At 43.8% G+C, this 72,089-nt stretch overlaps 1 protein-coding gene across 1 annotated transcript; it reads left to right on the top strand.

Moving 5' to 3' along the window:
• Positions 1 to 15,355: 15,355 nt before the first annotated feature.
• Positions 15,356 to 66,731, top strand: LOC309552488 (uncharacterized protein; the record flags this gene model as incomplete). Its single annotated transcript, XM_082253459.1, has 4 exons — positions 15,356 to 15,432; positions 44,721 to 44,787; positions 45,104 to 45,283; positions 66,675 to 66,731. 4 exons carry the CDS (start codon positions 15,356 to 15,358, stop codon positions 66,729 to 66,731), a joined length of 381 nt encoding a protein of 126 aa, XP_082109585.1.
• Between the last annotated feature and the right edge of the window lie 5,358 nt (positions 66,732 to 72,089).

Below are 72,089 nucleotides of genomic sequence, written 5' to 3'. Positions count from 1 at the left end.
CAGGCATGGTACAGGAGATGCAGTGGTTGCGGACATGGTGCAGGAGATGCAGAGGCTGTAGGCACGGAGCAGGAGATGCAGAGGCTGCGGACATGGTACAGGAGATGCAGAGGCTGCGGGCATGGTACAGGAGATGCAGTAGACATGGTACAGGAGATGCAGAGGCAGTGGACATGGTACAGGAGATGCAGGGGCTGCAGACATGGTACAAAAGATGCAGGGGCTGCAGACATGGTACAAAAGATGCAGAGGCTGCGGGCATGGTACAGGAGATGCAGAGGCAGTGGACATGGTACAGGAGATGCAGGGGCTGCAGACATGGTACAGGAGATGCAGAGGCTGCGGGCATGGTACAGGAGATGCAGAGGCAGTGGACATGGTACAGGAGATGCAGGGGCTGCAGACATGGTACAGGAGATGCAGAGGCTGCGGGCATGGTACAGGAGATGCAGAGGCAGTGGACATGGTACAGGAGATGCAGGGGCTGCAGACATGGTACAGGAGATGCAGAGGTTGTGGGCATGGTAGAGAAGATGCAGAGGCAGCAGGCATGGTACAGGAGATGCAGTGGTTGCGGACATGGTACAGGAGATGCAGAGGCTGCGGGCATGGTACAGGAGATGCAGAGGCAGTGGACATGGTACAGGAGATGCAGAGGCAGTGGACATGGTACAGGAGATGCAGAGGCAGTGGACATGGTACAGTAGATGCAGGGGCTGCAGACATGGTACAGGAGATGCAGAGGCTGCGGGCATGGTACAGGAGATGCAGAGGCAGTGGACATGGTACAGGAGATGCAGAGGCTGTGGGCATGGTACAGGAGATGCAGAGGCAGTGGACATGGTACAGGAGATGCAGAGGTTGTGGGCATGGTAGAGAAGATGAAAATTACCTATTTACAAAATATTTTGCAGAAACTAAAAAAACCTTAATTTTTTTCAAAATGTTCCATCTTTTATTATTAGTTTAGCAAAAAAATAAAGAACTTGTTGGACAGTAGAGGAAACCTAGCCAATAGCACACCAGGGTTCATGACTGTCCCAGTGGGTGGGCATTGCTGCAATGCATCCTGGGATTGGGAATAAATCCAGAGGGAGCATGTGACAGGGTGTCTTTTGGTGGGAGCAAAGTCCCAGGAGGAGGTGGACGGCTGTCTCTCCTCCTGCTGAAGTGAGGAAGGTGGTTCAGGCTGAAGTTGCAGGGGCTGCAGGCATGGTACAGGAGATGCAGTGGCTGCGGACATGGTGCAGGAGATGCAAAGGCTGTGGACATGGTACAGGAGATGCAGGGGCTGCAGACATGGTACAGGAGATGCAGAGGTTGTGGGCATGGTAGAGAAGATGCAGAGGCAGCAGGCATGGTACAGGAGATGCAGTGGTTGCGGACATGGTGCAGGAGATGCAGAGGGTGTAGGCACGGAGCAAGAGATGCAGAGGCTGCGGACATGGTACAGGAGATGCAGAGGCTGCGGGAATGGTACAGGAGATGCAGTGGACATGGTACAGGAGATGCAGAGGCTGCGGGCATGGTACAGGAGATGCAGAGGCAGTGGACATGGTACAGGAGATGCAGGGGCTGCAGACATGGTACAGGAGAGGCAGAGGTTGTGGGCATGGTAGAGAAGATGCAGAGGTAGCAGGCATGGTACAGGAGATGCAGTGGTTGCGGACATGGTGCAGGAGATGCAGAGGCTGTAGGCACGGAGCAGGAGATGCAGAGGCTGCGGACATGGTACAGGAGATGCAGAGGCTGCGGGCATGGTACAGGAGATGCAGTAGACATGGTACAGGAGATGCAGAGGCAGTGGACATGGTACAGGAGATGCAGGGGCTGCAGACATGGTACAAAAGATGCAGGGGCTGCAGACATGGTACAAAAGATGCAGAGGCTGCGGGCATGGTACAGGAGATGCAGAGGCAGTGGACATGGTACAGGAGATGCAGGGGCTGCAGACATGGTACAGGAGATGCAGAGGCTGCGGGCATGGTACAGGAGATGCAGAGGCAGTGGACATGGTACAGGAGATGCAGGGGCTGCAGACATGGCACAGGAGATGCAGAGGCTGCGGGCATGGTACAGGAGATGCAGAGGCAGTGGACATGGTACAGGAGATGCAGGGGCTGCAGACATTCTACAGGAGATGCAGAGGTTGTGGGCATGGTAGAGAAGATGCAGAGGCAGCAGGCATGGTACAGGAGATGCAGTGGTTGCGGACATGGTACAGGAGATGCAGAGGCTGCGGGCATGGTACAGGAGATGCAGAGGCAGTGGACATGGTACAGGAGATGCAGAGGCAGTGGACATGGTACAGGAGATGCAGAGGCAGTGGACATGGTACAGGAGATGCAGGGGCTGCAGACATGGTACAGGAGATGCAGAGGCTGCGGGCATGGTACAGGAGATGCAGAGGCAGTGGACATGGTACAGGAGATGCAGAGGCTGTGGGCATGGTACAGGAGATGCAGAGGCAGTGGACATGGTACAGGAGATGCAGAGGTTGTGGGCATGGTAGAGAAGATGAAAATTACTTATTTACAAAATATTTTGCAGAAACTAAAAAAACCTTAATTTTTTTCAAAATGTTCCATCTTTTATTATTAGTTTAGCAAAAAAATAAAGAACTTGTTGGACAGTAGAGGAAACCTAGCCAATAGCACACCAGGGTTCATGACTGTCCCAGTGGGTGGGCATTGCTGCAATGCATCCTGGGATTGGGAATAAATCCAGAGGGAGCATGTGACAGGGTGTCTTTTGGTGGGAGCAAAGTCCCAGGAGGAGGTGGACGGCTGTCTCTCCTCCTGCTGAAGTGAGGAAGGTGGTTCAGGCAGTCGGCCTAGGGACCAGGGGTTGAGCTGTGCTGAAAAGGATTCAGTGTGCTGACCAAGTGGAGCTGCTGGGCAGAAAACTTCTGGAATACAGTATCGTCAGTACTTAAGGATCTGCCCAGGGGACTGCCTAAGAGAGGAGACCACTCCAGAGAGGTCAAGGGGATCAAGGAGTCAGCTAACCCGGAGTGTTGTAGTAAAGGGGGTGCCAAGTTGTAAAGCCCTGAAGATTAGGGATAAAGGGGGCACCAGGAAGGGCCCTGAAGTTGTTTAGCAGTACAGTCTTTATCAAGGAATAGCTTGCCTTAGGAAGCTCAAGTGACTCTTTTCACAGCAAGTGCCAAGTGAAATAGCGACTTAGCCGTGACTAGCCCAACTCAGCGTTAACCAGCGTTAATCAGCATTTTTCAGACCGTGCCAGCCTATTGTGCATAGTTCAGTTCAGTTGGAGTTTCCCACTCATCCCTTCTCCTATCCAAGTTCCTAATAAAGCATAAAAACCAAAGAAACTTGACTGGTCCTTGTCTGGGGTAAAAACACCTGGAAACATGTCAGAATGTTCTACCGTTGCTAATGGTAACCCAGGGGAACCCGTCACCAGCAGCTCCCTTGGGAGTAGTGCTACATATATATTTACCTTCCTGGTTCTCTATTGTGACACATCCCCTGCAGCAGCCGGCAGGAGAGGGAAGGGAGCACAGTGGGGGGGGGGGGGGGGCAGCACAGTGGGGGAGGGGAGCACACAGGGGCCCAGAGGGGGGGGGGGACCAGGGGAGCACACAGGGGCCCAGAGACAGCAGAACACAAGTGAACTGGATAGAAGGAGTGGCGGGGGCAACATACAGAGGAACCAATCTCCTCCATTTTCCTCCTGCAGCTACAGGAGGAAAAAGGAGAACAGTGATTTCTCTACATGCTGCCCCCCCGACCCCTCTGCCCCTCCTATCCAGGTGCACAGGGGAGCCACACAGGCCCCCTGGAGCATGGGGTTCGGTTCTAATTGCAACCCCTGTAGTTACACCCCTGCTGCCAGGTCCTAGAGATCGGGCAGATAACCACATTGTGTTTGCACTTTCACAGAATATTGGTCCAAGATGGCGGCATGGACAAAGACAAAGAAGAACTTTGAGCTGGAAGGAGGACAACACTGGACTCCAGTACTTTTTTTTTTTTTTTAATTTTCATACCAGACCAATTACCAGGGACTAGAAATAACATTTTAGCAAGGTAGGGTAAAGTTCCTCTTTAAGTCTAAATTCCAGCTTGTCTATCTCACGTCCATATGGTGGAAGCTGTGCAAAAAGTCATAAATGACCGGTTTGTATTATTCGTTTACATTCAGGTCGTATGAGTTCCAGACACTGATACGTCCCTAATCTGTCTTCTTTTACTTAAGCTTCAGAGGTTCTAGTGTGCACAAGTGACGGATGGATGGAGCTTCCACATGACTGACTGGTGATGTCACATGGATGCACCGGACTGACCCGGCTTTCACACACAAAGTACGCCATGGACAAAATTCACTTAAATACAGTACAGCTATTTAAAAAAAGTATTTGATCCCCCTGCTGATTTTATACTTTTGCCCACTGACAAAGAAACGATCAGTCTATAATTTTATTGGTCGGTTAATTTTGTTGGTCGGTTAAATTTATTGGTCGGTTTATTTTAACAGTGAGAGACAGAATAACAACAAAATTATCCAGAAAAACACATTTAGCATTTTAATGAGTGAAATAAGTATTTGTTTCCCTATCAATCAGCAAGATTTCTGGCTCCCAGGTGTCTTTTATACAGGTAATAAACTGAGATTAGGAGGACTCTCTTAAAGGGAGTGCTCCTAATCTCAGCTTGTTACCTGTATAAAAGACACCTGTCCACAGAAGCAATCAATCAATCAGATTCCAATCTCTCCACCATGGCCAAGACCAAAGAGCTGTCCAAAGATGTCAGGGAGAAGATTGTAGACCGACACAAGGCTGGAATGGGCTACAAGACCATCGCCGAGCAGCTTGGTGAGAGGGTGACAACAGTTGGTGCGATTATTCGCAAACAGATAAAACACAAAATAACTGTCAATCTCTCCCGGTCTGGATCTCCATGCAGGATCTCACCTCGTGGAGTTTCAATGATCATGAGAACGGAGAGGAATCAGCCCAGAACTACACAGGAGAATCTTGTCAATGACCTCAAGGCAGCTGGGACCATAGTCACCAAGAAAACAATTGGTAACACTACGCTGTGAAGGACTGAAATCCTGAAGCGCTAACAAGGTCCTCCTGCTCAAGAAAGCACATGTACAGACCAATCTGAAATTTGCTCATGAACATCTGAATGATTCAGAGGAGAACTGGGTGAAAGTGTTGTGGTCAGATGAGACCAAAATCGAGCTCTTTGGCATCAACTCAACTGGCCATGTTTGCAGGAGGAGGAATACTGCCTGTGACCCCAAGAACACCATCCCCACTGTCACACATGGAGGTGGAAACATTATGCTTTGGAGGTGTTTTTCGGCTATGGGACAGGACAACTTCACCGCATCAAAGGGACGATGGACGGGGCCGTGTATCGTCAAATCTCTGGTGAGAACCTCCTTCCCTCATCCAGGGCATCAAAAATGGGTCATGGATGGATATTCCAGCATGACAATGTCCCAAAAAAAACACCACCAAGGCAACAAAGGAGTGGCTCAAGAAAAAGCATATTAAGGTCCTGGAGTGCCCTAACCACTGTCAAAACTTGGGTGAGAACCTCCTTCCCTCAGCCAGGGCATTGAAAATGGGTCGTGGATGGATATTCCAGCATGACAGTGACCCAAAAAACACGGCCAAGGCAACAAAGGAGTGGCTCAAGAAGAAGCACATTAAGGTCCGGGAGTGGCCTAGCCAGTCTCCAGACCTTCATCCCATAGAAAATATGTGGAGGGAGCTGAAGGTTCGAGTTACCAAACGTCAGCCTCCAAACCTTAATGACTTGGAGAGGATCTGCAAAGAGGAGTGGGACAAAATCCCTCCTGAGATGTGTGCAAACCTGGTGGCCAACTACAAGAAACGTCTGACCTCTGTGACTGCCAACAAAGTTTTTGCCACCAACTACTAAGTCATGCTCTGTGAAGGGGTCAAATACTTATTTCACTCATTAAAATGCAAATTAATTTATAACTTTTTTGAAATGCGTTTTTTTGGGATATTTTTGTTATTCTGTTTCTCACTGGTAAAATAAACCGACCATTAAAATTATAGACTGAACATTTCTTTGTCAGTGGGCAAACGTACAAAATCAGCAGGGGGTCAAATATTTTTTCCCTCACTGTATATATCTACAGTACCAATCTATCGATATCTATCTACTGTATATATATATATATATATATATATATATATATATCAGTTACAAAGGACAGTAGGCCCAAACAGGTAAGTCAACCTTAAAATTCAATAGTAAACATTATTAGAAATGTTCCATAAGGTCCATCACTGCGAAAAGCTGAAGCAGGCACTATAGCACAAAGGAAACACAAAAAAAGGGTAGAAGGACCAACAATTTAAAAATAAAATCTGAAATAGGGGCTTTCACACGTACAATGACAACTACAGGCTCATCCACGATACACTTGGATGCAGAACGTATTGAACCGCCAATAGTGAATGCCAGAAATCCACTCTCAGCCTGCCTAACACTAGTGACGTCATCCCGCACAAGTTGTGTTCCATGCTGCACCCCACCGATTCATGGAGAGGTGCAGGTCGGCTTTCTTCCTCTTGCGAGTGTTTGAGATTGGATCCCTGGCATTCTCCATTGGCGGTTCATTACATCTGCATCCCAGTGTATCATAGATGGGCCTGTATGTGAGTGGTTGTATTTTGGGTTTTATTAAAATTGTTGGTCCTTCTGAGACGCTCTTCCTTTTTTTCTTGTGTGCGTATATATATATTAGTGTGTGCAGCTTATTGGTCAGGAAAAGCAACCTTACAGCATCATGGATATGGACATTCTAGAACAGAGTTTCCCAACCAGGGTTCCATGGAATCCTTGGGTTCCTCCAGAGGAGCCACAAGCAGTTTTTGCCTCTCAGTAAGTTTCCCACTGACACCATTGAGTTGTAGATACAGTAATTTCTAGCAGGGGTTCTCTGAGACCGTAAAGTTATTTCAAAGGTTCCTATGTGTTAAAAAGGTTGAGAAAAGCTATTTTGAAAGATCCCATGGCTAACCCCTGCAGAACGGACAACATATAATGCTCCACACTGAATTTGTAAAACAGAAATACAGTATATCTATGACATGGTATTCAAACTATATAACATGAAGACCTTAATGAAAGATTTCTGAGACTTTATTTAAAGTCTTAAATGATTGCAAGTTTTCAGCAAGGGACAAGCAAATCCTGGAATACAGTTCAGGTAACACTGTACTTCTCAAACAAGAGAAATATGCATTTCTGCCAAAAGGGGGTACTGCAGGGTAAGGGCACCAGTTTAGTTTGTGTACAGTTGGGTGATTGTTGGGATACAGTAGATCAGGGCTCAAAATTTCAAGTCATGAGCTACTAGCCAGGCCTTAAGAGTTTCTCGCCACTTGTTGCCCCACCCAAACCCTACCCTGTTCTGCCCCTAAACACGCCCTCGTAAAATATCTCCTAAAATTACACTGTTAAATGTTTTATTCAGAATTAGGTTACAAAAAAATATTAACAACAACAACTTTAGAGTGCCCACAGCGTGCCCCCTTTCAATGCAGAGTGCCCACAGCGTGCCCCCTTTCAATGCAGAGTGACCACAGGGTGCCCCTTTCAATGCAGAGTACCCACAGCATGCCCCCTTTCAATGCAGAGTGCCCACAGCGTGCCCCCCTTCAATGCAGAGTGCCCACAGCATGCCCCCTTCAATGCAGAGTGCCCACAGCGTGCCCCTTTTCAATGCAGAGTGCCCACAGCGTGCCCCCTTCAATGCAGAGTGCCCACAACGTGCCCCTTTTCAATGCAGAGTGCCCACAGCATGCCCCCTTCAATGCAGAGTGCCCACAGCGTGCCCCCTTTCAATGCAGAGTGCCCATGGCTCCTTCAGAGTGCATGACACTGGCTGCATGCAAAGTAAATATCTCCTAAACAGTACATGTTTAGGAGATATTTACAGTACCTATAGGTAAGCAGCCTTATCATAGGATCACCTATAGGTATAAGTTGCAGAGGAGGGTTTACTTCCTCTTTAATTGACAGGTAAGAGAGTACATTTGTCTAAAAAAATTGTTAATTATAATGTTATAATTAATTAATTATAATCTTTAAATTATTCCTGTCAATGTTCTACACCATCACAGCATAATGTTTCCCTATAGTCTGGTCAGGAATTTTTTTTTTTTCTTTTCCTCCTCTTAGTAAAATGGTGAGACCAACACAGGGGCGTACCTACAGGGGTTGCAGGGGTCACAATTGTGACCTGTTTCCATGCTCCAGGGAGTCTGCGTGGCCCCCCTATACACTTGGATAGGAGGAGCGGTGGTGGTGGCTGCATATAGAGGAACCGATCTCTTCATTTTCCTCCTGCAGCTGCTAAATGCCAGCTTCTTCTCCTGTCCCTCCTGCAGGCAATCAGCAGCTGCAGGAGGAAAATTAAGAGATTGGTTCCTCTACATGCAGCCACCCCCACCGCTTCTCCTAGCCAGCTTCTTTCTGCTGCCTCCAGTGTGGTTTCCTGCCCCTCTGAGCTCTTTCCTGGCCCCCCTGTGCTTATTCTTGCCCCCCCCCCCCTGCAGCTCTGCTGGGTTCCCCCCTTCCCCTCTCCCACTGGTCGCTCTAGAGGACGTGTCAGGTGGGAGATCGGGGAAGGTGTCGGTAATTGTGTCATTTACCGGCCCCATTCTTATTCTATATGAATAGAGTCAGTGATCCCTACCGATCACTAACTCTGTCCATTCATAACTGAAACACAGAAAACTGTGTTTACTATGCTTCATATTGTGAATAAATGGGAAGCCTCTGTACACAGCTATTCCTGTCCATTCATTCTGTGCAGCTGAGGCTGCAGAGATAGAGATTGAGGGCTGCGTCCTCAATCTCCTTTCTCTGGCTTAAACGTCAAACTTTTGAGGTCTGTTTAGTGTAAAAAATAATAAAAACAATAATATTATAAGAAAAAAAAGTTGTAAAAAATAATAAAAAAAATAGCAAAAATAAAAAACTACTGACACCAGTGGTGGAACTACCAGGGTCTCAAAGGTCGCACTTGCATTCCTCCACCAGGCTTGGATGAAAGGCCCCGGCCGGGGGGTCAGGGAGACCTTTCGTGGTTTCTTGCAGTGGGGCCCTGAAGGTTCTACTTATGCCTTTGAACCAACATCTAGAATTTGAAAGCATTTCCACAGAGCAAAGCTACAATTTGCAGATGTTGTGGGAAAAAATATTATTTTCCAAATGCTACATAGAAGACACAACAATGGCATGTCAGGGGGGCCCTAAAGACAATAAAATACTTTTTAGAATGAAATGATGAGGACCAGAATGAAAGCGGGAGGAGCTTTTCCCTCCAGAGTTCTCCTTCCAGAAACACTCTTTCTGCTGCTTCTGGATCATCACAAAGTGTTTCTTCAGCAGCAGCATCTTCAGGTATGGAAGCGTTATAAACCACGGCCTTCCAAAAATACACAATTCCTTGTGCTCTTGCGTTCCTCCACCAGACTTGGGGGAAAGGCCCCGGTCGGGGGGTCAGGGAGGCCTTTCGTGGTTTCTTGCAGCGGGGCTCTGAAGGTTCTACTTATGCCACTGGGCCAACATCTAGAATTTGAAAACATTTCTGCAGAGTTAAGCTGCAATTTACGGATATTGTGGGAAAAAATATTATTTTCCAAATGCTACATAGAAGACACAACAATGGCATGCCAGAGGGGCCTTAAAGACATTTAAAATGCTTTATAGAATGAAATGATGAGGACCAGAATGAAAGTGGGAGAAGCTTTTCCCTCCAGAGTTCTCCTTCCAGAAACACTCTTTCTGCTGCTTCTGGATCATCACAAAGTGTTTCTTCAGCAGCAGCATCTTCAGGTATGGAAGTGTTATAAACCACGGCCTTCCAAAAATACACAATACCTTAATTTATAGGTAAAAATGACCCCTGGAAATCAGAAGAACATTCATAAAGCTGAAAATGCATATTGGAAGAAAGTTTATAAATTATTATGAGGGAAAGGTGGGGGGGGGGCTACCTGTGCTCATGTATAGGTGAAAGGTTTTCATTGTATGCAGTCCATTTGTTATTAAAAAAAAGCAAATTTCGTTTATTTACTGAATAAGCTGTACTTTTATTTCAAGTATAATTTTTATAGATACATTTTACCTTTCCAGTGTAACAAAATGACTTTCAATTTGTAAAACCACACCACACTGAATTTTTTTTCTGTAAATTTCTATTTTTTTCCGGACACAAAACAGGACAAAAAAAATTATTTTCCCCATGACTTTAAAATGTCTGGAAATTTTGCATCTCTAGTCCTGATGTGAGGTGGGCCCGGAAAGTAATTTTTAGCAGGGGTTCCCCGACATTGGAAAGTTATTTTAAGGGCTCCAGTGTGTTGAAGGTAAAAGGTTGTTATAGGTTAAAGGCTAAAGGTAAAGGCTGTGTTAAAGGTTGAAAAAAGCCGATGTTGAAGATCCCATGCCTGACCGCTGCAGAATGAATGGACAACATAGGACTCTCAACCCCGAATCTGTAACATACACTATATTATCAAAAGTATTGGGATGCCGGCCTTTACACGCACATGAACTTTAATGGCATGCAAGTCTTAGTCCGTAGGGTTCAATATTGAGTTGGCCCACCCTTTGCAGCTATAACAGCTTCAACTCTTCTGGGAAGGCTGTCCACAAGGTTTAGGAGTGTGTCTATGGGAATAGACAATTCTTCCAGAAGCGCATTTGTGAGGTCAGGCACTGATGTTGAAGTAGAAGGTCTGACTCACAGTCTGCGCTCTAATTAATCCCAAAGGTGTTCTATTGGGTTGAGGTCAGGACTCGCAGTCTCCGCTCTAATTCATCATTCTATCAGGTTGAGGTCAGTACTCTGTACAGGCCAGTCAAGTTCCTCCACCCCAACTCGCTCATCCATGTCTTTATGGACCTTGCTTTGTGCACAAATCATTTGGTGGAGGGGGGGTTATGGTGTGGGGTTGTTTTTCAGGGGTTGGGCTTGGCTCCTTAGTTCCAGTGAAGGGAACTCTTAAGGCATCAGCATACCAAGACATTTTGGACAACTTCATGCTCCGAACTTTGTGGGAGGAGTTTGGGGATGGCCCCTTCCTGTTCCAACATGACTGCTCACCAGTGCACAAAGCAAGGTCCATAAAGACATGGATGAGCGAGTTTGGGGTGGAGGAACTCGACTTGCCTGTACAGAGTCCTGACCTCAACCTGATAGAATGGTAAATTAGAGCGGAGACTGCGAGCCAGGCCTTCTTGTCCAATATCAGTGGCTGACCTCACAAATGCGCTTCTAGAAGAATGGTCAAACATTCCCATAGACACTCCTAAACCTTGTGGACAGCCTTCCCAGAAGAGTTGAAGCTGTTATAGCTGCAAAGGGTGGGCCAACTCAATATTGAACCCTACGGACTAAGACTGGGGTGCCAATAAAGTTCATGTGCGTGTAAAGGCAGGCGTCCCAATACTTTTGACAATATAGTGTATTTTGCACTGCAGTCTTAACAAATCACAGCATTCTAGTCACTTTCAATAAAAATAATGTAAATCGTAGTTGTCTCTCTAATGAAGGGATAAAAATGGCTTAAAAGCAGTTCAAAATCAGTGGTGGCTTTGAGCAGATGGCAGGGATTGGACTAGTATAGGATATTATCCAGTTTTCTTATCCTACAAGCCCATTGTTTTTTTTTTTTTTCACTGGACATCACCTTCTGCTGTCCCTCAATTTGTTCAAAGGACAATCGGGTGTGCATCTCTCCGAGTCTTTCCCCCACAATAGGGGGTGATGGAGAAACCTGTTCAGTTTTCTTGCTTTAAATTGATTGGTGGTCAGTGGGAAGAATGCTCCTTACATTGGTGGTCAGTGGGAAGAATGCTCCTTACATTGGTGGTCAGTGGGAAGAATGTTCCTTACATTGGTGGTCAGTGGGAAGAATGTCCCTTACATTGGTGGTCAGTGGGAAGAATGCTCCTTACATTGGTGATCGGTGGGAAGAATGCCCCTTACATTGGAGGTCAGTGGGTAGAATGCTCCTTACATTGGTGATCAGTGGGAAGAATGCTCCTTACATTGGTGGTCAGTGGGAAGAATGCTCCTTACATTGGTGGTCAGTGGGAAGAATGTCCCTTACATTGGTGGTCAGTGGGAAGAATGCTCCTTACATTGGTGGTCAGTGGGAAGAATGTCCCTTACATTGGTGGTCAGTGGGAAGAATGCTCCTTACATTGGTGATCGGTGGGAAGAATGCCCCTTACATTGGAGGTCAGTGGGTAAAATGCTCCTTACATTGGTGATCAGTGGGAAGAATGCTCCTTACATTGGTGATCAGTGGGAAGAATGTCCCTTACATTGGTGATCAGTGGGAAGAATGCTCCTTACATTGGTGGTCAGTGGGAAGAATGTTCCTTACATTGGTGGTCAGTGGGAAGAATGTTCCCTACATTGGTGGTCAGTGAGAAGAATGCTCCTTACATTGGTGGTCATTGGGAAGAATGTTCCTTACATTGGTGGTCAGTGGGAAGAATGTTCCCTACATTGGTGGTCAGTGAGAAGAATATTCCTTACATTGGTGGTCAGTGAGAAGAATATTCCTTACATTGATGGTCAGTGGGAAGAATGCTCCTTACATTGATGGTCAGTGGGAAGAATGCTCCAGCTGCAGCCAAAGAGGATCATCATGCAGGCAGCACTCCTGTGGGCTCCCTTCCTGCCTCTTGGACCCCCCCCAACAGTGGTGGAAAGCCAGGGCCTGGTAGTTCAGCCACTGCCCCAGACACCTGGCATCTTCCTCTGTCCATTCTTCCTCCCCCACTGCCGCCCCCTCCCCTCAGCTCACAAGGATCATTCATGATGGACAGAGAGTGCCGACTCATGGCTGCGCCCCTAGGTTGCAATGCGCCCTAGGCGGCCGCCTAATTTGCCTAGTGGAAGCACCAGCCCTGTCCAACAGTCCAAAGTGAAATTCCTTCAAATCTGTGATCATATGATGCGAAATCAAGGTGCAGGAAAAACCGAATGAGATCAATTAACAACTAGATCAATTAAAAACTAGGGCAGAGCATATTGCACACATAATTAACGATGATGGGAGGATGGTTACAGAGGACACTGAAAATGCAACCGAGCTGAATGCTTTTTTCTCGTCAGTCTTTACACAGGAGAAGGAGGGGTACACTGACCATGACTGTATGGTTAGTAGTAATACACAGGACTTGCCACTATGGCTAACAGAGGGTGAAATCAGGGAAAGGCTGGATAAACTTAACACAAACAAATCACCAGGCCCGGATGGCGTTCATCCGAGAGTACTCAAAGAACTTAGTAAGATTATATCTAGACCACTGTTCCTGATCTTTGCCAGCCTGCCGCAGTATATCTTCGGTAGGCGGTCGGCAAGTGGTTAATCAATACATAATATTAAACACTAATAAGCGGTGATATTGTGAAACTGATGAGGCTGCACTAATTGCCACTGATGAGGCGGCACTCTTAAACTGCACTGATAAGGCAGAACTGATGTGCTACACTGATGGGCACTGATAGTCTGCACTGGTGGCCCTTGATGAGGCTGCACTGATGGGACTGTACTGATGGGCACTGATAAGGCTGCACTGATGAGCACTGATGAGGGGGGTGCTGATGCCCACTGATGAGGCGGCACTCTTAAACTGCACTGATAAGGCAGAACTGATGTGCTACACTGATGGGCACTGATAGTCTGCACTGGTGGCCCTTAATGAGGCTGCACTGATGGGACTGTACTGATGGGACTGTACTGATGGGACTGTACTGATGGGCACTGATAAGGCTGCACTGATGAGCACTGATGAGGGGGCGCTGATGCCCACTATTGAGGCGGCACTCTTAAGCTGCACTGATAAGGTAGCACTTATGTGCACGGATGGGCACTTTGTACCCACTTTTAATGTATAGAGAGGAAGAGGTGGAGCTCTGAGGAAAAGGTGGAGCCTATAGAGGAAGGAGTGTGGTTTACAGATGACAGGGTGGGTCTGAAACATGAAGAGGTGTGGCCTTGACAGGAAGGGGTGGGTCATAGTTAAATTAGGGGGTGCAGAAGTTTAGTCAGGCCTAGGGCAGCACAAAACCTAAATACACCACTGCGTGACTGTATGCTTCACCAGGTTATGGGTTTAGGTCCTATCACATACCTGGTAGCAGAGCCTGATATGATGAAGTCTTACACCTCTGACTCGGGGCCCCTGATAGTGTAGACAGGAAGCGCAGGAGTACAGAGTGGCACGAGTGCCTGTAAGTCTTGCTAGAAGCAGGGCAGGTGTCCACGCTGGGCAGGAGAAGTCACCAGATGGCTTCAGGAAGCAGGTAAGTAGGCAGACAGCTGGTCATACACAGATGGGATGGGTCGGGTACAGGGTATAGACAGGAACGTGGTCAGAGGCGTAACTACAGGGGTTGCAATTGCAACCGGGACCCATGCTCCAGGGGTCCTGTGCGGCTCCCCTGTACACCTGGATAGGAGGGGTGGTGGGGGCAGCATGTAGAGAAATCACTGTCCTCCTTTTTTCTCCTGTAGCTGCAGGAGAAAAAAGGAGGAGATTGGTTCCTCTGTATGCGGCCCCCGCCACTCCTCCTATGCAGTTCACTTGTGTTCTGCTGTCTCTGGGCCCCTGTGTGCTCCCCTGTTCCCCCCCCCCCACCACTGTGCTGCACCCCCCCCCCCCCCCCACTGTGCTCCCTCCCCTCTCCTGCCAGCTGCTGCAGGGGATGTGTCACAATAGAGAACCAGGAAGGGGTCGGTAAATATGTAATTTTCCAGCTCCTTCCTTTTCTGAATGGACAGAGTCATAGTCAGTGACATTGTAAAAAAATAAAATAAAATGATAAAAAATAATACAATTAAAATACCAAAAAATAAAAACTACTGACACCAGTGGGTGAACTTCCAGGATCACAAAGGTCACATTTGCAACCGGGGGCCCTGACATTCCACCACCGTGGGGAGGCCCCAAGATGGCAGGAAGGGGGCCCACTGCAGAACTTGTGAAAGGGTCCCACTGCTGGACCATAATTAAGGGCCCCGCAACGAGAGTAAAGGGCCCCAGGATCAGTGGGAAGAGCCCCAGGCTTAAAGGGAAGGGCCCCGGCCAGGGGTCCAGGGGGGCCCTTCATGGTTTGTTGCACCGGGGCCCTGAAGGTTCTAGTTGCGCCTCTGGGGGAAGGGGAGGAATATTTTTGGCTGGTGCCCTGGTGGTATTAATTAATTCTTCATGTCATGTGAATCATAATTCAGTACACCTTTCTATTATATTGATCTGCTATTGGTTATCAGTTTCACATCTGTCTATTTTGTAAATTTGGAACGATGAATGAATTCATAGTTGGACGTGTTTCGGCTGGTTTGTGCACACCGTGGGCAGATGACTCTCCTCCTCTATCAAGGTGAGTACAGGTAAGACGGCCTTGTTTTGGAAACGGGTCTAGCAAAAAAAAAAAAAAAAAAAAACGGATCGGAAGCGAGAGTAAATGAGCACCGGACATCCAGGTGCAGGTGTCACATCAATATGGCAGCCAAGCCCTGACATGGGAGGGAATGTTCTGCTTGTTATGCATTCTTATCTGAATGTGGGCTTTCTTCCAGGAACAATGTAACCTCTGCTTATGACATGCACAATGGACATTCTTTTCGTGACGTTCAATACCAGAGGCAAGGGTGGGACGGCGCTTCGGAGAGAATTTTGTAAGATAAGCTTTCCAATCATAAGCACCTGTGCAGTATTGGAAAGTTTTTTAAATTGTTAATAGAATATTTGTAATAAAGCTGTATTTATTCTGTGCGGTGGCATGTCTTTATTAAAGCGGAGTTCCGGCCTCGGGGGTCAAATTTAGCTAAAAATATCCCCGGGACAGTCAGGGCTAGTAGTACATTCCATAATGGATAGCCTCTGAACTGTCCCGAGTTTCACTTACCTGCAAGAAGAAATACTTACCTTGAAAAGTTCTTCTCCAGCGCTGCCATCTCAGGTGTGGGCAGCTGAAGCCGCAGCGTCCCTCTTCGTGTCCTCTTCCGTGACGTCGGAGTCTCACAATGCACTGCACCGGCCCCGCTCGTCACTTACGGTGCAGGCGCGGCATCCCTGCACAGGCATGCCCAGAAGCTGTTTAGCAGGGAATGCCGCGCCGGCACCGGAAGTGACGAGCGGGGCCTGTGCAGGCGCATTGACTCCTGGGAGCGATGACGTTCAGCTCCCAGGAGTCATCGCAAACCGGAAGTGACGGCGCGGGCCGCGGCCGCAGAGGGAGGAAGTGGAAGGAAGGTGAGTATATTTTCTTCAATATCAAGGTAAGTGACAAAAAAAAAAAAAATCGGGAGCATCCATTTCTTTTTCAGGTGGCCCTCAGCAAGCGGATGGCCCAAAATCGATTTTTTCGATTTTGAGGCCGGAACTCCGCTTTAAGGACAGTTCACCATACCCTACTACTGCCCAGTATGGGGGCAACTATCGACATTGGAGTCATGGGTTATCCTGACTGCCACCTTTATAACCTATGAAAAAAGAGGCACATAGTGGACAGGACATGGAGGCCAGGATCTGACTAAGATCTCCTTCAAGGAACCATCTTTAATTCCTGCTATGTCCAGCTCAACTTACCACCATTCTATGACCTGATCCGCCATCACATCCAGAATCCATTGCAGCAGATTGGTGAAATCTCTCAGAAAAAAAAACATTTCCAGATCCTGGGATTTAGTCCAGGTTCACCTGTTTTCTGGAGCGTTTTGTGTTTTTGAAAACACATTTTTAACGCATGTTAACACCGGTTTTTTTTTGCGGCTAAAAAGAAAGTATGACAGATCTGGTAATGTAGTGTGACTTTGATGCCACTTTACACTCTCTGAAACACAAGAAGAATCAAAGTAGCATCAGTGTGGTGCAGGAGGAGCATCAGTGTGGTGCAGGAGCCTTTATGCGTCCAAAGTCCCATATTAGGGTTAAGGGTTAGGGATAAATGTTAGTTTTAAGAGTTATTAGTAATCATTAGGGTTAGCATTCTAACTTTCAATTTCCACTAACCCTAGCCCTTAACCCTAACCCTAACATCTAATCCTAGCTCTTAACCCTAACATCTAACCATAACCTTTAACCCTAACATATAGCCATAGCCCTTAACTCTAACCCTAACATCTAACCCTATCCTTAATGCTAACCCTAACTTCTAACCTAGCCCTTAACCCTAACATCTAACCATACCTCTTAACCCTAACCTACAGCCATAGCCCTAACCCTAACCCTAACATCTAACCCTACCCTTAACCCTAACATCTAAACCTAGGCCTTAACCCTAACCCTAACATTTAACCCTTAGCCCTAACATCTACCCCTACCTTTAACCCTAACATCCCTAACGCCCTTAACCCTAAACCCAGGGCTTTATTTCTCAGAGAATAGGTGCAGGAACTCCCCCTTTCAGAGTTACCCCTTGTCTCCGCCCCTACCTAACTCCGACTACCGTTCCTTGGTTCCAGCCCCTGCCCACCTCTTAGAGAATACAGAACCAAGTAACATTTGTGTTACTAAGTTATTTGTATGAAAATTGATAATGAGAACAATAAAAGCAGTGAAATAGATCCCCTGCAGTCAACAACAATAGACCTCACCCCAGCAACAATAGATCTCCCCAGCAACAATGAGTCACCCGCAACAAAATATCCCCAGCAACAATAGACCCTAGGCAGCAACAACAGATCTCACCACAGACAGCATTAATAGACCTCTCCCTCAACAGTAAATCCCTCCCAGCAACAATTGATCCCCAGCAACATAAGACCAACCCAAGCAACAATAGATCCCCCACCAGCAACAATAGACTTCCCCCTGCAAAAATAGATCCCTTCCAGAAAGAATCGGTCCCCCAGCAGCAATAATAACCACCCTGCAAAAATATATCCCCTCTAGCAAAATAGATCCCCCAGCATCAATAGACACTGTAGCACACCCCTGCACCCCTTTGTCATTACATACATTCAGTTCTGGAGGTGCCGGAACTGCGTTCCCCCGCGTTCCCCCTAAAAAAAAGCCCTGCCTAAACCTAACATCTAATCCTACCCTTAATGCTAGCCCTAACATCTAACCTGGGCCTTTAACCCTAACATCTAACCTGGGCCTTTAACCCTAACATCTAAGCCTAGCCCTTAACCCTAACCCCAACATCTAACCCTTAACTCTTACCCTAACATCTAACTTTAACTTTAACCCTAACATCTAAACCTAGTCCTTAACCCTAACATCTAACCCTAACATTAACCCTAGCATCTAACCCTAGCCCTTAACCCTAACCCTAAAATCTAACCCTAGCCCCTAAACCTAACCCCAACATCTAACCCTAGCCCTTAGCTCTAACATCTAATCCTATTCCTTAACCCTAACATCAAACCCTGGCCCCTAACATCTAACCCTAGCCCTTAACCGTAACCCTAACATCTAACCCTAACCCTTAACCCTGACATCTAAACCTAGCCCGTAACCCTAACATCTAACCCTAACCCTTAACCGTAACCCTAACATCTAACCCTAGCCCTTAACCATAACCCTAACATTTAACCCTAGCCCTTAACCATAACCCTAACATCTAACCCTAGCCCTTAACCATAACCCTAACATCTAACCCTAGCCCTTAACCGTAACCCTAACATCTAACCCTAACCCTTAACCCTGACATCTAAACCTAGCCCGTAACCCTAACATCTAACCCCAACCTGTAACCCAAACACTAACATCTAACCCTAGCCCTTAACCCTACCATCTAAAACTAGCTCATGACCGAAACCCTAACATCTAACCCTAAACCTTAAACCTAGCCCTTAACCCTAACATCTAACCCTAGCCCTTAACCCCAACCCTAACCTCTAACCCTAGTCCTTAACCCTAACATCTGACCCTAGTCCTTAATCCTAACATTTAACCCTAGCCCTTAACCCCAACCCTAACACCTAACCCTTGTACTTAACCCTAACATCTAACCATAGCCCTTAACCCTAGCCCCTAAACCTAACCCCAACATCTAACCCTAGCCCTTAGCTCTAACATCTAATCCTATTCCTTAACCCTAACATCAAACCCTGGCCCCTAACATCTAACCCTAGCCCTTAACCATAACCCTAACATCTAACCCTAACCCTTAACCCTGACATCTAAACCTAGCCTGTAACCCTAACATCTAACTCCAACCTGTAACCCAAACACTAACATCTAACCCTAGCCCTTAAACCTAACATCCAACCCTAGCCCTTAACCCTAACATCTAAAACTAGCTCATAACCGTAACCCTAACATCTAACCCTAAACCTTAACCCTAGCCCTTAATCCTAACATCTAACCCTAGCCCTTAACCCCAACCCTAACCTCTAACCCTAGTCCTTAACCCTAACATCTGACCCTAGCCCTTAACCCTAACATCTAACCCTAGCCCTTAACCCCAACCCTAACATCTAACCCTAGTCCTTAATCCTAACATTTAACCCTAGCCCTTAACCCCAACCCTAACACCTAACCCTTGTACTTAACCCTAACATCTAACCATAGCCCTTGACCCTAACATCTAACCCTAACATCTAACCCTAGACCTTAACCCTAACCCTAGCTCTTCATCCTAACCCTGACATTTAACCTTAGCTCTTAACCCTATCATCTAACCCTGTTCCTTAACCCTAACCCTAACATCTAACCCTAGTATCTAACCCTAACATCTAGCCCTAGTATCTAACCCTAGCTCTTAACACTAACATCTAACCCTAACCTTAACATATAATCCTAGCCCTTTACCCTAACCCTAACATCTAACCCTAGCTCTTAACCCTAACAACTAAAACTAGCTCCTAACCATAACCCTAACATCTAACCCAAACCCTTAACCTCAGTCCTAACATCTAACCCTAGTACTTAACCCTAAAATCTAACCATCGCCCTTAACCCTAACATGTAACCCTAACATCTAACCCTAGCCATTAACCATAACCCTAGCTCTTCACCCTAACCCTAACATTTAACACTAGTCCTTAACCCTAACATCTAACCCTATTCCTTAACCCTAACCCTAACCCTAAAATCTAACCCTAGTATCTAACCCTAACATCTAGCCCTAGTATCTAACCCTAGCTCTTAACACTAACATCTAACCCTAGCCTTAACATATAATCCTAGCTATTTACCCTAACCCTTACATCTAACCCTAGCCCTTAACCCTAACATCTAACCCTAGTATCTAACCCTAACATCTAGTCCTATGTCGTGGAAATTAATAGGGCTTGGAGCATAGAAACCCGCTCAGTGCGCTCAAAATTAATACGCACCAAACACCATTAAACCCTTGTACTAAAAAGTAAAATGTACAGCTCTTTTATATAAGGTTATCCGAGTGCTCGGCAGCAAAGAAAATGAATAGACAAGCTTGCTGTAGTCAATTCGATGCTATCTGGAGGGTTCCTCTGAGTGACTGACTCCTCCAAGACACAGTAGGTTTATTTAACAAAAGGGGGTTACAGGGAGTGGCTTCAAGACCAACCAATCACAGAACATGTATACATTAAAAAAGTACAATGGAACTGTGTAGTAGATGCCCATGAATGGACACGGCCAAACAAAGGGAATCCCAACTGTAGCACATGGCTTCTCATCGTTCATTCATGTCAATCCATAAACATGGACTCATACCTGTTAGTGGGTCTAATCATACATGATTCATATATAAACCAAATTTGATAGTGACCATTCTATTTGTTCCAGTTGATGAGGCTTTATCTGCATAAGATAATGGCAGCAGTGTTTCAGTCACACGGATCCGAATATGACTAAAAGATGCCATCCATTAATCTTGGTAAAATGATAAGAATTTCCATATCACAAACATATCTCAGCAGTACGGGGCCCCGAACTGCGGATATAGATCTGTGCGATGGACTCTCTTTGCTACAAGTATTGTGCCATCTCAATACTCACGCAATAATCACTGTGAATAGCGATTATCGGTAAAAACCGACACTGGTAGACATTATGACTATTTAACTAAAGAAATGTCCACAATTAAATTTCCAAAACACCCTAGTATCTAACCCTAGCTCTTTACACTAACATCTAACCTTAACATATAATTCTAGCTCTTTACCCTAACCCTAACATCTAACCCTAACCCTTAACCCTAACATCTAACCCTAATCCTTAACCCCAGCCCTAACATCTAACCCTAGTACTTAACCCTAACATCTAACCATATCCCTTAACCCTAACATGTAAACCTAACATGTAACCCTAGCCCTTAACCATAACCCTAGCTCTTAATCCTAACCCTAACATCTAACCCTAGTCCTTAACCCTAATATCTAGCCCTAGCCCTTAACCCCAACCCTAACATCTAACCCTAGTACTTAACCCTGACATCTAACCATAGCCCTTAACCCTAACATGTAACCCTAACATCTAACCCTAGCCCTTAACCCTAACCCTAGCTCTTCATCCTAACCCTAACATCTAAAACTAGCTCCTAACCATAACCCTAACATCTAACCCTAACCCTTAACCTCAACCCTAACATCTAACCCTAGTACTTAACCCTAAAATCTAACCATCGCCCTAAACCCTAACATCTAACCCTGGCCTTTAACCCTAACATGTAACCCTAACATCTAACCCTAGCCCTTAACCCTAACATGTAAAGCTTACATGTAACCCTAGCCCTTAACCATAACCCTAGCTCTTCACCCTAACCCTAACATTTAACCCTAGGCCTTAACCCTAACATCTAACTCTATTCCTTTACCCTAACATCTAACCCTAGTATCTAACCCTAACATCTAGCCGTAGTATCTAACCCTAGCTCTTAACACTAACATCTAACCCAAACCTTAACATATAATCCTAGCCCTTTACCCTAACCCTAACATCTAACCCTAGCCCTTAACCCTAACATTTAACCCTTAACCCCAGCCCTAACATCTAACCCTAGTACTTAACCCTAACATCTAACCATAGCCCTTAACCCTAACATGTAACCCTAACATGTAACCCTAGCCCTTAACCATAACCCTAGCTCTTCATCCTAACCCTAAGATCTAACCCTAGTCCTTAACCCTAATATCTAGCCCTAGCCCTTAACCCCAACCCTAACATCTAACCCTAGTACTTAACCCTGACATCTAACCATAGCCCTTAACTCTAACATGTAACCCTAACATCTAACCCTAGCCCTTAACCATAACCCTAGCTCTTCATCCTAACCCTAAGATCTAACCCTAGTCCTTAACCCTAATATCTAGCCCTAGCCCTTAACCCCAACCCTAACATCTAACCCTAGTACTTAACCCTGACATCTAACCATAGCCCTTAACTCTAACATGTAACCCTAACATCTAACCCTAGCCCTTAACCCTAACCCTAGCTCTTCATCCTAACCCTAACATCTAAAACTAGCTCCTAACCATAACCCTAACATCTAACCCTAACCCTTAACCCCAACCCTAACATCTAACCCTAGTACTTAGCCCTAAAATCTAACATTCGCCCTTAACCCTAACATCTAACCCTAGCCCTTAACCCTAACATGTAAAGCTTACATGTAACCCTAGCCCTTAACCATAACCCAAGCTCTTCACCCTAACCCTAACATTTAACCCTAGGCCTTAACCCTAACATCTAACTCTATTCCTTTACCCTAACATCTAACCCTAATATCTAACCCTAACATCTAGCCGTAGTGTCTAACCCTAGCTCTTAACACTAACATCTAACCCTAACCTTAACATATAATCCTAGCCCTTTACCCTAACCCTAACATCTAACCTTAGCCCTTAATCTTAACATCTAACCCTAACATGTAACCCTAACCTTAACATCTCACCCTAGCCCTTTACCTTAACCCTAACATCTAACCCTAGTCCTTAACCATAACCCTAACATCTAACCCTAGTCCTTAACCCTAACATCTCACCCTAGCCCTTTACCTTAACCCTAACATCTAACCCTAGTCCTTAACCATAACCCTAACATCTAACCCTAGTCCTAAACCCTAACATCTAACCCTAGCCCTTAACCCTAACACAAGACTTTGGGCACATAAAGGTTCTTGCACTATTTTGATGCGACTTTGATGCTGCTTGAGTGCCAGAGAGTGTAAAGTCGCCTCAAAGTCATATCCAAGTCACACTCCATGAACAGAACAGTCATATTTTTCTAATGACCAAAAACGAAAAAGTAAAAGACTTGCGTTTTTGGTGCGGGTCCATTGAAGTCTATTAGATGCAAAACGCAATCTGTTGCGAAAAAAACAAAATCTTTGACCCTTTGCAAAAAATGCACCCGTTCTAAACGTAGAGATGTGAACAAGATCCACGTGAACAGAAACCATGTTAAAAGGACTGTAGTACGTTTCTGCATAATGCGGAAAAAAACGCATAGGTGTGAACCGCGGGTCAGGTCTCATTTGCTGAAGAACGCCGGCTTTAGCACATGCAGAACTGCCGGATTCAGTTCAATGGGTTGCGCTGGGCAGGCGCTACACCCGCCAAAAGCAACAGGACGTAAATTCCTGCCGCAGCCACACTGGTGTCAGTGGGAGGAATAGAGTCCCATCGCTGGTGTCAGTGGGAGGAATAGTGCCCCATCATTGGGAGGAATAATGCCCCATCACTGGTGTCAGTGGAAGGAATAGTGTCCCATCATTGGTGTCAGTGGGAGGAATAGTGCCCCATCGCTGGTGTCAGTGCGAGGAATAGTGCCCCATCATTGGGAGGAATAATGCCCCATCACTGGTGTCAGTGCAAGGAGTAGTGCCCCATCATTGGTGTCAGTGGGAGGAATAGTGCCCCATCATTGGTGTAAGTAGAAGGAATAGTGCCCCATCATTGGTGTCAGTGGGAGGAATAGTGCCCCATCACTGGTGTAAGTGCAAGGAGTAGTGCCCCATCATTGGTATCAGTGGGAGGAATAGTGCCCCATCGTTGGTGTCAGTGGGAGGAATAGTGCCCCATCATTGGTATCAGTGGGAGGAATAGTGCCCCATCATTGGTATCAGTGGGAGGAATAGTGCCGCATCATTGGTGTCAGTGGGAGGAATAGTGCCCCATCATTGGTGTCAGTGGGAGGAATAGTGCCCCATCATTGGTATCAGTGGGAGGAATAGTGCCCCATCATTGGTGTCAGTGGGAGGAATAGTGCCCCATCATTGGTGTCAGTGGGAGGAATAGTGTCCCATCATTGGTGTCAGTGGGAGGAATAGTGCCCCATCATTGGTGTCAGTGGAAGGGATAGTGCCCCATCATTGGTGTCAGTGGGAGGAATAGTGCCCCATCATTGGTATCAGTGGGAACAATAGTGCCCCATCATTGGTGTCAGTGGGAGGAATAGTGCCCCATCATTGGTGTCAGCGGGAGGAATAGTGTCCCATCATTGGTATCAGTGGGAGGAATAGTGTCCCATCATTGGTGCCAGTGGGAGGAATAGTGCCCCATCATTGGTGTCAGTGGGATGAATAGTGCCCCATCATTGGTGTCAGTGGGAGGAATAGTGCCCCCTCATTGGTGTCAGTGGGAGGAATAGTGCCCCATCATGGGTGTCAGTGGGAGGAATAGTGCCCCATCATGGGTGTCACTGGGAGCAATAGTGCCCCATCATTGGTGTCACTGGGAGGAATAGTACCCCATTGTTGGTATTAGTAGGAGGAATAGTGCTGCAAGGGCTGAATAAAGGTAAGCAAAGGGCCGCATCCGGCCCGCGGGCCAAAGTTTGGAGACCTCTGTTCTAGAGGGATCCCACAGGTACGGTGTATACATTGTTGCGTTGCTCCAAGCTGAACAGATGTGACAATGTATCTATATGTGGAATTCTTCTTTAGATACCATACAGAGGATCTGGCATAGAATATATAGTGTGTATGTTGGGTGTGAGGGATGTATAGGCGGTGATGGCAGACACACACATTATGCACGCTCCCGGCGTACAGACACAGGAATAATACTCCCATCATCAATCCAAATAAACACACGCAGCCCGCCGATCCACAACATACACAACGCAACGCCATAAACAGAAACACCCCGATGGAGGTAAACATACATATCATCCCAACAAGCAGGAAATGATGAAAATAGCCTTTCTGGAAGAGTCAATACACGTTGTCATGGAAACACTGCCAGGACAAAAAATAGAAAGACGTGACACAGCCAGTCTCCATGGAAACAAGCGAACCTGCCGCTGACGACGCAAAGCAGAACGCCCAAATATGTCATGACATACAATCCGTTCTGACGGCTTTCTGCATGGGGCTCATTGGTGGGCTGGGACCCGCGCCGTATACCACAGAGGACATACCCCCTATATACAGTATATATAACTGTTTTATATACTGTACATATATAAATATATATATATATATATACACACACACAACTGTTCAAGATTCCACGTGTGTATATACTGTATGTACACTATTTATATTATTACATACGTATGTGTATATACTGTATATATATATATATATACACAGTATAGCAATACATATGTGTGTTTATGGACATATCTCATATATATATATATATATTCACTGTATGTATATATATATATATATATATATAACTGTTTTATATACTGTGTATATATATATATATATATATATATATATACACACACAACTGTTCAAGATTCCACATGTGTGTGTGTATATATATATATATATATATATACATATATACAGTATATAAAACCATTTTATATATATATTAATGATATATATATAACTGTTTTATATATTGTATATATATATATATATATATATATATACACACACACACACACAACTGTTCAAGATTCCATGTGTGTGTGTATATATATATATATATATATATCTATATACTGTATATATATATACAGTATATAAAACAGTAATATATATATATCATTAAAATGAATGTTTATGGACATCACTCATATACAATATTAAGTATATATAAAAGACATTTTTATATACTGTGTATATGTATATATATATACATATATATATATATATATATATATATACACACACACACACATACATATATATATATACAGTATCTCACAGAAGTAAGTACACCCCTCAGATTTTTGTAAATATTTTATTCTATCTTTTCATGTGACAACACTGAGTGCCGGTTCACATTATTGCGGCTTGCGAGATCGCATGTAATTCGTAATTGCACTGCTCCTTCATTACATGCGATCTCCTGTGTGGATGCGAATTCAGCCATACATATACACTGTATCCGCACCAAAAGACGCACAGGACCCTTTTTTTCAGCCGCATCAGGATCGGATCGCACGGCGGTTCACACTTGTGCGATCCGATCCTGTGCGAACTGTCAGATCGCACTGCGTTATGCGATCAAACTGGGGGTGTCGTTAACATTTAATTGACACCCCCTGCATATCGCATATGGCAGTGTGAACTGCCAGAGGTGCGGATGCGATGCGGGAACAGGCTGTGAATTCGCAGCCTTCCCGCATCGCACAAGTGTGAACCGGCACTGAAGAAATGAGACTTTGCTACAATGTAAAGTAGTGAGTGTACAGCTTGTATAACAGTGTAAATTTGCTGTCCCCTCAAAATAACTCAACACACAGCCATTAATGTCTAAACCGCTGGCAACAAAAGTGAGTACACCCCTAAGTGAAAATGTCCAAATTGGGCCCAATTAGCCATTTTCCCTCCCCAGTGTCATGTGACTCATTAGTGTTAGAAGGTCTCAGGTGTGAAGGGGGAGCAGGTGTGTTAAATTTGGTGTTATCGCTCTCACTCTCTCATACTGGTCACTGGAAGTTCAACATGGCACCTCATGGCAAAGAACTCTGAGAATCTGAAAAAAGAATTGTTGCTCTACATAAAGATGGCCTAGGCTATAAGAAGATTGCCAAGACCCTGAAACTGAGCTGCAGCACGGTGGCCAAGACCATACAGCGGTTTAACAGGACAGGTTCCACTCAGAACAGGCCTCACCATGGTTAACCAAAGAAGTTGAGTGCACGTGCTCAGCGTCATATCCAGAGGTTGTCTTTGGGAAATAGAAGTATGAGTGCTGCCAGCATTGCTGCAGAGGTTGAAGGGGTGGGGGAGGGGTCAGCCTGTCAGTGCTCAGACCATACGCCGCACACTGCATCAAATTGGTCTGCATGGCTGTCATCCCAGAAGGAAGCCTCTTCTAAAGATGATGCACAAGAAAGCCCACAAACAGTTTGCTGAAGACAAGCAGACTAAGGACATGGATTACTGGAACCATGTCCTGTGCTCTGATGAGACCAAGATAAACGTATTTGGTTCAGATGGTGTCAAGCGTGTGTCGCCGCCACCAGGTGAGGTGTACTTACTTTTGTGAGATACTGTATACTGTTTTTGTTTATAGCGCAAAATATAAAAAAAAATCGCAGAGGTGATCAAATACCACCAAAAAGAAAGCTCTATTTGTGGGGAAAAAAATGACATTGATTTTATTTGGGTACAGCGTTGCACAACCGCGCAATTGTTTTACAGTAACGCAGTGCCGTAAAGCAGAAATTGTCCTGGTCATGAAGGGGGGGGGGGGGGGAGCCCTGATATACGGCCAACGCGTTTGGCAGAAATAGGGATTTTTTTTTGGGGGGGGGGGGGGGGACTAATTGTGACAATGGGGAAGGAATTAACCACTCCACATCCAGGATAACTTTTACATTTTTTAACACACATGTTAAATTCTGCCTAGAAAATAACTCAGGGGTTCAATTTATAAAATTTGTCTGAACATTCGTGCACAAGTAAGAAATAATTCCCATAATGTTTGTAATATATGTGTAATAGTTTTTTAATAGTCTTTTGCTGGATGAATGTAACAACCTAACATTCGATCCAAGGAGAATAATAGCTGAAGAACATTCGACCTGGAGGGGTATTAGGTGTAAGAACATTTGGCCTGGAGAGTTACTAGGCTAAAAGCATTCAACCTGGAGGGTTAGTAGGCTTAAGAATATTCGACCTGGAGGGTTTGTAGGCTTAAGAATATTCGACCTGGAGGGTTAGTAGGCTTAAGAACATTGGACCTGGAGGGTTAATCGGTGTAAGAACATTCGGCCTGGGGACTTACTAGGCTTAAGAACATTCGACCTTGAGGGTTAGTAGGCTTAAGAACATTTGACCTGGAGGGTTAATAGGTGTAAGAACATTCGGCCTGTGGAATTACTAGGCTAAAAGCATTCAACCTGGAGGGTTAGTAGGCTTAAGAACATTTGACCTGGAGAGTTAATCAGTGTAAGAACATTCGGCCTGGGGAGTTACTAGGCTAAAAGCATTCAACCTGGAGCATTAGTAGGCTTAAGAATATTCGACCTGGAGGGTTTGTAGGCTTAAGAATATTCGACCTGGAGGGTTTGTAGGCTTAAGAATATTCGACCTGGAGGGTTAGTAGGCTTAAGAACATTCGACCTGGAGGGTTAATCGGTGTAAGAACATTCGGCCTGGGGACTTACTAGGCTTAAGAACATTTGACCTTGAGGGTTAGTAGGCTTAAGAACATTTGACCTGGAGGGTTAATAGGTGTAAGAACATTCGGCCTGTGGAATTACTAGGCTAAAAGCATTCAACCTGGAGGGTTAGTAGGCTTAAGAACATTTGACCTGGAGGGTTAATCGGTGTAGGAACATTCGGCCTGGGGAGTTACTAGGCTTAAGAACATTCAACCTTGAGGGTTAGTAGGCTTAAGAACATTCGACCTGGAGGGTTAATAGGTGTAAGAACATTCGACCTGGAGGGTTAATAGGTGTAAGAACATTCGGCCTGGGGAATTATTAGGCTAAAAGCATTCAACCTTGAGGGTTAGTAGGCTTAAGAACATTCGACCTGGAGGGTTAATCGGTGTAAGAACATTCGGCCTGGGGAGTTACTAGGCTTAAGAACATTCGACCTTGAGGGTTAGTAGGCTTAAGAACATTCGCCTTGGAGAGTTACTAGGCCCTCAGGTCCCATTCACAAGTGTAGCAGGAATGCACGTTCTTGCTTACATTTTTTTCTTTGCTTTTTCCACATATCAATGGCTGACGTGCCGGGGGCATCCCATTCACTTCAATTTTGCTAAATTGAATGTTACTGATAAGAATGGAGTGAGTCAGGAAAATACCCATTATGGCCACTAGATGGAGCTGATGATCATAGGTAAAAAAAAAAAAAACGTATTTAGTACAATCACCAGTTCCATCTAGTTCCATCTAGTGGCCATAATGTGGTGTTTCCCTGGTTCATCATATCCTTTGTTTTGCCACTAAGTCATGTTTTGCGATTCGGCTCGGCGTTACTTTAACGGACAATTGCGCGGTCGTGCAACGCTGTACCCAAATTAAATTTACGTCCTTTCTTTCCCACAAACAGAGCTTTTTTTTGGTGGCATTTGATTACCTGTGCAAATTTTATTTTTTGCGCTATAAACAAAAAAAAGAGCGACAATTCTGAAAAAAAAAAAAACAAACAATATTTTTCACATCCTACTATATAACATTCCCCAAAAAAATTAAAAATCACATTTTTCATAATTTTAGGCCAATTTGTATTCTGCTACATATTTTTGGTAAAAAAAAAAGAAAATCCCAATAAGCATATTTTGATTGGTTTGCACAAAAATCATCGCATCTACAAACTAGGTGAAATATTTATGTCATTTTTATTTTTTATTTTAGTAATGGTGGCGATTTGCGATTTTTAGCAGGACTGCAACATTCCAGGGGACAGATCGGACCCCTAACTGACATTTTTGACACTTTTTTTCTTTTTTGCACTATAAACATAAAAATAGTAACAATTCTGAAAAATATAAAAAAAAAAAAAAAAAAAAACATTTTTCCCATTCTGCTATACAACATTCCGAATAATAATAATAATAAAAAAAAAAATTAAAAATCTAATTTTTTCATCATTTTAGGCCAATTTGTATTCTGCTACATATTTTTGGTAAAAAAAAAAATCCCCAATAAGCGTATTTTGATTGGTTTGCACAAAAGTTATCGAGTCTACTAACTAGGTGAAAGATTTATGTCATTTTTATTTATTTATTTTTTTTATTAGTAATGGCGGCGATCTGAAATTTTTAGTGGGACTGCGACATTGCGGCGGACAGATCGGACCCCTAACTGACATTTTTGATACTTGTCCACTGGTGCGATTTTTCTTTTTTGCACTATAAACATAAAAATAGCAACAATTCTGAAAAATATAAAAAAAAAAATTTTTTTTTCACATTCTGCTATACAACATTCCTAATAATAATAATAATTAAAAAAAAAAATTAAAAATCAATTTTTTTCATAATTTTAGGCCAATTTGTATTCTGCTACATATTTTTTTGGTAAAAACAATCTCAATAAGTGTATATTGATTGGTTTTTCGCAAAAGTTATCACATCTACAAGCTAGGGGAAAGATTTATGTCATTTTTATTTATTTATTTATTTATGTTTGTTACTAGTAATGGCGGCGATCTGCGATTTTTAGCGGGACTGCGACATTGCGGATGACAGATCGGACCCCTAACTGCCATTTTTGACACTTTTGGGGGGACCAGTGACATTACTACAGTAATCAGTGCTAAAAATAAGCACTGTTACTGTACTAATGACAATGGCAGGGAATGGGTTAACTCAGGGGCGATCAAAGGGTTAATTGTGAGCCTAGGGGGTGTTTTCTAACTGTATGGGGGATGGGCTTGTCAAATGATCATATAGACCTGTGATCCTATATAGAAGGATCACAGGCGCTCTGTGATCATTCCAGGGAGAAGAACGGTCGGCTGTGTTTACAATAGCTTACCGTTCTTCTCTCTCAGCAGGGAACGATTGCGGGTGTCGGCGGCATTCGCGGCCGCCGGCCCTGTGCATTGGCATCCCCGCTGCCTAGTGGGGGCGGGAGCACGCTGCCCTTGCACCTCTCCTGCAGCTGCGGTACCCCCCTTATGCAGCCATGGAGAGGCTCATCTCTTGCCCTCCTGTCTCAGCAGTCAGAAGCAGAGAGGAGGACAGACCTTCTCCTACAGATCCTGTACCTCTCGGTGAAGCCACAGCACTCTTTTGTCTCTGCTTCCCCTGGTCTCAGCATTCAGCAGACTCCAGCCCTCCTTTGGTCTTCCTCCAGACCTTGCACTTTCTGCTTTCCAGATATTCCCCCAGCTTCTTCCCTGCAGCAGCACAAGGTAAGGGGGCAGGGGGGGGGGGATTGTACTGTGATGTACGGGAGAGTCGGAACTCTTGACTTCTGATGGTGGGGGGCTCTTGATATCTGATGTAAGGGGGGGGGGGCTGATATAAGGGGGGTTCTCTCGACATCTAGTCTTACAGCCCTTTGAGGGCGACCATAATGCCAATGCGGCCCATGAGGAAATTGAGTTTGACACCTCTGGGGAGCGATCAAAGGGTTAAACATATGCCTAGCCAGTGTTTATGTGTGCTGTGTGCCTAGCCAGTGTTTATGTGTGCTGTGTGCCTAGCCAGTGTTTATGTGTTCTGTGTGCCTAGCCAGTGTTTATGTGTGCTCTGTGCTGCTTTCACTAAGGGATGTGCTTTGCAGGGACACAAAATCCATCCCATCCCCCGCTGACAGGACGAAGATCTGCCTTGTTCATAAAAGCAGAGCTCTGCGACCCAGCATGCGTTGTCGCCCCCTGCAGGCAGAAGTGCAGAATGACGTATATACAATATTTACCTAATTTTGCACAGGAGGGCCGCCCTGTAGCAGGAAATCTACTATGGGGCCGTCCAGGAGTGGATACCCCCCCCCCCCCCCGAATACCAAGATATTTATACAGTGCTGGGACAAGGTCACCTAAAGCCCAGGGCAAACATGCCAAACCATGCCCCCCCCCCCCCTCACAATGTCATTATGTGTCAGCAAAAATCCCCTTCCCCCAGAAAAACTGAGCACTAAACTGCACGATTACCCCCTAAGAATTAATTCCCCTTTCTCCCAGTACAAATCTACCCCCTGCTGAAATACCCCCCTCCCAGAACAAATCTTTGCCCCCCCAAAATCCTCCAGCATAAATCCTCCCCCTCCCCAATAAAAAATTCACCCCTCCTAGCACAAATCCTTTACCACTAAACCCACTAGTACTCATCCTATTCCCACATTTCAACTCCTTCCCTCCCATCCCCAAATCCCCCCCCCTAGCCCAAATCCCCCAAATCATTCCTATTAAAACAAAGCTCCCCCCCCACAAAAATGTCCCCTCCTAGCACTATCCCCCCCACCATATAACCTCTCCTAGCAAAAATTCTTTACCACTAAACCCCCCCCCCCCAGTGCACCTCCTCTTCCCACACTTCAAATCCTCCCCTCCCAGCACAAATCCCCCCATCCCCAATTACCCCTCCCAGCACATATCCCCCAAATAATTCCTATTAGCACAAAGCCCCCCAAAAATGTCCCCTCCTAGCATTACTCCCCCGCCCCCCACCACCATATAACCTCTCCTAGAAAAAATCCTTTACCACTAAAATCCCCCCCCCCCATCCCCAAATAACCCCTCCCAGCACATATCATCATTCCTATTAACACAAAGCCCCCCCTCCCAAGAAAAATGTGTCCCCTCCTAGCACTATCTAACCCCCCCCCCCCCCCCACCACCACCACCATATCTTCTCTCCTAGTAAATATCCTTTACCACTACAATCCCCTCCCCAGTACACCTCCCCTTCCCACACTTCAAATCCTCCCCTCCCAGTACAAATACCCCCCCCCCCCCATCCCCAAATTCACCCTCCTAGCACATATCCCCCAAATCATTTCTATTAGCACAAAGCACCCCCCCCCCAAAAAAAATGTCCCCTTCTAGCACTACCCCCCCCACCATGTAAAAAATCCCTCTCCCCCCTCCCAGTACACCTCCTCTTCCCACGCTTCAAATCCTCCCCACCCAGCACAAATCCCCCCATTCCCAAATTAACCCTCCCAGCACAAATCCCCCAAATCATTTCTATTAGCACTAAGCCACAAAGCCCCCCCTCCCAAGAAAAAAAAAATGTCCCCTCCTAGCACTATCCCCCACCACCACCACCATATCACCTCTTCTAGCAGAAATTCTTTACCACTACCCCCCCCCCCCCCCACAGTACACCTCCTCTTCCCACACTTCAAATCCTCCTCTCCCAGCACAAATCCCCCCCATCCCCAAATTACCCCTCCCAGCACATATCCCCCAAATCATTCCTATTAGCACAAAGCCCCCCCAAAAGATGTCCCCTCCTAGCATTACTCCCCCACCCCTCCCCACCACCACCACCATATCACCTCTCCTAGCAGAAATTCTTTACCACTAACCCCCCCCCCCCCCCCAGTACACCTCCTCTTCCCACACTTCAAATCCTCCCCTCCCAGCACAAATCCCCCCCATCTCCAAATTACCCCTCCCAGCACATATCCCCCAAATCATTCCTATTAGCACAAAGCCCCCCCAAAAGATGACCCCTCCTAGCATTACTCCCCGCCCCTCCCCACCACCACCACATCGCCTCTTCTAGCAAAAATTCTTTACCACTAACCCCCCCCCCCCAGTACACCTCCTCTTCCCACACTTCAAATCCTCCCCTCCCAGCACAAATCCCCCCATCTCCAAATTACCCCTCCCAGCACATATCCCCCAAATCATTCTTATTAGCACAAAGCCCCCCCAAAAGATGTCCCCTCCTAGCATTACTCCCCCGCCCCCCACCACCACCACCATATCACCTCTCCTAGCACAAATCCTCTGCCCCATTCCCCCCTCCTAGCATATACCCCTAAATCACCACTCCTCGCACCCCCCCCCCCAATTTCCCCTCCTAGAACAATTCTTACTGCCTGCCACTCCCCAAATTTCCCCTTCCAACAGAAATAGCGTCCCCTCCAATCTCCTCACAGTGTCCTCCCACCTCACATGATACCACAGTGCCCAGGGCAGCCGTCCCTCCTGCCCCCACCCCTTGTCCTGGCCCTGCATTTATAAACGGATCTTGGTGGACGAGGGGTTAAAGCCAACCTGTTGTTGGCTCTGATTGGGATTGGGCAGCCGGACATGACGTATGGTACAGAGGAGGTCCACATATGACGTATGGTACAGAGGAGGCCCACATATGACGTATGGTACAGAGGAGGTCCACATATCACGTATGGTACAGAGGAGGTCCACATATGACGTATGGTACAGAGGAGGTCCACATATCACGTATGGAACAGAGGAGGTCCACATATGATGTATGGTACAGAGGAGGTCCACATATGACGTATGGTACAGAGGAGGTCCACATATCACGTATGGAACAGAGGAGGTCCACATATCACGTATGGTACAGAGGAGGTCCACATATCACGTATGGTACAGAGGAGGTCCACATATCACGTATGGAACAGAGGAGGTCCACATATGATGTATGGTACAGAGGAGGTCCACATATGACGTATGGTACAGAGGAGGTCCACATATGACGTATGGTACAGAGGAGGTCCACATATGACGTATGGTACAGAGGAGGTCCACATATGACGTATGGAACAGAGGAGGTCCACATATGACGTATGGTACAGAGGAGGTCCACATATGATGTATGGTACAGAGGAGGCCCACATATCACGTATGGAACAGAGAGGTCCACATATGACGTATGGTACAGAGGAGGTCCACATATGACGTATGGTACAGAGGAGGTCCACATATGACATATGGTACAGAGGAGGTCCACATATGACGTATGGTACAGAGGAGGTCCACATATCACGTATGGTACAGAGGAAGTCCACATATGACGTATGGTACAGAGGAGGTCCACATATCACGTATGGTACAGAGGAGGTCCACATATGACGTATGGAACAGAGGAGGTCCACATATGATGTATGGTACAGAGGAGGTCCACATATGACGTATGGAACAGAGGAGGTCCACATATCACGTATGGTACAGAGGAGGTCCACATATCACGTATGGTACAGAGGAGGTCCACATATCACGTATGGTACAGAGGAGGTCCACATATCACGTATGGTACAGAGGAGGTCCACATATGACATATGGTACAGAGGAGGTCCACATATCACGTATGGAACAGAGGAGGTCCACATATCACGTATGGTACAGAGGAGGTCCACATATCACGTATGGTACAGAGGAGGTCCACATATCACGTATGGTACAGAGGAGGTTCACATATCACGTATGGTACAGAGGAGGTCCACATATGACGTATGGAACAGAGGAGGTCCACATATGATGTATGGTACAGAGGAGGTCCACATATGACGTATGGTACAGAGGAGGTCCACATATCACGTATGGAACAGAGGAGGTCCACATATGACGTATGGTACAGAGGAGGTCCACATATCACGTATGGTACAGAGGAGGTCCACATATCACGTATGGTACAGAGGAGGTCCACATATGACGTATGGTACAGAGGAGGTCCACATATCACGTATGGTACAGAGGAGGTTCACATATCACGTATGGTACAGAGGAGGTCCACATATGACGTATGGTACAGAGGAGGTCCACATATGATGTATGGTACAGAGGAGGTCCACATATCACGTATGGAACAGAGGAGGTCCACATATGACGTATGGTACAGAGGAGGTCCACATATCACGTATGGTACAGAGGAGGTCCACATATGACATATGGTACAGAGGAGGTCCACATATCACGTATGGAACAGAGGAGGTCCACATATCACGTATGGTACAGAGGAGGTCCACATATCACGTATGGTACAGAGGAGGTCCACATATCACGTATGGTACAGAGGAGGTTCACATATCACGTATGGTACAGAGGAGGTCCACATATGACGTATGGAACAGAGGAGGTCCACATATGATGTATGGTACAGAGGAGGTCCACATATCACGTATGGAACAGAGGAGGTCCACATATGACGTATGGTACAGAGGAGGTCCACATATCACGTATGGTACAGAGGAGGTCCACATATGACATATGGTACAGAGGAGGTCCACATATCACGTATGGAACAGAGGAGGTCCACATATCACGTATGGTACAGAGGAGGTCCACATATCACGTATGGTACAGAGGAGGTCCACATATCACGTATGGTACAGAGGAGGTTCACATATCACGTATGGTACAGAGGAGGTCCACATATGACGTATGGAACAGAGGAGGTCCACATATGATGTATGGTACAGAGGAGGTCCACATATGACGTATGGTACAGAGGAGGTCCACATATCACGTATGGAACAGAGGAGGTCCACATATGACGTATGGTACAGAGGAGGTCCACATATCACGTATGGTACAGAGGAGGTCCACATATCACGTATGGTACAGAGGAGGTCCACATATGACGTATGGTACAGAGGAGGTCCACATATCACGTATGGTACAGAGGAGGTTCACATATCACGTATGGTACAGAGGAGGTCCACATATGACGTATGGTACAGAGGAGGTCCACATATGATGTATGGTACAGAGGAGGTCCACATATCACGTATGGAACAGAGGAGGTCCACATATGACGTATGGTACAGAGGAGGTCCACATATCACGTATGGTACAGAGGAGGTCCACATATCACGTATGGTACAGAGGAGGTCCACATATCACGTATGGTACAGAGGAGGTTCACATATCACGTATGGTACAGAGGAGGTCCACATATGACGTATGGAACAGAGGAGGTCCACATATGATGTATGGTACAGAGGAGGTCCACATATGACGTATGGTACAGAGGAGGTCCACATATCACGTATGGAACAGAGGAGGTCCACATATGACGTATGGTACAGAGGAGGTCCACATATCACGTATGGTACAGAGGAGGTCCACATATCACGTATGGTACAGAGGAGGTCCACATATGACGTATGGTACAGAGGAGGTCCACATATCACGTATGGTACAGAGGAGGTCCACATATCACGTATGGTACAGAGGAGGTTCACATATCACGTATGGTACAGAGGAGGTCCACATATGACGTATGGAACAGAGGAGGTCCACATATGACGTATGGTACAGAGGAGGTCCACATATGATGTATGGTACAGAGGAGGTCCACATATCACGTATGGAACAGAGGAGGTCCACATATGACGTATGGTACAGAGGAGGTCCACATATCACGTATGGAACAGAGGAGGTCCACATATGACATATGGTACAGAGGAGGTCCACATATGACGTATGGAACAGAGGAGGTCCACATATGACGTATGGTACAAAGGAGGTCCACATATGACGTATGGAACAGAGGAGGTCCACATATGACATATGGTACAGAGGAGGTCCACATATGACGTATGGAACAGAGGAGGTCCACATATGACGTATGGTACAGAGGAGGTCCACATATGACGTATGGTACAGAGGAGGTCCACATATGACGTATGGAACAGAGGAGGTCCACATATGACGTATGGTACAGAGGAGGTCCACATATGACGTATGGTACAGAGGAGGTTCACATATGACGTATGGAACAGAGGAGGTCCACATATGACGTATGGTACAGAGGAGGTCCACATATGACGTATGGAACAGAGGAGGTCCACATATGACGTATGGTACAGAGGAGGTCCACATATGACGTATGGTACAGAGGAGGTCCACATATGCATAGTTGCCAACATTTGAAAAAAATTTCCAGGGACACTTTGCAGCGCAGCTATCAATTACTTACCACACCCACTTCCCTGAAGCTCCGCCCACTCCGCCTACTTATCAGATTATAAGGTCTACTTCATAAAGAGAGAATTACAGGAAATTGAAAAGGGAATTGAAAACTTGAGGCCAAAGTAGCAGAGTTGGAATAATTCTCCCATTCAGCTGCACTACTTCTGCCTAAAGTTTAAAATTCTCATCACAATTCCCTGCAATTCTAAAGAGTCAAATGTGCTCAGGTGTGACCGTACAAAAAATGTAATATGGAAATATAAATAAAGTGCAAGGTGTAAATAAGTAAGATTATACTATCTGCTATAATTAGGTTTTATTGTACTTATTTACACCTTGCACTTTATTTATATTTCCATATTACATTTTTTGTATGGTCACACCTGAGCACATTTCACACTTTATTCACCTGTCTTTGAATTCAGCCCTCTGTAGGGTGATAATTTTCATTTACATAAAACGATGTGGCATCCTTTCCTTCCTAACACATTACCCAGTCCATACCAGTATAGATCCTAATACATTACCCAGTCCATACCATCCTACACATTACCCAGTCCATACCAGTATAGATCCTAACACATTACCCAGTCCATACCAGTATACATCCTAACACATTACCCAGTCCATACCAGTATACATCCTAACACAATACCCAGTCCATACCAGTATAGATCCTAACACATTACCCAGTCCATACCAGTATAGATCCTAACACATTACCCAGTCCATACCAGTATAGATCCCTACACATTACCCAGTCCATACCAGTATAGATCCTAACACATTACCCAGTCCATACCAGTATAGATCCTAACACATTACCCAGTCCATACCAGTATAGATCCTAACACACTACCCAGTCCATACCAGTATAGATCCTAACACATTACCCAGTTCACACCAGTATAGATCCTAACACATTACCCAGTCTATACCATCCTAACACATTACAGAGTCCATACCAGTATAGTCCATACCAGTATAGATCCTAACACATTACCCAGTCCATACCATCCTACACATTACCCAGTCCATACCATCCTACACATTACCCAGTCCATACCAGTATAGATCCTAACACATTACCCAGTCCATACCAGTATAGATCCTAACACATTACTCAGTACATATCATCCTAACACATTACCCAGTCCATACCAGTATAGATCCTAACACATTACCCAGTCCATACCATCCTACACCTTACCCAGTCCATACCAGTATAGATCCTAACACATTACCCAGTCCATATCATCCTAACACATTACCCAGTCCATACCAGTATAGATCCTAACACATTACCCAGTTCACACCAGTATAGATCCTAACACATTACCCAGTCCATACCATCCTAACACATTACAGAGTCCATACCAGTATAGTCCATACCAGTATAGATCCTAACACATTACCCAGTCCATATTATCCTAACACATACCAAGTCCATACCAGTATAGATATCCAGCATGAGATTTTTCCCATTGAGGATTGAGGTCTGTTTTCATTTTTTTGAGCAATATATATATATATATATATATATACACATACACATACACGGATATGTACACACATTTATCTAGAGCTAGAAAACTATATATATGTATCAATTAACAGGTGTAAAAATGATATCTATAAAAAAACATTATTGATAGTGGTAATTAATGGAGTGTGAGGCCTCCAGCTTGTCGGAAGGTGCTCTGCCTCCCCCTGCTGGCGGATTTTGGAAAGTGCACCATGCTGACACCCTGCCTCCGGTGACACGTTAAATTTGCGACAGACGGGAAGAGTGAGCGGGCACAGAGAGAGAGACAACCTGCTGCCAGAACTACAACATCTAGCTGGATTTGAGAGCGACACTGTGTGGCACAAAATTAAACAAAAAAAAAAAAAAAAAAAATTTTTTTTTGTTTTTTAAATGATTTACATTGTCCCTGATTAACAGGGACAATGTAAATCACCCGGGACAGGCTCCTATTTGCCGGGATTGTCCCGGGAAAAACGGGACAGTTGGCAGGTATGCATATGACGTATGGTACAGAGGAGGTCCACATATCACGTATGGTACAGAGGAGGTCCACGTATGTGTGCTATTAAATAAAATATAAAATAATAAAATTAGTCCATTTAGAAGGGTCATTTTATATGCATAAATAAATTAATTATTGTTTTTTTTTTTAAACAATTATAGTATATACATTTCTTTATTGTAATTAATAGTTGCCTTTAAAATCCCACAAAATAGAGAATAAAAAAAATATGTTGATTATGTTTATGGGATGATGGCAAAAATACCCTTAGGGCCCTTTCACACGGGCGCTCCGCTTGTCCGCAAATCATCCTATTTTTTTGCGGATGATTGCGGACATAATGTAAGTCTATGGCATTGCGGATGTCAGCGGAATACCACCCGCTGACATCCCATTTTCCTCCTGTCAGTTCTGTTCCGCTTTTTGGAACTGAACAAAATACTATTTTTGTTCCGTTCAAAAAACGGAAAGGAAGGAAAATCGGATGTCAGCGGTGTCATCCCCTGACATCCGCAATCCCCATAGACTTACATTATGTCCGCATATCATCCGCAAACGGATGGGATGATATGCGGACACACGGAGCGGATGACACAAATGTCATCCGCTCCGTGAAAAAAAAAAAAAAAAAAGTCCCGCAGCGGAGCTCTCACAAGGAAAGCTCGTGTGAAAGAGCCCTTAGTTTAAAGAGAGTTATTCCGTTTTACATTATATTGCTCTGGTCACAGTTTGTTTATAAAAAAAAATAAAAACAAATATAATAAAAAAAAAAAATAGTGAAATAAAATGATTAGAAAATATAATTTTTTTTTTCCATACACTCACCAGTCAGTGTCCCTGATTACCGCCACACCAGTTATATCATGAAGCTGTACTGCACTGGGGACAGTATGTAAAATAAAAAATAAAAACAAATAAAAATTGTAAAAATGTCTCCATTTTCCCAAAAATTATGACAAAAAATGTTGACTTAGGCTCGGTTCACACTATTGCGATGCGGGAAGGCTGCGAATTCGCAGCCTGTACCCGCATCGCACACGCACCCCCGGCAGTTCACACTGCCATATGCGATCCGCTGGGGGTGTCAATGTAATCTTAACGACACCCCCAGTTTGATCGCATATCGCAGTGCGATCGTGCAGTTCGCACAGGATCGGATCGCACAAGTGTGAACCGCTGTGCGATCCGATCCTGATGCGGCAGCAAAAATGCCTCCTGTGCGTCTTTGCTGCGGGTGCGGTGCGAATTTAGCCATACAAACTGTATGGCTAAACTCGCACCGCACAGCTGATCGCATGTCATGTCGGAGCAGTGCGCTCCGACATGACATGCGAACCCGGCACACGCAGAAGTGTGAACCGGCTCTTAAAACAACTCCCCGTGCCTCTTACTAAATACCTTGGACTGTCTACTTTCCAAAAAGGGGTCATTTGAGGGGTATTTGCACTGTCCTGGAGTTTTTGGGCCTTGAGAAATGAGATTGGCTGAACTACATCAGGAATCCAGGATTGATCGATTTTCAGATCTATAGCCCATACTTTGTGGACTCTATACCTTTCCTACAGACTAAATAATAAACACTGATTTGGGTTATTTTCACCAAAGAAATGGAGCAGAATACGTTGGCCTAAATTTATGAAGAAAATGAATTTATTTGAAAAATTGTATAACAGAAAACAAATGTCCATCTTTTCTTGTTTATTTATAGCAACAAATAAAAAACACCAGCGGTGAATAAATAACATCAAGAGAAAACTCTGTATCTGTGAACAAAATGATAAAAATGTAATTTGTGTACGGAGATGCATGACCGTGCAAATGTCATTCAAAGTGCGACAGCGCTGAAAGCTGAAAATTGGCCTGGGCAGGAAGGGGGGGGGGGGGTAAAAGTGCCCGGTATTAACCACTTCCGCACCAGCGGCCGCAGTTGTATGGCGGCAGGCTGGCGCTCCCAGGCAAAGCATATACATAAACGGCGCTCGTCTGGGTGGAGCTAGGGGCAGTGCTGTATCTTGGCCTAGGCCAACAAGGCCCAGGCCTAGGGCGGCACTTTGCAGGGGGGCAGCAAAAAGCGGCACCTTCCACGAAAAAAAAAACAGCCTCCTCCCGGCACGAAAAGTGTCCCCGCTGGCTTGCGCTACACTTTTTGTATAGTGCCAGTCTTATGTGGTGAGTTGGGCGGAGGGCAGGGTCCAGGAGGCAAATCAGTCTGGTACCCCCAAAAAGCGGTCCCACTGCTACCTACCAGTATGATAATACCGGCCGGTCAGGACATTCGGACAGACCGCAGGCCACCGACCACACTTAACACAACTGACCCGATGGCCGCCAATGCTAATAAGTGTGGCACTGCAGCCAAATGCTCCGCCTACTCCCCTCTGCCCGCCAGGCACTGATGGGCACTCATATGCTGCACTAATGAGTGCTAATAGGCTGTACTGATGGGCACTAATATGCTGCTCTAATGGCCACTGATGAGGCGGCAATGGTGGGTACTGATAAACTGCACTGATGGGCACTAATAAGGCAACACTGATAAGCTGTACTGATGGGCACTGATGAGGCTGAACTTATGGAAACTGATGAGGCTGCACTGATAGACTGTGGTCTGTGGTTTAAAGCTGACAGGGCGGGTCATAAACAGGAAGGGGTGTGGCCTTTACAGGAATGGGTGGGTCATATTTAAATTAGGAGGTGCACAAGTTTAGTCAGGCCTAGGGCAGCACAAAACCTAAATACGCCACTGGCTAGGGGGTGATCACACGCCATCCGGAGGCGCGCTCCCGCCCCCGCTCGTCACCTGGCGATTCCTCCGATGGCCGCCGGTCACTCACGATCTCCCGCAGCAGAGAGAGAAGGACAGAGGGCTGATGTAAACACAGCCGTCGGTCATTCTCCCTGAAGTGATCACAGAGGCTATGTGATCCTGCTATATAGGATCGCATGTCTCTGTGATAACTTCACAAGCCACGCCCCCTGACTGTTAGAATCACGCCCCTAGGGACACATTTAACCCCTTGATCACCAGTACAGGTAACCCCTTCCCTGCCACTGTCATTTTTACAGTAACAGCACATATTTTTAGCACTGATTACTGTAGTAATGTCACTGGTACCCCCAAAAGTGTCAAAAATGTCAGTTAGTGGTCCGATCTGTCTGCCGCAATGTCGCAGTCCCGCTTAAAAATCGCAGATCACCGCCATTACTAGTAAGAAAAAAAAATAATAAAAATGACATGAATCTTTCCCGTAGTTAGTAAACGCAATAACTTTTGCGCAAACCAATCAAATTATGCTTATTGCGATTTTTTTTTTTTACCAAAAATATGTAGCAGAAAACAAATTGACCTAAAATATTAAAACATTTTGATTTTTCCATTTTTTTCTGAGAATTTTATATAAAAAAATATGAAAAATATTGTTATTTTTTTCAAAATTGTCGCTCTTTTTTTGTTTATAGCGCAAAAAAAAAAAAAAAACGCACAGGTGATCAAATACCACCAAAAGAAAGCTCTGTTTGTGGGGAAAAAAAGGACCTCACAGTTAGAATCACTCCCCTAGATTTACATTTAACCCCTTGAACACCCACAATGTTAACCCCTTCCCTGCCAGTGTCATTATTGCAGTAACAGTGCATATTTTTAGCACTGATTACTGTAGTGATGTCACTGGTCCCCCCAAAAGTGTCAACAATGTCAGTTAGGGGTCCGATCTGTCCGCCGCAATGTCGCAGTCCCGCTAAAAATCGCAGATCGCCGTCATTACTAGTAAAAAAAAATAAAAAATAATAGAAATGACATGAATCTTTCCCGTAGTTAGTAAACGCGATAACTTTTGTGCAAACCAATCAAAATACGCTTATTGCGATTTTTTTTACCAAAAATATTTAGCAGAAAACAAATTGGCCTAAAGTGTTAAAAAATTTTGATTTTACTTTTTTTTTTAAGAATGTCATATAGCAGAATGTGAAAAATATTGTAATATAATATAATATAATATATAATATAATATAATATAATATAATTTAATATAATATAATATAGTAAATAATAATATAAATAAATATAATATAATAAATATAAATAAAAATCGCACAGGTGATCAAATACCACCAAAAGAAAGCTCTATTTGTGGGGAAAAAAGGACATCAATTTTATTTGTTTACGACCGCGCAATTGTCCGTTAAAGTCACGCAGTGCCGAATCGCTAAATAGGGCCTGGTCTTTGAGCAGCCAAATCCTCCGGTCTGAAAGTGGTTAAAGTGGTAATGACATTGGCTGTATGTTTGGGGTGGTTGTCCTTCTGCAGAATAAGTTTGGGGCCAATCGTACGCCTCCCTGATGGTGTGGCATGATGGAGAAATATCTTCTCTTTCTGAAAGCAGTCTTCATTTACAGCATTTTGTCACAGCTGCCTAAAACTTTTGCACAGTACTATATATATATATATATATACTATAGGTATGGTCTGTGAATGGAACACATAACAATCATAGGGGTTTCCCCCAATTTGACAGTGACAGAGGAAATCCCCTTTACATTGGAAGAGATGACATTCCTGCAATGGTGGGGTGATCTGCGCCCCCATGCATGGTCTCAGCAGGAAGGGGTCACTGGAAATTCCTCTAGAAGTATGATAGAAGGGTCAGTGTCTGTGCACATGTTGGGAACATATTGCAGTGCGGAGGCTGAGCACACCGGTTTATTTAGGATCAAATAAATCCGGGCTCACCGAGCGCTAAGAGGCTCCAGAAGTGATCTCTGCTGAGAGATATTCCTTCTATTACTGGGAGATGTGGAAGGGGAGGCCTCAGCTTTCTTCCATCAGACAAGTGAAGGCAATGAGATTTTTCTATGGTTTATATTAGGGAGACATCAAAGAGACCGCCGAATGATCAGGAACCCCCCCCCTCCCCACCCCCCTCCTATAATCTATGGAGTGTGACCCCTCAGGTCAGAGCCTGGGGGATATCTGACAATATCTGTGGAGGATGCAGATCTATCTATCTATCTATCTATCTATCTATCTATCTATCTATCTATCTATCTATCTATCTATCTATCTATCTATCTAATCTCCCCTCATCCATCCATCTATCTATCTGTCTATCCATTTATCCATCCACCTTCCTCTTCTTCCATATGAATGTCTGTATCTATCCACCTATTTATCCATCTATCCATTTGCCCGTTCATCTATCCATCCATTTCTTCATGCATCCCTCTATCTGTTTATCCATCCACCCTTCCATCCATCCTACTATCCATCCCTCCAGGTATCCAACCTTCTATTTATCCATCCACAATCCACCTCTCTCTTCATCTATCTATCCGTCTGTCTATCTATCCCTTCCTTCGTCCATTCTCACATCCATCATCTATCTATCTATCTATCTATCTATCTATCTATCTATCTATCTATCTATCTATCTATCTATCTATCTATCTATCTATCTATCTATCTATCTATCTATCTATCTATCTATCTATCTATCTATCTATCTATCTATCTATCTATCTATCTATCCCTCCCATCCATCATCCATTTATCCTTCTATCTGTCTGTCCATCCATCCATCCATCCATCTACCCTTCCATTTATCCATCCACCTTTCTCTTCTTTCATATGAATGTATGTATCTATTCATTCGTCTATCTATCTATCTATCTATCTATCTATCTATCTATCTATCTATCTATCTATCTATCTATCTATCTATCTATCTATCTATCTATCTATCTATCCATCCACACATCAATAATCCATCCCTCTGTCAATCTATCTATCTATGCATCCACCCCTCTATCTGTCTGTCGATCTATCTATCCATTCTTCCATTTATCCATCCACCTTTCTTTTCTTTCATATGAATGTACTGTATGTATGTATGTATGTATGTATGTATGTATCTATCTATCTATCTATCTATCTATCTATCTATCTATCTATCTATCTATCTATCTATCTATCTATCTATCTATCTATCTCTCCTTCCATCCATCCACACATCCATCATCCATCCATCCATCACTCTATCTATCTGTCCACCTGTCTGTTCATCTATCTATCTATCTATCTATCTATCTATCTATCTATCTATCTATCTATCTATCTATCTATCTATCTATCTATCTATCTATCTCTCCTTCCATCCATCCACACATCCATCATCCATCCATCCATCACTCTATCTATCTGTCCACCTGTCTGTTCATCTATCTATCTATCTATCTATCTATCTATCTATCTATCTATCTATCTATCTATCTATCTATCTATCTATCTATCTATCTATCTATCTATCTATCTATCTATCTATCATTATTATAAAATATACTTTTATTCATATTGAGCGGATCGGGACTCCTGTGCTCATTGATCCCACCCTGAAATTCGGGCGTAATGCAGAATTAGGAGTAGAATTTGGAGACTGCGGCTCCTCCCAGGACTTATGGAACGGAGTGTCAGTGAATTGGAATGTAACGATTCGGCAGATGACCTGAGGCACAGGCCTGGCCAATGGCAGAGAGCGGGGGGAGGGCACAGGCAGGCAAGGGAGGTATGAATGGGCAGGGTGTGGAGTTGGGAGATATATTCATATCATAGCATAACTACTAGAAATATAAAACTCGAAGGTCCCAAAGGCGAGCTGCAGGGGACACAATTGGCTAATCCATGGCTGTCAGCACGAAGAAGGATGGCGAGGACACGATCAATCAGAACATGTATGTCCTGATCTTACGCTGGGATCCCATGCCGGATTGGCGTACGGAATATTTTATAGCCATGAAGATCATCGGCAGATGCCAGTATCACTTCCTTATCACTTTTCCAGCCCAGCTTTCTATCATTAACTGTTGGACGGAGAACTGATAAGGCTGTGTGACTGCCACTCACGTCTATGGGATGCCACCCGAGGTGAGAGCATGGAGGTCCAACCATGGTGGAGACCACTGGATCCCAAGTGTCACCGCCATCCAAGCATCACCCCGATCCAAGCGTCACTGTGATCCAATTGTCACCTCGATCCAAGCGTCACCCCGATCCAAGCATCACTGCGATCCGAGCCTCCGAAGACGCAAAGTCCACAAAGTTCCAAGTCAACCAGACTTGACTTTTTTATTTTTTTTTATTTTATGAAACTATTTTATTTGTGTCATTTTTTATTTTTACAGGAATCACCAGATCCTCAACTACTCTACGGACGGTCCACCTTTCTTTATTAATTGTCATTGATTTGTTGTAATCCAGATCCATGTTTTTCTTTATTATCTGTTATTTTATACATTGTATCTTTCTTTCCGATGAAGAAATATCTTGAAGCTCCCACGGGTGATCCCTTGGAGGACGAGTCGATGCCGGGATTTCTCGAAGCCACGCTCAACTTGTGTAGAGTTTGTAACTTTCTCCTCGGTATTGAACCCAAAAGCAAACATTTATTAGAAGCTTACCAATTGTTAGATGTGACGGCTGCATTTGTTTTTTTGTTTTTTTTTAGTCTTTCTTTCTTTCTTTTTCATCTGGTGATCCAGACAGTATGTCGTGTGCTTTTCACAAGCTTATGATCTCCAGCAGAATGTATCAGTTTATATAGATGAGACATCTAGGGGCAAAATAATCCTCTGTGAGAGTACAACATCGGGGGTACAGTGTCAGCCAGCACCACAGAAGAAAAAGATATGGGGGTACTTATTTCAGATGATTGCAAAATGAGCAAACAGTGTGGCCAGGTATTGGGAAAAGCGGTAGGATGCATCACTAGAGGGGTCCCCAGCGAGAGGAAGGAGGTCCTGATTCCTCTATATAGATCTTTATATCACTAGAGGGGTCCCCAGCGAGAAGAAGGAGGTCCTGATTCCTCTATATAGATCTTTATATCACTAGAGGGGTCCCCAGCGAGAAGAAGGAGGTCCTGATTCCTCTATATAGATCTTTATATCACTAGAGGGGTCCCCAGCGAGAAGAAGGAGGTCCTGATTCCTCTATATAGATCTTTATATCACTAGAGGGGTCCCCAGCGAGAAGAAGGAGGTCCTGATTCCTCTATATAGATCTTTATATCACTAGAGGGGTCACCAGCAGGAGGAAGGAGGTCCTGATTCCTCTATATAGATCTTTATATCACTAGAGGGGTCCCCAGCAGGAGGAAGGAGGTCCTGATTCCTCTATATAGATCTTTATATCACTAGAGGGGTCCCCAGCAGGAGGAAGGAGGTCCTGATTCCTCTATATAGATCTTTATATCACTAGAGGGGTCCCCAGCGAGAGGAAGGAGGTCCCGATTCCTCTATATAGATCTTTATATCACTAGAGGGGTCACTAGCAGGAGGAAGGAGGTCCTGATCCCTCTATATAGATCTTTATATCACTAGAGGGGTCCCCAGCGAGAGGAAGGAGGTCCTGATTCCTCTATATAGATCTTTCTATCACTAGAGGGGTCCCCAGCAGGAGGAAGGAGGTCCTGATTCCTCTATATAGATCTTTATATCACTAGAGGGATCACCGGCAGGAGGAAGGAGGTCCTGATTCCTCTATATAGATCTTTATATCTCTAGAGGGGTCCCCAGCGAGAGGAAGGAGGTCCTGATTCCTCTATACAGGCATACCCCGTTTTAAGTACACTCACTTTACATACATTCGCGAGTACGGACACAGCCTGGTCAGCTTGGCATGGCACTACTCCAGGTTTTTAACATTGGCGTCTATAGGAAATCTTGGTCAGCTTGACATGGCACTGCTCCCAAACCATAAGTGACAGGGATACCAAACTTAGGGAGCATTGAGAGGGGACCTAGGACTAAAACATATCCTATTTGTGGCCAGCCAGCTTGCTTAGATAATCTACCATGTCATAGTCCTGGATCCCCTTAACATTCTCCCCAAGCTTGGTGTCCCTGTCACTTATGGTTTGGGAGCAGTGCCATGTCAAGCTGATCAAGATTTCCTATGGAGCTAGAGTATTTACATGCCTTGAGAAATGAAAAAAAGTATTGCTTCACTTTAAGTACATTTTCGTTTTACATACATGCTCTGGTCCCATTGTGTACTTAAAAGTGGGGTACGCCTGTATAGATCTTTATATCACTAGAGGGGTCCCCAGCAGGAGGAAGGAGGTCCTGATTCCTCTATATAGATCTTTATATCACTAGAGGGGTCACCAGCAGGAGGAAGGAGGTCCTGATTCAGATAGATAGATAGATAGATAGATAGATAGATAGATAGATAGATAGATAGATAGATAGATAGATAGATAGATAGATAGATAGATAGATAGATGGAACAAGTCCAGAGGCAGGTAACAAAAATGGTGAAGGGTTTGGGGGATAAAACATATCAGGAGAGACTTCAGGAACTTAATTTGTACAGTCTGGAGGAAAGAAGGGAAAGGGGAGACATGAATGAAACCTTTAAATACATGAAGGGGGTGAATAAGGTTCAGGAAGGGAGTTTTACTAATATGAAACCAAAATCAAAATCACTTTTTTATGTTTCTATGTAATATAAACTGATATATTTAAATATGTTTAATATATTTTATGTATAATATATTTATATTTAATACATTTTATGTTTCATACATTTATATTTAATATATTTATATTTAATAAATTTTATATTTCATGCATTTTAATTTCATATATTTTATATATAATACATTTATATTGAATACATTTAATAAATCATGCATTTATATTTCATAGATTTTGTATATAATATATTTAAATTTTATATTTCATGCATTTATATTTAATATATTTTATATATATATAATATATTTATATTTAATACATTTTATATTTCATATATTTTATATATAATACATTTATATTTAATATATTTTATATATATATATAATATATTTATATTTAATACATTTTATATTTCATATATTTTATATATAATACATTTATATTTACTACATTTTATATTTCATGCATTTATATTTAATATATATTATATATAATATGTTTATATTTAATACATTATATATTTCATATATTTTATATATAATACATTTATATTTAATATATTTTATATTTCATGCATTTATATTTAATATGTTTTATATATAATACATTTATATTTAATATATTTTATATATATATAATATATTTATATTTAATACATTTTATATTTCATATATTTTATATATAATACATTTATATTTACTACATTTTATATTTCATGCATTTATATTTAATATGTTTTATATATTATAAATTTTTATTCAATATATTTTATATTTCATGCATTTAATATATTTTAGATTTACATTTTTTTAAAAATAATCAGCTTTTGGGCTCGGTACACACTGCCGTGACTTCCGCGCAACTTTGAAGCCGACGTCCCAGCGCGACCTGCATACATTTCGCACCAAAAGTAGCGCAGGAACCTTTTTCTAAGTGGGAGCGACTCGAGTCGCCTCTATTAGAACGCTTCCATTGGACTTAATGGGGTGCGACTCGTCATGCGACATGTGCTCTTGTCGGAGGGCGTGTCGCACCAGTTTGAAGCGGGCCATATTTATTCATATAAAACCTTTATTCCAAAAGTAAAAAAAAAAATTTTACTGTAACTAAGTGTGAGCCGGGGTTTGGCTTCAATTTGTTAGTGTATCTAAATCTGCTAGTCCATCGAACTCTCCCCTCCCATCAGACAGAAAAGGCTACTGTGCCTCCTGTTTCCTTCCTCCAGAGTGGTGTCTCACCAATACAAGTGGTGTGTTTCTTGTGGCCAGATCATGAGGGGAAAAAAAGCCAAAGAAAAGAAAACGAATGCAGCCACCGCATCTAATGCTTGGTAAGCTGCGATATGTTACATTTTCGGTTTTGGGTTTATTATCGCTTTTTGGCCCTGTTCACACCTGAGAGTATTTCAGCTCGTAAAACGCTCATCTCTTAGGCTGGCCATACACTATACAATTTTCTTGTTCAACTTTCCTTTAGATTTACCAAAACCATATAATATAAGGTCAGACGTAGACACTTTCAATTTGTATGCAATCAGGTCGGCCCTTGTACTACATAGTTGAAGGTAAATCTAAAGGAAATTGAATAGGAAAATTGTATAGTGTATGGCCAGCCTAAGGCTCCATTCACACCTGAGCGTATCATTTTCAGACGGGGTTTTTTTGGGGCTTTTTTCAGGCGTTTTTCTTTTGGGCTCCATTCACACCTAAGTGTATCATTTTCAGGCGTTTTCTTGGGCTTTTTTCAGGTGTTTGTAAAAAAAGAAAAAGCCTGGAAAAAGCCCAAAAAACGCCTGAAAACAATACGCTCAGGTGTGAATGGAGCCCAAAAAAAAATAAAAACGCCTGAAAAAAGCCCAAAAAAAGCCTGAAAAAGGCCCAAAAAAATAAAAATGCCTGAAAAAAGCCCAAAAAAAGCCAAAAAAAGAGCTTGAAAATACGCTCAGGTGTGAATGGACCCCAAAAAAAATAAAAACGCACGAAAAAAGAACAACAAAAAACCTGAAAACAGCCCAAAAAAAATGCCTGAAAATGATATGCTCAGGTGTGAATGGAGCCCAAAAAAAAAAAAATGCCTGAAACAAGCCCAAAAAAATGGCTGAAAAAAGCCCTGAAAAAACCGCCTAAAAACGATACGCTCAGGTGTGAATGGAGCCCAAATATAAAAACGCCTGAAAAAAGCCCCGAAAAACACCTAAAAATGATACGCTCATGTGTGAATGGAGCCCAAAAAAAAAAAAAAAACGCCTGATAAAAGCCCCAAAAAATGCCTAAAAACGCATGAAAAAAGTCAAAATAAATGCCTGAAAAAAGCTCCCACAAAAAAAAAACGCCTGAAAACGATACGCTCAGGTGTGAATGGAGCCCAACAAAAAATAAAAACGCCTGAAAAAAGCCCCAAAAAAACGCCTGAAAATGATACGCTCAGGTGTGAATGGAGCCTCCATTCACACCTGAGCATATTATTTTCAGGCGTTTTTATTTTTTTTTTTGGGCTCCATTCACACCTGAGTGTATCGTTTTCAGGCGGGTTTTTTTTAGCTTTTTTCAGGCATTTTTTGGGCTTTTTATTTTTTTTTTGGGCTCTATTCACACCTGAGCGTATCATTTTCAGGCATTTTTTGGGGCTTTTTTCAGGCTTCTTTTAGGCTTTCTTCAGGGGTTTTTTTTTTTTTGGGCTCCATTCACACCTGAGCGTATCATTTTCAGGCGTTTTTTTGGGGGCTTTTTTCAGGCGTTTTTTTTTTTATTTTGGGCTTAGTGTATCATTTTCAGGCGTTTTCTTGAACTTTTTTCAAGTTTAAAAAAAAAAAAAGCCTGAAAAAAAGCTTGAAAAACAGCCCAAAAAAACGCCTGAAAATGATACACTCAGGTGTGAATGGAGCCCAAAAAAAAAAAAAAACCCCTGAAGAAAGCCTAAAAGAAGCCTGAAAAAAGCCCCAAAAAATGCCTGAAAATGATACGTTCAGGTGTGAATGGAGCCCAAAAAAAATATAAAAAGCCCAAAAAATGCCTGAAAAAAAGCTAAAAAAAAACCCGCCTGAAAACGATACGCTCAGGTGTGAATGGAGCCCAAAAAAAAATAAAAACGCCTGAAAAAAGCCCCCCCAAAAAAAAGCCTGAAAATAATATGCTCAGGTGTGAATGGAGGCTCAATTCACACCTGAGCGTATCATTTTCAGGCGTTTTTTTGGGGCTTTTTTCAGGCGTTTTTATTTTTTTTTGGGCTCCATTCACACCTGAGCGTATCGTTTTCAGGTGTTTTCTTGGGCTTTTTTCAGGTGTTTTTAACAAAAAAAAAAAAACGCCTGAAAAAAGTTTGAAAAAAGCCCAAAAAAACGCCTGAAAAATTATATCCTCAGGTGTGAATAGAGCCCAAAAAAACCTAAAAAAAAAAAGCCTAAAAGAAGCCTGAAAAAAGCCCTAAAAAAAACGCCTGAAAACGATACGCTCAGGTGTGAATGGAGCCCGCCCAAAAATAAAAACGCCTGAAAACGATACGCTCAGGTGTGAATGGAGCCCAAAAATAAAAATGCCTGAAAAAAGCCCAAAAAAAAAAACGCCTGAAAATAATATGCTCAGGTGTGAATGGAGCCCAGAAAAAAAAAAAAAAAAGCACCTGAAAAAAGCCCAAAAAAATGCCTGAAAAAAAGCCCTAGAAAAAACGCCTGAAAACGATACGCTCAGGTGTGAATGGAGCCTAAAAATAAAAACACCTGAAAAAAGCCCAAAAAAACCGCCTGAAAATAATATGCTCAGGTGTGAATGGAGGCTCCATTCACACCTGAGCGTATCATTTTCAGGTGTTTTTTTGGGGCTTTTTCGGGCGTTTTTTTAAAAAAAGAAAACGCCTAAAATAAAGCCCCCAAAAAAACGCCTGAAAACGATACGCTCAGGTGTGAAGGGAGACCAAAAAAAAAAAAAAAAATTAAAAACGCCTGTAAAAAAAAAAAAACTCCTGGAAAAAAGCCCAAAAAAACCCCTCCTGAAAAGGATCCTCTCAGGTGTGATTGGAGCCTCATTGAAAACTTTCATCTGACATCGTTATACAATGTAACAATAATTGTAGAAGAAATGAATGCGATGCGATTTCTCCTCAATGCTTCATTATCACCCCAAAATGTTTTCTATCGCAGATTTCCAACTCTGAGAGATTTCTTTTCTCAGCTCAGTCCCGGGTCACACACATATGCGATGCGGGAATTCTGCGAATCCACTGCGGGTTCCCTCATCACACCCGACTCGCAGTCAGTTCACACTGCCATATACGAACCGCTGGGGGTGTCAAAACAAAGTTAACGACACCCCCAGATCAGTTCCCATATCGCAGTGCGAACTGTGGGTTCGGACAGGAATCTGATCGCATAGGTGTAAACCACTCATGCGATCCGATTCCGGTGGGGACCCAAAAAAAAGAGTCCTGTGCGACTTTTGTCGAATTCGATGTGAATTTAGCCATGCAATCTGTATGGCTGAATTCGCATCGCACAGACATCGCATGTGATTTGCAGAGCAGCGCGGTGCGATTCACATGCGATGTCCGTCATCCCTATACTTAGGGCCCACTTAGGGCCAGTTCACTCCACATGCAGTCCAGTGCGGTTTTTTTTTCCTGCATCAAAAAACGCATAGATAGTGGGTTATATGGTTTGGCTTAGTTCACACCAGTGCATTCCGGTTCTAGAAAAAAAAGTAGAATATGCTGCGTTTTTTCTGCACTGGACTATACGAAAACGCAGGAAAACACTCTGGAAGGCATCTAAACACACCAAAAACGAACCCAAAAACGCACCGGAACACGCATGTCCTTAGGGTCAGTTCACACCATTGAAACTAAGGCCCCAGCCACACTTGTGCAACTGGTCCTGCGACTTGGGGCTGTAAAGTTGCATGATAAGTCGTACCCCATGAGCACGGTTCATATCTGTGCGACTTCAAAGTAGTCCCTGCATTACTTTGGTCCGACTTTGATGCGACTTGAGGTCGCACAAGTGTGAAAGGGGCCTTATTCCAGGTGCGTTTCAGATGCTTCTCTGCATGCACATTTTTGATGCATTTCTGATGCTTTCCAGTGCAATTTTATCCCTCTTTCTTTCTTCATGGGGACGTTTGCGTTCCGATGCGTTTTTGCTGCATGTAGCTGCATTCCAGTGCGTTTTTTTCGCAGGGTTCCCGCATCGCATATGTGTGAACCCGCACTTAGCCCTCCTTCACATTGAAATTGTGCGACTTCATCTGAAAGCCGCATTTCAGTCCGACTTCGGGGGCGAACTCGCACAATTTCAAAGTGGCATTTTAGTGCGACTTGGGGTGCGAGTTGTAAGATGTCTGTGCGGGTTCCTGATGTCTATTGAAGTCGTCCCCAAAGTCACTAAAAGTAGTGCAGGAAAGTCGGCGACGCACCGATTGGGACTCTCCCATTGCCAGCAATAGTCTGTGATTTGACATGCGATTTGACCTGTCAAATCGCATGTCAAATCGTGCCAATGGGAACGAGGGCTTAGGGCCGGTTCACACAGATGCAGATTGTATGCGGATCAGATGCGATCCGAAAAGCATAGATTCGCATTTCAGCTACAAAAGCATTATTTCCAATGAAGGCCGTTCATATAGTTGCAGTGCGATTTTGATTCGGGTTAAAAAAAGGGTCCTGTGCGAGTTTAGTGCGGGTGCGAAGCCCATTTAATCTCCAGCTATGGCCAGTCCCCTCAAACATTGCATTCAATCCGCACCTGTCAATAACAGAAATCGCACTGTGAAATCGCATCAGCTTCCCATCGCATCAGTGTAAACCTGGACTTAGACGTAAGCCCTCGTTCACATTGAATGCGGCTTCGAAATCGTGCGACTTCACCTGAAGTCGCACAATTTCAAAGTCGCATTTCAGTCCGATTTTGGGGGCGACTTGAGAGACATCTGTGCGGCTTCATGTACAGATGTCTATTGAAGTCGCCCCCGAAGTCGCTAAAAGTCTTGCAGGAACTACTTTTGGAAACCAGTGCGGTGCTGCAAAGTCACATCGATGGGGACTCTCCCATTGCCGGCAATAGGCTGCGATTTGTCATGCGATTTGACCTGCCAAGTTGCATGTTGAATTGCGCCGATGTGAACGGGCTTAGGCTTGATTCACACCTGATCATGGGTGGAATCACCGCAATTCTGCCTGCGACTTCAATTCGCTTCAAAACGCGGGCGGCCCTGTGATTTTAGCGTGATTGTCCCATGATAAATTGCGCTGCAATGGCGGCAAATTGCAACAAGCGAAAGAAGCGACAAGGGGCGCGCATTGCAATAACTGCAGGATTTATCGCGCAACGATCGCATCAATATCGCAATGCAAATGGTCATCAGGTGAAAAATGAGGGGGGGGAGCAAAAAGAAAACGAATGCAGCCGCCACATCTGATGAGTGGTAAGCTGCGATATATGCGATTTTTTGGTTTTGGGTTTATTATCGCTTTAATTGAAAACTTTCTTCATCCAAAATATTCTGTTATACAATGTAACAATAATTGTAGAAAAAATGAATGCAATGTCTCCTCAATGCTTCAATATTCCTTCCTGCCCTCCAATACCGGGCACTTTCCCCCTCTTCCTGCCCTCCAATACCGGGCACTTTCCCCCTCTTCCTGCCCCCCAATACCGGGCACTTTCCCCCTCTTCCTGCCCCCTGCATGCCGAGCACTTTCACCCCCTTCCTACCCCCCCCCATACCAGGCACGTTCCCCCCTCTTCCTGCCCCCCCCCAATACCGGGCACTTTCACCCCCTTTCTGCCCCCCTCATACTGGGCACTTTCACCCCCTTCCTGCCCCCCCAATACTGGGCACTTTCACCCCCTTCCTGCCGCCCCTTATACCAGCCACTTTCACCCCCTTGCTGCCCCCCAATATTGGGCACTTTCATCCCCTTCCTGCCCCCCCAATACCGGGCACTTTCACCCCCTTCCCCCCCATACCGGGCACTTTCTCCCCTTCCTACCCCCCCATACTGGGCACTTTCTCCCTCTTCCTGCCCCTCCATACTCGACACTTTCACCCCCTTCCTGCCCCCCCATACCAGGCACTTTCACCCCCTTCCTACCCCCCCCATACCAGGCACTTTTACCCCCTTTCTGCCCCCCCATACCGGGCACTTTCACCCCCTTCCTACCCCCCCAAACCGGGCACTTTCACCCCCTTCCTGCCCCCCGATACGGGGCACTTTCACCCCTTTCTGCCCCCTCAATACCAGGAACTTTCACCCCCTTCCTGCCCCCCCCATACCGGGCACTTTCACCCCCTTTCTGCTCCCCCTCAATACCAGGCACTTTCACCCCCTTCCTGCCCCCCCTAATACCACACACTTTCACCCCCTTCCTGACCCCCCCAATACCTGGCACTTTCACCCCCTTCCTGCCCCCCCAATACCGGGCACTTTCAACCCATTCCTCCCCCCCCCCAATACTGGGCACTTTCAACCCCTTCCTGACCTCCCCAATATCGAGCATTTTCACCCCCTTCCTGCCCCCCAATACTGGGATTTTTCACCCCCTTCCAACCCCCCAATACTGGCCACTTTCACCCCTTTCCTGCCCCCCCCCCCAATACCAGGCAATTTCACCCCCTTCCTGCCCAGGCCAGTTTTCAGCATTGTCACACTTGTTCCCCCTCTTCCTGCCCCCCAATACCGGGCACTTTCCCCCTCTTCCTGCCCCCTGCATGCCGAGCACTTTCACCCCCTTCCTACCCCCCCCATACCAGGCACGTTCCCCCCTCTTTCTGCCCCCCCCAATACCGGGCACTTTCACCCCCTTTCTGCCCCCCTCATACTGGGCACTTTCACCCCCTTCCTGCCGCCCCTTATACCAGCCACTTTCACCCCCTTGCTGCCCCCCAATATTGGGCACTTTCATCCCCTTCCTGCCCCCCCAATACCGGGCACTTTCACCCCCTTCCCCCCCATACCGGGCACTTTCACCCCTTCCTACCCCCCCATACTGGGCACTTTCACCCCCTTCCTGCCCCCCCCCCAATACCAGGCACTTTCACCCCCTTCCTGCCCCCCCTAATACCACACACTTTCACCCCCTTCCTGACCCCCCCAATACCTGGCACTTTCACCCCCTTCCTGCCCCCCCAATACCGGGCACTTTCAACCCATTCCTCCCCCCCCCAATACTGGGCACTTTCAACCCCTTCCTGACCTCCCCAATATCGAGCATTTTCACCCCCTTACTGCCCCCCAATACCGGGATTTTTCACCCCCTTCCAACCCCCCAATACTGGGCACTTTCACCTCCTTCCTGCCCCCCCCAATACTGGCCACTTTCACCCCCTTCCTGCCCCCCCCCCCAATACCAGGCAATTTCACCCCCTTCCTGCCCAGGCCAGTTTTCAGCATTGTCACACTTTGAATGAATATTGTGCGGTCATGCTACTCTGTACCCATATGACATTTTTATCACCCCCCCCCCCCCCACAAATAGAACTTTCTTCTGGTGGTATATATTCATTACTGCAGTTTTTATTTCTTGCTAAACAAATAAAAAAACTAAAATTTTGAAAAACAAAAAAAAAGTGTTTCTTCGTTTCTGTTATAAAATTGTGTAAATAAGTACGTTTTCTCCTTCACTGATGGGCACTGACGAGGCTGCACTGATGGGCACTAATGAGGAGGCACTAATATGCAACACTGATGGCCACTGATAGGCGGCACTGATGAGCACTGATAGGCAGAAATGATGGGCACTGATAGCTGGCACTGATGGACACTGATGGGTGGTACTGATGGGCAATGATGGGCACTAATGGGCGGCACTGATGGGCACTGATAGGTGGCACTAATGGTCACTGATAAGGGGCATGGATGGGCAATGATAGGCAGCACTGGTGGGCACTGATGGGTGGCACTGATGGCCAATGATGGGCACTAATGGACGGCTCTGATGAGCACTGATAGGCGGCACTGATGGGCGACACTGATATGCAGCACTCATGGGCACTTATAGGCGGCACTGATAGGCAGCAATGCTGGGCACTGATAGGCAGCACTGGTGAGTGTCACTGATGGCCAATGATGGGCACTAATGGATGGCACTGATAGGCAGCACTGATGAGGAGGCACTGACAGGCATTAATGATGGGCACTGGTTGGCATCATGATGGGAACAGAATGGCATCCCAGGTGGGCACCGATTAGCATCCCTGATAGGCACAAATTGGTGTCCCAGGTGGGCACAGATTGGTATCCCAGGTAGGCACATATTGGCATCCTTGATGGGCACAGGTTGACATACAAGGTGGGCACTGAATGGCACCCCAGGTGGGCACAGATTGGCATCCCAGGTGGGCACTGATTGGCATCCCTAATGGACACAGATTGGCATCCCAGGTGGGCTCTGATTGGCATCCCTAATGGACACAGATTGGCATCCCAGGTGGGCTCTGATTGGCATCCCTAATGGACACAGATTGGCATCCCAGGTGGGCTATGATTGGCATCCCAGATGGACACTTGTGGGCATTTTGGTAGGCACTAGAGATAGGTCTGCACTGATAATAAATGCGTTGCCCCCCCCCCCCCCGTCAGGAGAGCCACTGATCGGCTCACCTCTACCCATGCAAATAGAGGAAGGCCGATAACTGGAACTCTCACGTCTCTTTACCGAGATTGGAGATGCGGTGTGTCAAAGCGACATAACACACCACCGATCGCTTGGCTGCGCGCCTCCGGAGGCACACACGAGTGCCACATCCCACTGGTTTGCCAGTACCAGACACTTTCACCCCCCTCCTACCCCCCCCCAAATAGCGGGCACTTTCACCCCCTTCCTGCCCAGGCCAATTTTCAGCTATCAGCGCTGTCACACTTTGAATGACAATTGCGCGGTCATGCAACACTGCACCCAAATTACATTTTTATCATTTCTTCTCAAATAGAGCTTTCTTTTGGTGGTATTTATTCACCTCTGGGGTTATTTTTTTTGCTAAACAAACCAAAAAAGGCCGAAAATGTTGAAAAAAAATGTTTTTCTTTGTTTCTGTTATAAAAGTTTTCTCCTTCACTGAAGGGCACTGACAGGCAGCAATGTTGGGCACTGATGAGGTGACAAGGAGGGGCACTGATGAGACAACACTGAAGGGCACTGATGAGGAGGAACTAATAAGCAGCACTGATTAGGTGGCACTGTAAGGCACTGATAGGCTGCACTGATATGGGGCACTGACAGGCAGCACCGTTGGGCACTGACAGGTGACAATGATGGGAACTGATGAGGTGGCAATGACAAGGAGGCACTAATATGCAGCATTGATGAGCACTGATAGGCGGCACTGTTGGACACTGATAGGTGGTACCAATTGGCATCACTGATGGGCACTGATATTCAGCACTGATAGCACTGATATGCAGCACTGTTGTGCACTAAAAGGTGGCACTGATTGGCATTAGTGATGGGCACTGAAAGGGGGCACTGATATTCAGCATTGATAGCACTGATATGCAGCACTGTTGTGCACTAAAAGGTGGCACTGATTGGCATTAGTGATGGGCACTGAAAGGGGGCACTAATATGCAGCACCGATAGTTGGCACTGATATGCAGGACTGTTGGATGCTGATAGGTGGCACTGTTGGGAACTGATTGGCATCACTGATGAGCACTGTTGAGGCTGCACTGATAATCAATGCCCTGATTACCTTTCCAGGTCTCCCCTGTGAGGAAATGCCGCTGATTGGCTCTCCTCTCACTCTGGAATCTTTGTGTTCATTTCAAAAATAAGAACTGGAACTTTCTTCTTCTAAACTGAATATTATTTAAAAAACAAAATGTAAATGTTAACCGCTTAAATGCCGCCCCATATCAGTATACACTATATTACCAAAAGTATTGGGACGCCGGCCTTTACACAAACATGAACTTTAATGGCATCCCAGTCTTAGTCCGTAGGGTTCAATATTGAGTTGGCCCACCCTTTGCAGCTATAACAGCTTCAACTCTTCTGGGAAGGCCGTCCACAAGGTTTAGGAGTGTCTATGGGAATGTTTCACCATTCTTCCAGAAGCGCATTTCTGAGGTCAGGCACTGATGTGGATGAGAAGGCCTGGCTCACAGTGTCCACTCTAATTCATCCCAAAGGTGTTCTATTGGGTTGAGGTCAGGACTCTGTGCAGCCCAGTCAAGTTCCTCCACCCCAAACTCGCTCATCCATGTCTTTATGGACCTTGCTTTGTGCATAAAAAATTATTTGCTGACAATTTATGCAGAGCTTTACATATTGTACATTCACATCAGTCCCTGACCCAAGGAGCTTACAATCTAAGGTCCCTGTCACCCATGCATATATATTGGGCCAGTTTTGAAAAGGTGCCAATTACCCAACCAGCACATCTCACATCTCACACACTGACAATTTACACAGCACTTTACCTATTTTACATTCCCATCAGTCGCTACCCCACGGAGCTTACAATCTAAGTTCCTCACCTCACATGCTGACAATTTATGTAGAGCTTTACCCATTGTACATTCTCATCAGTTCCTGACCCAAAGAGTTTGCAATCTAAGGTCCCTGTCACAGATACATACATACTAGGGTTACATACTAGGGCGCAAACCAATCAAAATACGCTTATTGCGATTTTTTTTACCAAAAATATGTAGCAGAAAACAAATTGGCCTAAAATGTTAAAAAATTTTGATTTTTACATTTTTTTGGGGGGGAATTTCATATCAAATTTATTTTCAAAATTGTCGCTCTTTTTTTGTTTATAGCGCAAAAAGTAAAAATCGCACAGGTGATCAAATACCACCAAAAGAAAGCAATATTTGTGGGAAAAAAAAGGATGTCAATTTAATTTGGGTACAGCGTCGCACGACCGTGCAATTGTCCGTTAAATTAACGCAGTGCCGAATCACAAAATATGGCCTGGTCAGGAATGGGGTAAAATCTTCCGGTCTTAAAGCAATTAAATTCTCATTGAGAATTTTTTTGTCAAAGACATGTAGCTAAATACATTTTGGCCTAAATATATGACAAAAATTGAATATATTGGATATTTTTGAACTGTCAAAGTAGAAAAATATTGTTATTTTTTCAAAATTGTCGCATTTTTTTATTAATATCGTAAAAAAATAAAAATCGCACAGGTGATCAAATACCACCAAAAGAAAGCTCTGTTTGTGGGAAAAAAAGGACGTAAATTTAGTTTGGGTACGGCGTTGCACGACCGCGCAATTGTCAGTTAAAGTCGCACAGTGCCGAATCGCAAAAAGTGGCCTGGACGTAAGACAGCAAAATCCTCCGGTGGTAAAGTGGTTAAATTTATCTTACATTATGGAGAATTCAAGCCAGTGATGCCCCTCCCAAACCTGAAATATTAAATAGTTCTACTTTAAATACATCGGCCACAGAGTGAGGGGCAAGTTCTTCCTGAATCTGATGAAACAGACATGAAATCTGTCCATCTGTTGTCTTCTCTCATTGATTCTTCTCGTCCAACACAACCGCAGGCAAAGGAAGTGGACTTACACAGAGTTCAATATTTTATTCATGGTGGATGACAAAGCAAAGTCACCCGCATTACATTCAAGTCACACAGCGACCGAGAACACAACCGTACACCACCCATACTTCACTTTTTACATTTATTTTAGTATCTCTTTAGTTAGCTTTTTACCACTTATTTATCCTCTTATTTATATTTTTTAGCATTTATTTATTTATTTTTAACATTTTTTCATTTATTTGTCTTTCACATTTATCTTTTACATTATTATCTTATTTTATCTTTTTCACATTTATTTATCTTTTTTATTATCTTCTTTGCATTGATTTATTTATTTAATTACATGCATTTATCCTTTTTTTTCATCTTTTTTTTTTTTTTACGTTTATTTAACTTTTACATTTATTTTTTATAGTATTTTCTTATTTTTTTTATCTCTTTCACATTTGTTTATCTTTTTTTTTTTAATCTTCTTTACATTTATTTATTTAATTGAAATGATATATCCTTCTTTTTAATTTTTTGTTACATTTATTTATTTTATTTTATATTTTTCACGTGTATGTATCTTTTTTTTTATTACCTTCTTTACATTTATTTAATTACATGCATTTATTCTTTTTTAAAATCGTTTTTTTTTTACATGTATTTATTTTTATTTACATTTTACATTTATTTTCTACATTATTATCTTATTTTGATCTTTTTCACATTTGTTTATGTTTTCACATTTTGCCGCGATAGTCGGCATCCGGGCCCATGTTAACTCCTCACATCATACAGAGTTTACGGGTATTGTCATTTTTCACCCTATTATATGGGACGTTTTACCCCGCTGGACACACCCTCTCTGGTGGTTATTACAACCCTACGTTCAGGGCAATATATGGGCCTGGTCCGGTCCACAATGCCTTTTTGGCATCTTTGACCCCTCACTGGGTCATTTTTTTGGAGAGTTTTCTGCCTCAGACGATATGGCCGGCTTGAGATTATGGATGTCAAAGTTGACTGTTTCATACTGATAGGGACATCAATCAACCATAATGGTTCCTGAGGAAGCCATCTTTCACCTAACTGGCGAAACGCGTCAAACCTTATGATTCTATATAATTGTATCCCTGCTATACCTCTGATCCATTTGCTCCAGATGTAATATAATGTATTTATACACTGTCATGTTTTTATACATTTAATAAAGTTTTTTTTGAATGTTTTACATTCATGTGTGCTTCCTATTGCCAGACCCTATCCATTAAAGTCCTTAGGAATTAAATCCACTGTATTTCCTTGGTCCCACATCATCTCTACAGTGAGATTTTTACATATATTTTTTGTGGTTCAGTATCTCTTTATTTATTTTTTTTTTTTAAGGAGTCGGTTCACACTGGGGCGACTTGTCAGACGACTTAGTCGCCTGACAAGTCACGCTCCATTCAGTGCAATGGAACCATTCTAGTCAGAGCGACTCAAGTCGCTCTGACTTAGAAAAAGGTTCCTGCACTATTCGGGGGCGACTTCGGAGCGGCTTGCATTGACTTCCATTAAAGAAGTCGTTTGCAAGCCATGCTGAAGTCCTGCTGCAGGGGGCGGCTTCAGAGTCGGGCGGCTTTGAAGTCGCCCCAGTGTGAACCGGCTCTTACTCGTATTTATCTTCCTATTTATCTTTTTGTTTACATGTATTTATATTTATTTATTTTTTTACATTTATTTCTTTTATATTATTATCTTATTTTTATCTTTTTCGTGTTTATTTATCTTTTTTATTATCTTATTTACATTTATTACATTTATTACATGTATTTATATTTATTTATTTTTTTACATCTATTTTTTTATATTATCTTATTTTTATCTTTTTCGTGTTTATTTATCTTTTTTATTATCTTATTTACATTTATTACATGTATTACATGTATTTATATTTATTTATTTTTTTACATCTATTTTTTTATATTATCTTATTGTTATCTTTTTCATGTTTATTTATCTTTTTTATTATCTTATTTACATTTATTACATGTATTTATATTTATTTATTTTTTTGCATCTATTTTTTTTATATTATTATCTTATTTTTATCTTTTTCATGTTTATTTATCTTTTTTATTATCTTATTTACATTTATTTATTTAATTACATGTATTTATCTTTTTTTTTTTTTTTTTGTTACATTTATTTATTTCTTTTTATTTTTTTCCACGTTTATTTATCTTTTTTTTTTTTTTCTTTAAATGTATTTATTTTATTATAGTGGGGAGGGGGGAGTATTTGATCCCCTGCAGTTTTGGTATGTTTGTATACAGTGAGACGTAGGCCCGCGCTCACATAAATTGATCAATGGCAAACTCATATACGTGCATTTTAGTGATTTATCTACAATAAATTAATACACAGTGATAACAATAAATATATTAAAGTGCAAACGTGCTGGAACAATTAATAATCCTGAAAGGATTCATCTAAAATAGATATGTGCAATACATGGTCATCAGGGGTCATGTGATCGCATACGTCGGTTCAAGCTTTATACCATCTAGCAGCCAATCGAGTTTCTTCTTCATCAAAAAAAAAAAAAAAAAAAAACCTCCTTTCCAGGAAGTAGAATGGTTTGCCAGCATCCAAACGATGTTTGAATGGGACGTGTAAAGCGATTAATCTCCACTGGATGCTTTATATAAGCCATAACATATGCCATATATAAATTATTACATAAATTAATAAATATATATATATAGATGCATCCATTTCCATTATTAATTGTAAGGCAATTTAGGAGATAATAGCCCCCCCTAGTGGTGAAATAGGCAGGCTAACCTTTTCTCTTATTACAAACTTTTATTGAAAAAATGATTTGTATTACAAAGATTGTATTATATGACAAAAACTGACACTGTATAAGCAAAACATTGCCGATAGTAAACAAAATATTATTTGTACAATCTTTGGTACCGTCATACTTTTTATTATTGATCGACCAATATAGTTTTTTTTTACCGCCGATACCGATATTTTGGTCATCGGATATCGGTATCGGCCGATATTGTCGGACATTAAAAAAAAATTATTATTTTTATTTTTTTAAATATCTACAGGTACTGTGGTGGAGGGATCTGGGGGGTCTAAAAGACCCCAAACCCCTCCTCTGCACTTAAAAGCATTCAAAACGCCAAGTTTGGCTGTTTTGAATTCTGTAAGTTTTTTGAATTCGGCGCCGCCAGTACCCGGAAGTGATGTCATGTCGTGACATCACTTCTGGGTAGTCGGGACGCCCAATTCAAAGAAATGGAGACCCGGTCAGACGGCGGCGGTGCAGATGGAGACCCGGTCAGAATGCAGTGGTGAAGGTAGGATGCCCGGGTCTCCCGGTGGGACGGGAGACTCGGGCGAGCCGCGGAAGGCGGCGGGAAGGGGGGGGGGACGTCCCCTCCTGCTCCTTGGAATGACAGCCGAGCGGCTTCTCATTACAAGACAGCCGACCGTTGGCTATGGACACCGGTACCGGGGTGATGCCTCTAGCTGCAGGCATCACTTCGGTACATGCACTTTCCCTAAATATCGGCAATATCGCTAAATCAAAAGGCCGATTCCGATATATCGGGCAAAGTGCATATCGGCCCTCGATATATCGGCTTTGCCGATAATCGGTCGATCTCTACTCTTTATATCCTTGGATTATAGCAAACATATAGTTACATAGTTACATAGTTTGTGAGGTTGAAAAAAGACATCAGTCCATCCAGTTCAACCTATGATGTGTGTGTGTGTGTGTGTTTGCTGTTAACCGTACATTGTATACCCCTGTATGTTGTACATTGTATACCCCTGTATGTTGTACATTGTATACCCCTGTATATTGTACATTGTATACCCCTGTATGTTGTACATTGTATACCCCTGTATGTTATACATTGTATACCCCTGTATGTTGTACATTGTATACCCCTGTATGTTGTACATTGTATACCCCTGTATGTTGTACATTGTATACCCCTGTATGTTGTACATTGTATACCCCTGTATGTTGTACATTGTATACCCCTGTATGTTGTGGTCTTTAAGGTGCCCATCTAATAGTTTTTTGAAACTATCGATGCTCCCTGCTAATGCAACTGTTTGCAGAAGAGAATTCCACATCCTTACTGCTCTTACAGTGAAGAACCCCCTAGGTATTTTAAGGTTAAACCGCCTTTCCTCTAGTTTTAGTGAGTGGCCACGTGTCTTATTGTATCTCCTTTCTCTGAATAGTTTGTTTCTTATGCTAGGGTCACCAGTACAGTATTTGTACATTGATATCATATCCCCCCTCAATCGTCTCTTCTCCAGAGAGAATAAGTTCAGTGCTTGTAGTCTTTCCTCATAGCTGATGTCCTCCATTCCAAACATGGTGAAGTCCCCCTCCTCAAGAAGGCACATGTACAGTCATGAAAATTAACATCTAAATGATTCATGGAAGGATTGGGAGAAAGTACTGTGGTCAAATGAGACCAAAATTGAGGTCTTTGGCATTAACTTGAGTGTTTGGAGGAAGAAAATGCTGACTTTGACCATCCCTACAGCCACCATCCCTACAGTCACCACCATCCCTACAGTCACCATCCCTACAGTCACTACCATCCCTACAGTCACCATCCCTACAGTCACCACCATCCCTACAGTCACCATCCCTACAGTCACTACCATCCCTACAGTCACCATCCCTACAGTCACAACCATCCCTACAGTCACCATCCCTACAGTCACCATCCCTACAGTCACTACCATCCCTACAGTCTCCATACCTACAGTCACTCACCACCATCCCTACAGTCACCATCCCTACAGTCACTATCATCCCTACAGTCTCCATACCTACAGTCACTCACCACCATCCCTACAGTCACCATCCCTACAGTCAAGCACGGAGGTGGAAACATTATGGGCTGGTCTTCAAGTGGTTAATGCACTTTTATTGTGTCTCTTATGTGATTTATCACCTATTTTTTTGTTTGGTTTCAGCTTGTTACACCTCCTACTTATATTGGTGTTCTAGATGCTGCTGTCTGTTCATACTAAATTCGTTTTTACAGTTGGTTTACAGTTTATTTTATTTTTTTTGCAAGCCCAAGAATATTATCCTGGGTTTAAGCCCATTTCACATTTGTGCGACTTGTCCTGCAATTTGGGACTGCAAAGTCACATGACAAGTCGTACTCCATGATTTCCAATGAGTACCTCTTTTCTAAATAAATGGACCCCATTGTATTATACAAAGCACAATCCGTTACTGTGTATTGCAGTAATGTGCCACAACACACAGGTGTGAATGTTTTGAGAGGCCAACACGTTCATTCACCTATTAAACTACTCGATCAGCTTACAATTATTTTTCTTTGCTACCCATTGATAATTTCATTGATAAAATTTTCATTTGGCCTTAACAGGTGAGGCATGACTTCAAATAACTCTACTTCAAGCACTGCCAAGAACCCAAAGGATTCTGCTAAGTCACAGGTGTTCAGCAGATCTGCATTGTTCTTCTCCACTGATGGTTAGAGAGCATTGCCAAGACCTGGGAGATGACCTCCGAGCACTGATCTAGGCTTTTCACAGGTGTTGCCATCAAAAATCACTGAGCAACTGATTGTGACACAAGCTAAAGAGTGTGGCGTGTGCAAAACCTGGATTGTGCTTACAGCACACATTCCCTTCCTTTTTTACATATTCGCCTGTCACACCTGGTTTATGGACAAATGCACAAGTTCAGTCACTTGCATGACAAAGGTCAATGGATTTCCTGCCTAATGAACCAAGCTTCTGAAAAAAAAACACGCTATGGCGATGAATTTGCGAACATGATTCAAGGGGGTTAAAAATGCAGCCATGTTCAGAGAAGAAGTGAGGGGCTTATTATAATCTACCACAAACCCAATGGCTCATCACAATGAGTAGTTTCACCCAGGACAGAATTCTTCAGCACACTTGTCCTGACAAGTCCAGGCCAAAAAAGAAGCAATTCAATGGAATATGTTTGCTTTCTGGGAACGTTGTGAAGGTTGGGGTTGCAAGGAGGGTACATGTTAGGGTTGGGGATACAAGGAGGTATAGTGTTAGGGTTTAGGTTACAAGAAGGGTTGGTGGGAGGGTCATGGTTACAAGGAGGGTTAGTGTTAGGGTTGAGGTTACAAGTAGGGTTAGTGTTAAGGTTGGGGTTAGAAGAAGAGTTACTAGTTAGTGCTAGGGTCTGGCTTACAGGGAATGAGGGTTAATGTTAGAGTTGAGGTCACAAAGAGGCTTATTGTTAGAGCTGGGGTTACAAGGAGGGTTAGTATTAATGTTGAGGTCACAAGGAGGTTTAGTATTAGGGTTGAGGTTGCAAGGAGTGTTATTATTTGGGTTTGGTGTTACAATTACTGTTAGTGGTAGGGTGGGGGTTGCAAGGACATAGTTGCCAACATTTATAAAAAAATTTCCAGGGACACTTTGCAGCGCAGCTATCAATTACTTACCACACCCATTTCCCTGAAGCTCCGCCCACTCCACATAATTAATCCCCGCCTACTTATCAGATTATAAGGTCTACTTCATAAAGAGAGAATTACAGGAAATTGAAAAGGGAATTGAAAACTTGAGGCCAAAGTAGCAGAGTTGGAATAATTCTCCCATTCAGCTGCACTACTTCTGCCTAAAGATTAAAATTCTCATTACAATTCCCTGCAATTCTAAAGTGTGAAATGTGCTCAGGAGTGACCATAGAAAAATGTAATATGGAAATATAAATAAAGTGCAAGGTGTAAATAAGTATGATTATACTATCTGGTATAATTAGGTTTTATTGTACTTATTTACACCTTGCACTTGATTTATATTTACATATTCCATTTTTTGTATGGTCACACCTGAGCACATTTCACACTTTATTCACCTGTCTTTGAATTCAGCCCTCTGTAGGGTGATAATTTTCATTTACATAAAACAATGTAGCATCCTTTCCTTCCTAACATATTACCCAGTCCATACCAGTATAGATCCTAACACATTACCCAGTCCATACCAGTATAGATCCTAACACATTACCCAGTCCATACCAGTACAGATCCTAACACATTACCCAGTCCATACCAGTATAGATCCTAACACATTACCCAGTCCATACCAGTATAAATCCTAACACATTACCCAGTCCATACCAGTATAGATCCTAACACATTACCCAGTCCATACCAGTATAGATCCTAACACATTACCCAGTCCATACCAGTATAGATCCTAACACATTACCCAGTCCATACCAGTATAAATCCTAACACATTACCCAGTCCATACCAGTATAAATCCTAACACATTACCCAGTCCATACCAGTATAGATCCTAACATATTATCCAGTCCATACCGGTATAGATCCTAACACATTACCCAGTCCACACCAGTATAGATCCTAACACATTACCCAGTCCATACCATCCTACACATTACCCAATTACCCAGTCCATACCATCCTACACATTACCCAGTCCATACCAGTATAGATCCTACACATTACCCAGTCCATACCAGTATAGATCCTAACACATTACCCAGTCCATATCATCCTAACACATTACCCAGTCCATACCAGTATAGATCCTAACACATTACCCAGTTCACACCAGTATAGATCCTAACACATTACCCAGTTCACACCAGTATAGATCCTAACACATTACCCAGTCCATACCATCCTAACACATTACAGAGTCCATACCAATATAGTCCATACCAGTATAGATCCTAACACATTACCCAGTCCATATTATCCTAACACATACCAAGTCCATACCAGTATAGATATCCAGCATGAGATTTTTCCCATTGAGGATTGAGGTCTGTTTTCATTTTTTTGAGCTATATATATATACTGTATATATATGCACACACATACACGGATATGTACACACATTTATCTAGAGCTAGAAAACTATATATATGTATCAATTAACAGGTGTATAAATTATATCTATAAAAAAACATTATTAATAGTAGTAATTAATGGAATGTGAGGCCTCCAGCTTGTCGGAAGGTGCTCTGCCTCCCCCTGCTGGCGGATTTTGGAAAGTGCACCATGCTGACACCCTGCCTCCGGTGACACGTTAAATCTGCGACAGACGGGAAGAGTGAGCGGGAAGAGAGAGAGAGAGACAACCTGCTGCCAGAACTACAACACCTAGCTGGGGTGAGAGCGACACTGTGTGGCACAAAATAAAAAAAAACATTTTTTTAAATGATTTACATTGTCCCTGATTAACAGGGACAATGTAAATTACCCGGGACAGGCTCCTATTTGCCGGGATTGTCCCGGGAAAAACGGGACAGTTGGCAGGTATGCAAGGAAGATTAGCAGTAGGGTTGGGATTACAAGGAGGATTCTTATTTATTAGGTTTGGGGTTGCAAGACAGGCTAGTATTAGGTTTGGGGTTGCTGGAATTGTTAGTGTTAGGATTGACATTACAATGAGTGTTATGATTAGGGTTGGTGTTACAAGGACTGTTAGTGGTAGGGTTGGGGGTTACAAAGAGGGTTAGCGGTAGGGTTGGGGTTACAAGGAGAGATAGTGTTAGGCTTTATGTTACAAGGAAGGTTAGTGGAAGGGTTGAGGTTACAAGAAGAGTTAGTGGGAGGGTTATGGTTACAAGTAGGGTTAGTGTTAAGGTTGGGGTTAGAAGAAGAATTACTAGTTAGTGCTAGGGTCGGGTTTACAGGGAATGAGGGTTTGTATTAGGGTTGAGATTACAAGGAGAGTTAGTGTTAGGGTTGAGGTTACAAGGAGGGTTAGCATTAAGGTTGGGGTTACAAGGAGGGTTAGCATTAAGGTTGGGGTTACAAGGAGGGTTAGCATTAAGGTTGGGGTTACAAGGAGGGTTAGTATTTGGGTTGAGGTTACAAGGAGAGTTAGTGTTAGGGTTGAGGTTACAAGGAGGGTTAGCATTAAGGTTGGGGTTACAAGGAGGGTTAGTATTTGGGTTGAGGTTACAAGGAGTGTTATTACTAGGGTTTGGTGTTAGAAGGACTGTTAGTGGTAGGGTGGGGGTTGCAAGGAAGATTAGCAGTAGGGTTGGGATTACAAGGAGGATTATTATTAGGTTTGGGGTTGCAAGGCAGGCTAGTGTTAGGTTTGGGGTTGCCAGAATTGTTAGTGTGAGGATTGACATTACAATGAGTGTTATTATTAGGGTTAGTGTTACAAGGACTGTTAGTGGTAGGGTTGGGGGTTACAAAGAGGGTTAGGGGTAGGGTCGGGGTTACAAGGAGAGATAGTGTTAGGCTTTATGTTACAAGGAAGGTTAGTATTAGTGATCTGAAGCCACGATTGCTGTCCTATAATCAGTGGCGGCTGGTGCTCCATGGGCCAGGGAGGGTGGCAGACGGACCGCACCATACACCCCCCCGGACCACTCCAGCCCGCACACCATACCCACCTCCACCCCCCAGTCGCCGGCTCACTCACCCTGCCTGGACATGTGGAGAGAGGGAAGGCAGGCAGCAACAGTGGCGGCGGCGGTTTCTTCCCCCTCAGTCTCCTGCGTCCCCTCCCTCCTCCTCCTCCATGGCCAATGGCATGGCTTCTCCTTTCGGGCCAATCGGGAAATGGGTCTCAGGCCCCGCTTCCTGATTGGCCAGGAGGAGAATTTGTGTGACAATAGCGAATATTCATTTGCTATTGTCACACAACTGGGTGGGCTCAGGGCGCAGTGCTGTGCGCCCCGAGCCCACCCTTTTTTGAAGTCTATTAGAGCCTCTGGCTCTATTCACATGCTTCAAAAAAAAAAAAAAAACCCCATTGGAATCCATGCGTCTGGCGCCCTGCATGTAGATTTGGGGGGCGGCGCCCCCCAATGGATGGGCCGCCACTGCCTATAATATAGAGAGCTACTACTTCTGATGAGTTTGCATTGGTGGAAGCCTATTGCACACGTGTCACAGTCTACAATTACTTTTTACATTTTTCGTTCTGATTGGACATCTTGATCATCATGGATATTTTATGATATTTGTCACATTGAAAATATTTTTCGATATTCAGCACCACTTCATATTATTTTTTCACAATACGAGCGCCAGATGGTTTGGGACTTCTTAATTAGTTTGCATATTTTTTTATTTTTTTTTTGCTTTGCATATTTATATGTGTGTTCTTCACGTTGAATATTTGAGTGTTATGGTAATGCTTTGATTATAGCGCTGCAATCTTTAATTTCCTTATATGTACATCAGTGTTGGTATATTGACACTTATTGCACGCCGCTGACACTTACATTGGGCGCTGACATCATTTTATGATTAGATAATTGTATCCAACATGAATTTATTGGAAAAAAAAAGAAAAGGCACAGAGTGATATAGAAATGGATTACCATAGGGGCTTTTTTTTGGTTTAATGGCACTTTAACTATTA

The sequence above is a fragment of the Pelophylax lessonae genome (genome assembly GCF_965119305.1).
Source record: "Pelophylax lessonae genome assembly, chromosome: 4".
NCBI lineage: Eukaryota > Metazoa > Chordata > Amphibia > Anura > Ranidae > Pelophylax > Pelophylax lessonae.
Note: the sequence above shows the minus strand (reverse complement) of the source record. Positions and strands in the feature narration are given on the sequence as shown.